General features: G+C 40.5%; 1 protein-coding gene across 2 annotated transcripts; it reads right to left on the bottom strand.

The window, feature by feature from the left end:
• Positions 1–1427: 1427 nt before the first annotated feature.
• Positions 1428–53498, bottom strand: LOC146988835 (arf-GAP with coiled-coil, ANK repeat and PH domain-containing protein 2-like). 2 transcript variants are annotated; one of them, XM_085774544.1, is made up of 24 exons: positions 52892–53145; positions 37578–37635; positions 34920–35039; positions 34058–34111; positions 31838–31896; positions 30551–30734; positions 27488–27532; positions 27311–27406; positions 23099–23173; positions 15922–16034; positions 15257–15308; positions 14516–14616; positions 14236–14341; positions 13608–13816; positions 12645–12714; positions 12352–12446; positions 12043–12245; positions 11026–11127; positions 10392–10484; positions 10015–10247; positions 9576–9685; positions 9361–9471; positions 7754–7815; positions 1428–3743 (listed from the first exon to the last, which is right to left on the bottom strand). In XM_085774544.1, the coding sequence occupies exons 1-24, from the start codon at positions 52942–52944 to the stop codon at positions 3640–3642; spliced, it is 2508 nt and encodes an 835-aa protein (XP_085630670.1). In that variant the 5' UTR covers positions 52945–53145; the 3' UTR covers positions 1428–3639. The 2 variants fall into 2 exon arrangements, with proteins under 2 accessions (XP_085630670.1, XP_085630671.1); XM_085774545.1 differs by lacking the exon at positions 11026–11127 and having other exon boundaries at positions 52892–53498.
• Between the last annotated feature and the right edge of the window lie 457 nt (positions 53499–53955).

The raw sequence follows: 53955 nt of genomic DNA on the forward strand, positions 1-53955 counted from the left end.
ATCAAGTGAAGTTAGCAGCGGTGGCTGAGCTTCACATTTCCAGTGGCTCCTATGTTTATTTCATGTCACGCTGCTTCATCCTCCTTTGACACAGTTTTTACAACATTTTGAAGAGTGAGGAAGAGAAGCTGTGCTGTGTGTTTAACGTGAGCGAGTCCAGGAGTATTGTGCTGAGTTATGATGGTGCTCGCATTGTTGAGAAAGCGTTGTGTTTTCAGGAACATTAGTTTGCAGCAGACTAAACACACAGGTTGGCCTACTGTACACACACACAGGCCGCCATAACTCATGTGGAGTAGTGGGCACTACGGGCCTGCATGCCTCTCATTTAAGCAGCTGCAGAAATAAACACGCTGTAATTATTAAAGGTGGAATGGGACCAGGCAATACGTATATTCACAGATGTGTATGAATGCTGGCAAGGGGATGAAGTTATGGCTTCATCTGTGCACGTGGAGCAACTAGGAGGGCATGAATACACCTGTGTTTATATCAGAAACTAATAATGTCCATGTCAGTTCAGCTGAGGTTAACATTAGAGTTATGAAGGTTTACTGATAAAACAGATTCAGTGTTTAGAAATGACCCACTACTACGTAAAAGAGAAACGTAACGAAAATGAAGTGAAGTGAATTAATTAAACTTACATAAAGTTTCCTTTACGGATCCCAGACTCCACATGCTCTAGATAGAATTTATCCTTAGAAAAAAAACAAAGACTGAAATCAGCCCTCCCCCTGCTGGATACAAACATTACATAACTGTTATTACTGCTGTTATTCAGTCTGCAAAGAAACAAAACAGGGGCAGAAAAGACGATGGAGCAACAACCAAAACACCAGTGAAAGCCTCAATAGTGATGATTAGGAGCATGTACTGTATGTCAATATATAAAACACTTCAAATTCATATATATATATTAAGAGGAGTATCTGACTGACACACTCATTAACTATGATGTACTAAGTCAACATGTTTAAATTAGATTAAATAAAACAGTCTGGGCAGCAGATACAGAGAAGTAGAAGCACCTGAGTTCTTGTGTTTTCTTAGACTCTTTTTAATCAGATTGTAACTTTCAGACTCTGAATTAGAAAGATTACAAAATGCAAACTAACTATAATCGGCCACTGACGTAGGAGTGTTAATAAACCAAGTGCACATTGGCCAATTCAATGAAACAGTGCTTCACTGTTGAAAAAATCATTTGTGATTAAGATGAAACACGATGGCTGACTCTTTTAGAGTCTATTTGTCGTGATTTGTTTTTTCAATTGATGTGTTTTTGTTGTGTTTTAACAGTTTTATTTTCTTTAGCCCTAAGAAAAAATAAGGCTCCATTACTTTTTTCCAGATGAGAGAGTTGTGACGTGAGACAGATGTGAAGTCAGCAACTCAGCAAACAACAAAAGAATCAACATTCAGAGTTGGCTCCTCAGTCCGTATGTATTGAAGTCCTTATATATGACAGGTAGAATATACAGTACATGTATACTGGTTTACAGACAGGCAATATAAAATGGGCTAAAATTACTGCAGGATACAAAGAACAGCATTTACAAAAGCTTATTTAATGATTCAAGTACCTCTAACTTTATACTTCAGCTCTCAGGAGAATTCAAAAACATCTGTACAAAATGTACAAGAACTGTATCCCATGTTGCATTGGCCAAAGATTTCCTCTCACACTGATATGATAACTTGCTATATAATATTGTAAGCGTAAAAGAGAAAGTGAAGATGTACAGTTTTATAAGAGGACGACAAAGAAAATAACAGTTCCTACAGCGCAGTGCATAACTTCTATTGTGAAATCTGCAGAATTCATTTTCTGAGTTTAAGGCGTCTGAACAAGACCAGAAAGTGTTTACTCTGCAAGTCAAATGTTTCTTTAACAACTACACTATGTGAAATGACAGTGGTGTTAAAACTCCGTTGTCACCTTTACACAAATACCAGACTGTGCAATTTATTCTGAGAAAAAACAAACAAACAAAAAAAGCAAAACCAAAAAGGAAAAAGAAATTCAACTATGGTATTTTGGTTTCCCTTTACTGTGGTATAAGTCCATAATTTCCTAATTACTTCTTAGTAATTTCTAGGGAAGCTTCCAGAAAAAATAATGTGTAATTTTGCCAGAGTTGTCCACGGCCACCTCTACACAGACAATTTTATTTCTTACTGGCTGATCAGCTTCATTGAACATCCTCAAACATGTTGCTTTTAAGCTGGGTAAACAGAGGGTGTTTTTTTATTGTGAAATAGTAAAAGCCACTGACATTTCTGTTGTCAAAAAACTTAGTCTCAACATTTTTGACTCTTTACTTTAGAAAGAGAGTCCTGAAATAAGTAGGAGCAGCCTCCATGAGCTGTTGGATGATGAATTGCTGTGGTATTAAAAATGCACTTTCTATTACTGTGGTAACCACAAGTGTCGCCAAATCAGCTTGGACTGAAACTTAACGTTTTCCAGTATTAAACAAACATTTAGTTGGGTTCTTTGAAAGGAAAATCCTCCCTTCACTTTAATTATTAGCAAATCACACAGTTTCTTCCAGGAAACCTCAGTGGAAACTGTTACAAAATTATGAACCTGTAAAAACAAAGTTGCCAACCAAACTAAAATCAATAGGAATAAAATGTCCACATACTGTAGCTCTATAGGTTCAGACTGACGTACAGTCCTTTACATTTTACTCTCATATCAGCATGAGACTGACACTACAAGTGAACAATCAGCTCAGCTGACTGAAGCCATTGCTTTAACACAGAGTAATGAGGGTGACTGGCGCACTGACACATGGGAGAATAAAATCATTCAGATAGAAAAAAAAAAAAATCTATTCAACATTAAAGACGCACCAATAACATGTCTGTTTCCATAAATCACTGTACACTGTTCAACACGTCAAAGTCTTACCATAAAAACTGGTAAACATCAGTGGCAAATTAAGACAAAGGGATTTGTGCAAATAAGTAAAAGCACGTTGCCATGTATGTAAAAGCTGCTGAGAGTTCATAGAAGAAAACTTTGATACAAAAATGACGCCTATGCTCATAAAGGAGTCCTACTGCAAAGGGGAAGCACTTAAGAATTGAAAGGGAGTATTAAACAGTCTGTCATGCACTTACCTCTCTCTACAGCTGACAGAGCACACTTCTGTTTTTGTCAAGTGTGACACTAAAACTCTACATTCAGACTGACTTCAATTATCAACTGATTTTTTTTTTATTACTCTGCAAATCCTTTCAAAGGCTTTAACACTGTACCATTCACTTATTGTAATATGTCCTACTGAGCACAGTTTAAAACATTAAAAAAAGTTTGTTTTTTTTAAAAAAGTGAGGTGTTTCCATTCACAGACGTTCCCCTTCACTCGAGTGAAGCGCTTGAACTTTTGAACAAGGGCTGTTAACCACAGCTGCATGTCACATTAGACTGAGCAAAGGGACCTTCAGCCGTGGTCGACATGGTGACATGTGTCCAGCTGTGGTGGCACTAACCAGCTTTGATGCAGATGTTTCTGAGGGTTATTGGAGGAAAACTGAGCAGGCTGGAGGCAGATGTTCGTTCCTCTGCCCCTCAGGTGGAGCAGACGGCGTCTCTCCAAGTGCTAGTGGAGGGTGTTTTCTGCAGCGTCAGGGTCGCTGCGTGTCGTACTGCTGGTAGCGGTTCAGCTTGTCCGGATCATTGGAGGCCATGTGGGTGAAGTCCTGGAAGATGTCCTGGTAGGTTTCGTCTCCTGAAAGTACGACAAACAACACACAACAAGATGTGAGCATCAACAAAAATAAAAAAGAAGGCCGACAGAGCAGTGGTTCCCAACATCTGTTACATTAAGTTATTTCCTGCAGATTTATGTTATTTTTCCCTGACGAATCCCTTAACGTTTTCATTTTTCCAGGCTTGCATTACAGTACAAATCAAAGAATCTGACGCAGGACTCTTCACAACTAGAGTTTGGAGACCCACAATTAGATATTGCTTCATTTTAAAAGGCGTCACAGGACAGAAAGGTTGGGAAGCACGAGTGCTACAGGATTAACTAGAGTAACAACAGTAACCATCAACACAACAACAACAACATCAAACTGTATCTCCTGCTGTGGTGCAGGAGCACAGAGACAACAGTGTGTGATAACATTTGTATCATTTAATAACATTAGCATGATTTTTGTTACTTAAAAAATGAAATATGGACTTTTCAGGCATGGTGGTTGCTGTCTATCCACAGCCTGGGCACATCTCACTACCTGCTGCAATAGAATCATTATGATAAACTACTACAAGAGTCATGAAATGTATTCTCTCTCGACCATGTAGGCACACAGCAGGATAAAATATCAAGTGTTTTGCAGAGTGAAGGATTTATGCACATAAATGACAGTGTCATCAGAACAAGAATGAAAAAGAAAAAGTCAGCCATACCTGTCAGATTGTCAGCGTGGCTCGAAATATGAAACAGATCAACACAGAGCCAGAGAAAAGATGGGAAAGAACAGCAAAGAAGCAAAGAGCAAAATGTGCGTGAAAATCAGCCAGAAAGCCTCTTCTCATGAGCAGCTGGAGATCGACTCAGAGAAAGAAAAAGACAAGCCCACAGAGAGTAGTTTTTGTCAACAACTGTATTGTGTTTAAAGTGCAGGAGTTTATGTACAAAAAAATACAGTTGTGTTGGCCTCAGCACCCCCAAAGAAAACAGAAGAACAGAAGAAAGGCACAAACTCTGGGGAGGAGAGTGAGAACAGAAAAGCAAAAATACAGAACCGAGAGAGTGAATTTACAGAGAGAGACGTGGATGAGAGCAATAAAGAAGAGTGGAGCAGTTCTCAACCTGTTTGAGTTGCGGGTGTCCCCCCCCCTTTTTGGGTTTTTATGATTTCTTTTTTTAAGAAGACGGCAGGAGACAAAGAAAAATATATATTTATGAAAATAATAAAAGGATTATTGTTACATCTTAAAAATATACTGTTGTTGTACTCATGTTTAAATCACAGAGCAACCCTCAGGCTGAGAACCGCCTCTCTGCACTCAATCAGATAGGAACACTTGAGTGGAGGGAACTGTCATTTTTAATAAAAAATAAAGGGGGAGGCAGGATTGATGAGGTTAGTTCCCCCCTCACATTCATCATCACCCCCCGAACATCTCGTCATTCATCAGCTGATTGGAGGCGCTGATGAAGAGGCCCCCTCGGGTATCAAAGGGGACGCGGAGCTGATGCCGGCACAAGGCAAATCCTCTCGCAAAGCAAAATGATGCAAGGATCGTTCAGTGACTGGAAGCACGTACTTCACCCTCTGCTGCTGCTGCTGCTGCTGCTAAACACTCGTCTTCCTCTCAGGACCACTGCTGGTGTGTCTACTGCTTGACCTTTCAGCCAACGACCGCTAGCAACAGTCTGTGTATCATTCTCTATCGACGACGACTATTGCACAAGCTAAAAAAATAAGAAGAATTTTTTTGTTGTAGGTCCAAAACATTCAGGTCTTAATTTTTTTTAAAAGCGGGAAAAATTGACCACAAAGGATTTTCCACTTTTTTTTCTTTAAAAATAAAAAGCAGCACTCGGGCTATTAACAGTCAGGCTACTGTACCTACAGCAGCTCCTCTAGCCCTCGATCTACAACATGCTGCATTATTTTTTGGACAAATGGACGGTAACTCTGAGCACATCCTCATGTCATCAACACACGTAGTAAATGCACAAATCCCTTTTCTCTACAATCTAAAAAACAAACGCCTCAGTGTCTACTCTAAAAGGACATAAACACTTTGTCTGTAAAAAGCAATCACAACACAATCAGCAGTCTCTATTCTAACAAGCCAGCGCATCTCCAGACGAGTCGGCGGTTAAATACAAAACATATATCGTTTTGCACTGCTGCACTGATGAGAATCAGCAGAAATGACCATTTAATCAAAGTGCTTTGGTGCCCTGCAAAGGATTAGGAGCTGCATGGTGTGGAGATGTGGGATGAAACTGGGGTACGCTTGGATTCTTTTTTCATTCACTATCAATAAAACTCAAGTGAGCCTCACACTCATCTCTTGACACATTCTTTGTGAATATCTACTTTTTTTTTTTATAAAGCTCACATATGATTAATATAAATATAAGCGAGTACTAGCAGGTGCTAAAAAGCTATACATGGTTACATGTGGACATTATTTCTAGACTATTGCACTTGTTGCTTTGACGATGAACCATCCTCTGATGGTTTTTCTACATCTGAGTACAAATCCACTAACATTCAAGACAATCGATGCGATGGCACTACAAGGCCTTTCGTCTTACAATTCTGGATTTCCCGCGGTTGAGGGCAAACACACTTAACCGACTAATAACCAAGACACAATATTGTCAAAACAGGAAGTAAATACGTCACAATCAAAACAAGAAAAGCAAGGATGTGTCCCTCGTGGCATTCACCCCTGTGCAACCAGAGTTACTCCCAACTCTGCTCTGTCAGACTATAAAGAAATGTATGTATGCACAACATTTACAACATATACAGTATGTATAATTATCCATACGGTTCCTAGAATTATCTTTATAAAAAAAGCAAACTAAAGAAAAATAGACTTCTTTTTTTCTGACCACAAGGAAGATGCATCATGTCCGGACAACATACACTTCAGATAAGTTAACAGGCCTTGAAAATTGTTAAGACTTCAAACAGGAACCTTACAGTCACGGGAAATGGTACAGTAGTTGCATAACCATCAACAGGAATGTGCATAAATTACTTCTGACAAGTTAATTTAAGATGAAAATATGCGGTTTGTACACACACATTAAGCCTCTCCAGACTCCTCAGATTATACAAAAATGTCATTCAAAAGTCACAATTATTGCCAGATAGTGAAAACTGCCTTCACTTTGAGGTCTGAGTGTCACTGGATACTGGTGGCAGTTACTGGGTAGCTAATTTTTTGCAAAGATACTTTGATTGATAGCAGAGTCTCCATACTAATTAAAACATGTACTGAAGAAGTACTCTGGCCCAAGAAAACACATTTTCCATTATTTACTATAAATCATTGAAAACCTCTTAAACAGAGGGAATCAACAAAAGTAGCATCGTCTACACGTAAACGGAGAAAGTACAGACTATCTAGTAAAAAGTGACACTGTTTCTTTTAATTTTGTGCTATTAAATTATTCTACGTCAGTAACAGTCACTGAACTGAAAAAGTGGATGTTCCACTTTGGAACAAAACTCTTCAGTAATGTCCAGAGTCGATGGCTTTAACCCTGTCACATTAACACAGTCTAGCACCTGATGCTGTACCACCAGACAAAGGTGCAGTTTGCCCAGCGCCCGGCGGGAGCTGGGAGGTTAAAGTAGAGGTTGCATTCATTCAGAGTAACAGCAAAATACAGGACCACGTCTGAGACAGAGTTGGATTCAGTTCACTCTAATCAATCATTAGAGTCAGTGGATCAAATGTCTCCTTATAGGAAGGCGTCTTAATAAAGAGGATGCCTCTGATTCATAATCAACCCACTGAGAATGAGTTGTGTGGGGATTTAGGCCGTCCTCTTGTTATTGTGCTATTTGTTTTTTTTAAGTCAACTGACCCCAACTCTGAAACGTGGGCTTTACATTTCCTCCGAGCAGTATAAGCTGCTCCTGTGTTTGGATGGGAGCGGACAGTTTCATTAAGTTTCGTCCAGCTGCAGGCTAATAAACTCCTGCATGCACTTCCTGTACTGCATTTCGGTCGGGCTGTTGGTGTTATATTGACCTGACTGGCTGTAGGGCCCCTCCGCCTCTCGCATCTCCTCGTTCATCTTCGCCAGTCGCAACCTGGGGAGCGAGTAAAGAAACAGGAGGCTTGAATTGAGTTTCCTGAAGCTGATTTGTCAGACATGCCAGTTACAATGTTTATTCTTAAGAAATATACACATCCTCAGTTCTAGCTGTCCTTAACTTCTGAATAACAGACCACTGTTTAGAGTAAAGGAGGTACTACATCGTTTCTGACTGAGCGGTGACATCTTGTGGCCAAAAACATGCTGGCAGATGGCAGACACATGCTGCATGATGGTTTTGACAAAAGCGTCTAAGCTCTTTCAGCTCATCATTAAATGGCCAAATGTAGAAGTGTTTCGTAAACAGTTGTGTGTAGTTGTGAGTGTGTAAAGCGAGTGAGTCATTACTGGCCACGCTTTATTTAAATGACACTGACCAGGTCACTGTAATTTCACCCTCACCTACAAGTTAAAATAATTTTATGAATGAATGAATGAATGAATGAATTTATTTATTTCGGTATATCAAACTTATATAACCGAAAGGGTGTAGGTTGAAGCCAAAGCTTATATACCCCTACCCCTTTTACCTTAAAAAATAAAAAAATAAATATATATATATATATATATATATATATATATATATATATATATATATATATATATATACGCATTAATACAATAGGATCAGATCACAGACATTTGAAATTAATCAGTACACTTAAATTTCTGATCACAACAAAATAAAGAATTGTACACAGCGCGTAACCCAATAGTACAAAATCATTGAACTTAATTTTCCATACTGTAACGAGAAATTATGTTGTTCTTATAAAGTTTTTTAAAGCTGACTAGAGTACAGCATAATTTGATATTTTCAGGACAATTATTCCAGATGTTAACCCCTCTATGATTTTTTACAGTAGTTCGAGTCTTTGGTTTCTCAAATAATAGTGGTCTTCTCAGGTTATAACTGGAATCCTTCATTTTAAACAGATTCTGGATATCTTGAGGAAGAAGTTTACTTTTTTTCTTTGTACATGGTTTGTATTGTAATGTAATCAACTAAGTCCGTGAATTTCAAAATGTTCAGGCGACTAAATAGTGAGTTGGTTGGCTCACGGAAAGGTTTATTACTGATGATTCTTATAGCCTTTTTTTGCAATAAAAAAATAGAATTTGTATTTGTTCTGTATGTGTTTCCCCAGACCTCAATGCAATATGTCATATAAGGGGCAATTAATGAATAATATAATGTGACTAGTGATTTGAGGGAACAAAATCTTTAATTATTATTATTTAAATCTAAACATGGTGTTCACAACGTCTTCTTCAGCATTTCATTGCCTTTGCTTTCCAAGAAAGTTTTTGAAGTGTTAAAATAAAATAAAAAACGAACAAACAGACAATAAAAAAAACAATACAACTGCCTGTACTCAGTGTTCCCTCAAATAAAGCACCAAAACCACAATGTGTCCAAAGTATGTGGCAGTGGTGCTGCTGGTTGACTGCACTGCACAGCAGGTAACCAAGGCAACTCTTTCAGCAGATAATCAAGACAATGACAACTAAGAGTAATGATAATAGAGAGGACACTTACAGCGTGACAATGTCTGCGTTGGCTGCCTCCACCGCTATAGCCAGGGGCGTTTTCTCATCAATGTCTGCAGCGTTTTGATTGGCTCCTCTTTTTAAGAACAAACACACTTGCCTGAAACAGAGATCAAACACAATCAAAAGAGTTTTATGACCCTTTTCAAAAAAATTCGGTGTTATGAGGTGCAGTAATGATGGTCGGGAGATGTGGAAACGAACCCTGTGTGTCCCAGCATGGTGGCATGGTGGAGGGGTCCCCGACCCTGAGTGTCCTGCTGGTTCACATTAGCTGCATTTTGAAGCAAAAACTCACAGGCGACCAGTGAGCCCTGAAATGAAACGTTGATATAATGACACACTGGATTGTTGTCAGGTGACAGAGCACAAATGTTCACAGAAGCGTTACAAATTGTTCGCACAGGCCTTCATCACCTCATCCATCACCACACTTTTCAGCAATCATGTACTCGACAATGCTGAGTTTGTGTCTTGTGCACTTGTGCATTACTATACTGCTGGTTTTAGTTCCTAAATGTGCACCCATTTGACTGTTCAACACCAAAAAGTCCAACTAAATTAAAAAATATTAGCAAACAAACTATCCATTCAAAAAAGCAAATGGGACCAATCTGACTGGATAACCTGTGGCCATATTTACCCCCTGCACAGCCATGATGAGTGGCGTCCTCTTGTCATCCTCTGTGTTGACCCAGTTGACCTCGGCTCCGTGGGCCAGGGCCTCCGCCATGTCCGGCAGGCTGCGGGCACATGAAGCCCAGTAAAGCTGCAGACCGGGGCTGTACTCCTTGGGCTCATAGAAAACCATCTCCTTACAGGGCGACGGAGGAGGCAGCACGGCAGGCATGGGCATGGGCGGAGACTCAGCAGCATCTGAGAGTAAAAGAAAGGATGCACGTCTTTAGAGGGGCTGGGTGTTTCTCCCTGGAAGTGATGCAGTGCAGCTAAACTTAACCCATCAACTAAATATTATTATTTGTCCCATTTAACGGGAGATTTTAACTTTGTGTGTCTCACCTGCATCTGCCAGGCTGTGATTGGAGGGGGTGTTGGCCAGCATTTCCCTGCTTCCATCAGCACTATTTTGAATGCCACTGTCTGCACTTTTTACTGCAAGGCAAAGAGTCTGGGTTACTTTTACAGTGAACGACGCATAATCACAATCCTCAGCTCGGACTACCTCCTCATGAAGCCTTTGGATAAAGGCATTTGTATTTCTGCACCTGAAACCAAACTTCAACATCTCTTAGATGCTCTTTTTTTTCCTATTCCAATTACCAGAGGCAGTAGGTGGCTCTAATATTTTGTATATTAAGTGTGCACATAATGAAATCAACAGAATGAGAACTCAAGGACAGATCCTCACCATCACCTTATACCTTAGGTCCCCCAAAAAATAAGATGAGACAGATGCAAATGGAAATACAAGACCAAAACCATGTGAGAGAGAAACACACCCCAAACCCCCTGGGGAAAAAACAAAACATGGTACGCTCTGCGACATGTGGGGTGGTCCATTAGGAGGGTCTGGATGAGGGAGGAAGAGAGGAGTAGATGGAGGGTTGTTAGTCCACAGCCTCAAAGCAGTGAACACGAATGGACAGAGGGGGGGGTGGAGAAGCAAGCGAAACACTGAGCATTTAGTACTTACTGCTCCTGAGCTTGGAGGAGGTGTCAAAGTAGGAGAAGAGCGAGTCAAGCTCGTCAGGACAGAAGAGAGAGTCGCGGCGGGCCTCCGAGCCGCTGGCAACAGCTACGCAAGGGATGACGGGAGTTTGGATATTGAAGGGCGAAGGGAGTAAATTAAGTGTCAGGGTGGGGTTGTGGGGTTGGGAGGGAGGGAGGGAGGGGGTGGGGTAAGGTGGGGGGGTAGGCGGTGAGAGCAGGGGTTAGTTCATAAGCACAAAACAGCCACGAAAGGAAAGGAAAGGAAAGGAAAAGAAAGGAAAGTGAAGGAAATGAAAGAGAGAGAGTGAAAAAAGAGAAATTGAGCAAAAGGAGAGAGAGAGAGAGAGGGGAGCAAGGTGAAAGCACAGAGAGTTAGACTACCAGCTCAGCTGACACCAGAGGAGACTCACTACAAGAAGCAATGGGAGGCAAAGAAGGCTTAGACATATGCTGCTCACAGAGAACACACAGTATGCCGGGTGGGTGGACACAACTACACTATATGAACTTTGCTCTCTTCATGAAGTGTCAATTTGTTTTTTAAGAGGCATTAAAAGTTCTGTTTGCTGCATGTAAAGACTCAAAGTGAAAATCATTATGTAGCCAGGAACCACTGGGTTGGAGAAAATTTGAAATGTAGAGGAAGACAGTAAAGAAAAAGAAAACTGAACTAAACTAAACAAAAAACAGTAATATGGGATAAAGACTATTCCCAATCTGAGAAGGAGAAATCCAACCAGCCAATCAGGATTAGGGAAAATGATCAAAGCAAGAGATTAAAAACTAACCCAACAGCCAAGCCACCATCCACTGATTTCTAATACATCAACTCTCAACATACTGATTTTCAAACATTACAGTTTGTTGACGTTGTCGATGTTAAACCCATCCAGTGCAATGCCGGGTCAAAATTAGTTTTGTTGTTAATCAGACCCTATGAATTGTTTGTCATTTCTTCAGGTTCGGGGACGAGGGAGGAATTTATTCATGTACTACTGACCTGTCTGTCCGGAGGCATTTGAACCAGGTCGGAGTTTGGGGGTAGGCGGCGGCGGTCTTGGTGGCAAATGCTCGGAGCTACTGCTCAGCCTCTTCTCCTGTTTGCTCAGGGAAACCACTTTGTGACGAAGCTCCTCGTCTGACGGCCGGCGAACAAACCGGCGGTCCACGTATTTGGCTTTGATGTAGGCCTCTACCTCGTGTCTGTGAGAGAGTGTTTGTGGGTGAAACATTTATAGAAAGATTTATTTCCTGGACACTTCATTTCCTTTGCTTTGAAAATACCAAATGCTTTCTCCTAGTGCTGTACCTTGGGTCTCCTGGCTGCGGTTTTCTGGATCCCAGCTCCTCCCGCCGAGCCTCATAGATCTGGTTAATCACTCCGTTTCCCAATTCACACATTAACTGTGGTGAAAAAAAAACAACAACAGAAAAATGAGTAAACACAGCTGCATAATAAACCTAAAAAACAACAGCACCACTCAGCATTAACTTAAATGTGTACTATAAAAAGATATAAAAGTTAGGAAGACAGAACTTGACTAAAGAAAGATTTTCACTTTGAGCTAAACACTTCAAGTACATCAGCTTTTTTCGACCGACCTTAAGAAGTTCTGGTTCCCAAGTATCCAAAGTCAGAGAGCGAACCTTAGAGAAATGCACTCCAAGACTCCTGCAGATGAAACAACACAAAGACTTTTAATTGACAGTGGCCTAAAAGGCTCAATGCTGTGAAGTCAATACTTTTAACATACAGGTGTAGTTCAGGTTTTAGCCACAAGGTGGAGATCAGCATATTTACATATTTAAGAGAACAAAATCCCTGTATGTACAGAATACAAATCAATGGCATATAGCCTACATCTCTATGTACTGTAACTTAAAATGTATCCTATAAAAATATTACTAGAAGTAAAGTTGCAGAGATTTACAGATGCCACAAATTCATTCAGTCATTTATAGGATTATAATTTCTATAATCAGTTCAATTAAATCCTTCATATTTTTCAACCTACCCTGACTTGGAAATCACAATACAAACCCTAACGTAGTTATCCAAATTACTTTTTTTTTTTTTTTTTTTTTACAAAGGCAGCCTGATTCCCATGTGATAATTATTTTAAATAGAAAACACAAGTGACCTGGAGACTTTTTAAATCAAAACTCGGCCTGAATAATAATTAAATAGTTGACCCTGCCAAGTAATTAAACAGCATGACAACATACCAAGTGTTCATATCAGTGTGTTTACATTTCAACACACATTTTGTACAGTACATATGCTCTGATGGAGAATACTTTCCATAACTAAAGCAATCACAGTGAACACAACATAAACTCTTCTCCTGTAAAGTGATAAATAAATCATTTTTGGTTCCTTGAGTTAATTAGTTGCTCTCAGTTTCTCTTTTAGAAAAAAAAATCAGTATATAAGTTGTTCAGTTTAGAACAGACTGACTTCAAATTTCATATTCTATTCATCTGAATACTCCACATCCCTTTATTATTTACAGTCCTGCACCTTGCTTCCATATTATTTGCTCAACTGTTCAAACAGTGCTTTACCTGTGAATGCCAGAACACTGTATACAGAGGGTGATGCCCAGATTGATGCTGGCCCAGCGGGGGTCTGGTTGGCCACAGTCGCAGCAACAGGCATTTCCCGGGATGGCCAGGACCTTCTGCAGGGCGCTCTCTCCTTTCAGCGATCTCTCTTTTGGCTCCCCACCGGAGTCCAGACTGCCTGTTGATGTTGATGATTTCCTGTCCAATTTCTAACGTGAGAGAGATGGGAGTCAGCCAAAAAGAGCAAGTGAGGATTTATTAAAGTTGGGATAGGATGAAAGAAAACTTTGGGAGGGAATCCTTTTGGGGTAATTGTGAGAAGCAAACATTTACAGGGCACGAAAGGGAAAATGACTAAACAGAAATCTAAGTATAGCAAGTCAGTGTTACACACATAAATACATATTAATGCAGTTTTAGATTATCTAACAAAGGAGCAAATAAATCATGAAACCAAAATACATTTTCTTTGTTTTCCCTATGTCTCTCTTGGGCAGACTACTTCTCTTTTACTTTCATAGCACTGTCTGTGACTAGGTTTTTAGCTCTTCTGAAATGTTTCTACATGAATCATTTCAACCATCAAATTCATCTGACTGTGTCTGTTTTTTGTTGTTGTTTTTTTTACCTCGCCATCATCTCCCTTGTCACGGAAGGCGGTGGCGATGCTGTTCTGGACGGCTTTGATCCAGGCCTGTCGCAGCTTCTCCGAGTCTGCCTGCATCATACAGCTCCTGTTGGGACAGAGAGACATCACACCACTGCTGGCAGCTCCATGTGTGCGTGTGTGCGTGTGTGTGCATGTGGTAGGGGGTTGGATACACTAGTCTACTGTACCACCTTCTTCTTAACATATTGCTGTGCTCATTAGACTGATGAGGGGCGACATTTCAGTGACTCAGACTTACTTGGTGGGTGATACCACTTCGAAGCAGAAGCGACGCTCTATGTCTTCACAGTGTTTGACTGTACATAGCCTAAGATCCTCCACCACCACTGTAGGGTTGTCCTGAGGGAACAGCACAGACACTTTGGTTAAACACAATGCACAAGAATCTCATGCAGACTGATTCATCTAATTCAACTGCTATTGCATGTTTTTCTCCAACTTTGTTGAATATATCACGTATCTCTGAGCTTATAAATTACAAAAAAAAATGTAGCTCAACTGGTACCTGCCAGATAAAAAGGAGTGTTACTGAATAAACTAGCGAAATGTAATATTTCCTCTGCTTTGTTGGCATTGCAGAGTGTCAAACCACACCACAAGCTGTTTTTGTCCAACTCCTCTTAAAACGTAGAAAAATAACTTGCGGTTGGGCAATAAAATACTACAGTACAGTAGACACAATTCTTTCTATAGAGTTGCACACACATGTTCTTCAATGTCTGTAAACTAAAAAGTTTAGAAACAGTGCAGAATGTGACTTCAGTTGCACAACGGCTACATCTTAATAGTTGAGATACACAGAAATACATCTACACACATGCAGCTGCATTTTGTCCAACGCCAATCACTGGTTTTTAATTGCTCTATATACAGTTAGGCTACAGCATCCTGTTAAAAATACATGGAGGGACATTTGTGCTGGAAGTCAAACACATGCATATTTGATTGTGGTTGGTTTTCAGGGAGTCACTTGACATACCTTGAATTTCTTCTGGTACACTAGCTGATTGTTTTGGATGGAGAACCAACGTCTGAAAGGAGATCATGAGTTCATTAAAAAACAAAGTCACATGCAGATACCAGTGATGCTCCTAAAATAACACGTTAACATCCTTTGATGACCAAATGAATGGATTCAACAGGGAGTGCGTAAGCTCATGTTTGAAGAGACTGTATTTGAGTATAGGTTCTTGACAAAAGTGCGTTTTTGGAGGGCAACAGTGACTTAATTCATCTATTTCTTTATTGAGTAAACACCAATATTTAAGTGTATGGAAGTGTATGGATATGAATACAGCCTGAGTTGTATGGGTCAACTTGTAAAGACAAAGGTGAGAGGGTTAACTGACTGACATGAAATGTATTAAAATGTTCATTCAATTTGTCCACTAATGCATAATCTCTTCCTTCTTATTACCAGCGAGTTAGATTCTTGCATCCATTATAAAGAAAGCCCTTGTATGACAATATTTTAAAGCACTTGCTGAGGCATTAAAATGTAAAACGCCTTTCATATCTCTGTTCTAAATTCTAATGGCAGTGCTTGGCCTCTTAAATCCATTATCAGCCGACAAGAGCAAGGCTTGATCGGTCAATCAAATGTAATGTATTCATAAAATGGCTGACTGTGTGCATCTGTTGTACCTATTCCAAGTCTTGAAGGCGTTGCTGGCCCTCTTAAACAGATAACCCTCCATGGCGATGCCGTTGTCTGCGTCCACATTGTACTCCAGCTTGGTGTCGTCATGTGAGAAATCCTGAAAACAAGATGGAGGGGAAGGAAAAGGACATAAACGATGGTGGCAGTAATATATTTTTTCTTCTACATTATCCTTGTAGATGCTTTGTTGCTAATGATTTTATTCTGAAGTGACAAACGTGAACTATTAGTTTAATTAATAAGTGCTAAATGGCCAACAGTATAGCCTCTGCTCACACTGACCAGCATGCTGTTTCACACCATAACCCAGAAAAGACAGAAACAACAGCCTTACGCTGAAAGATTAGTAATCTATTCCAACCAATATACTTCCCCAGAGACGAGATTAAATGGATATGCAACAAAATACTGAAAACCATGAATGAGAAGATGATATAATGGTAGAAACAAGTACAGTGAATACACCATTGCTTTTGTTTGTATGCAAACTATCGAATAAATATTGTAAATGGTTATTGTCCGATACTGGTTTGCCAAGACACCTCATGTCAAATTTCCTTCCCATTACTTCTATACTTGCACAAAAACAATCGTTAAATCTTCAAATTAAAAGTCTACATTCAAAGTTCCTGCAGGTAGATTACTGGGTTAGTTATTGTCCTCCTGAGAGTAAACGCTGCCAAGCTGAGCTTTTATGCATCCTTTCTCTCATTAACTCTGCTGTAACTCAATCTGCTGTGTTGTTATGGGCCAGTCTATCTTTAACTACCTGAGCCGCTGCCACACTTTCCTGACACCCTCCCAGCTCTCTCAGTTTCAAGTGACATTGAATACCATGATGCTTGCGTGTGTGTGTGTGTGTGTGTGTGTGCGTGCGTGCGTGCGTGCCAGTCCTTGTGGAGTCAATTTACAGTACCCTCGTCTCTGCAACCAATTACAACTCAATATCGACCGGCTTCTCCCTCTGGAAACTTTAAAACTTGTGAAAATGCGAAAACTTCTACATTGTGACCAAATCTCTGAAGAGACTAGGGATAAATTAAATCTCACCACAGACAAACCTTAGTGTAGCAAACTCAGCAAGAAAAATACACGAACACTGATCAATCTGAGTCCTAAGCGGAAATGACCTCATCCATTTGACAGACAGACACTACTGTCTCCTTTTCACTTATTTTAAAACAGAAACATTAAACATGCACATGTAGAAATATCAGGATTCTAATGGTTCTAGTTTTAATATTTCAGATTTATTACATCTCTCTTTTTGAAATTTGGCAAATAGTTTTTACTGTAACAGTTGTTCTATCTCACTACAGGCTTGTCAGTCACCTGTAAAGCATAAACTGCATTAACCTGTAAGAAGTAGGCTACATAAATACAGTTTGATCAACTGGTCGATGTCCATTTGTGCATGCAAACCCCCCTCTCATTGCTGGTGTTAAACCCCTCTGCTTATGATACCAGGGTGTAATCAGATGGATGACCCCTCACTCACACACATAGGAATAACATTTTCTGGCATGACATACACTGGGACAAGTGGGGTTATTTTGGGTGCACAAGGGGAACAAAATGTGTCTGTATTAAGCTTCTGAACGGTAGGATGACGGACATATTCCAGTTCAAGAATTCAACAGATGACCTGCTGCTAAAAGTGGAACAAAATGACTACACTGAAAAGAATTTAAAAAAATAACTGCCTGGGAAATCATGCCAGTGACACAGACCGCTTTGATCCATGTGTGGATTCACTCACACATGTAGAAACGTACAAACAAACACTTTATGACCCACAATCCCTAGGGCCAAAGAATGAAACACAACGTGCAGCACTGTTACTGTCATGTGAAAACCTTCTTGGTTCTCTTGTTCCAACACAGGATTAGCAATTTCTATGACCACTAAGGTCTGGGAAATCATTTTCATCCCTATAACGTATATCTAAAAACACAAAGTGGTCAAGCTCTTAAAATACAAATAAATACACAAGGTTTTCCTCTGATTGATTATCCAAAGAGCCAAAACAAGACAACTGACTGCACAACAGCAAACCACTCACTAATATCAAACCAGGAAGCTCACTGTAGTGGACACTGGCACCAACCATGGGGCATCAAAGTGCATGCTGCATAATCAAGACACATCAAGACTTATGCTCTCTACAGAGATGAAGGTGTAAACATGAACACAAACACTGCAATGCAGTCTCGGAGCACAAGCAGGAGGGGAGAGGAGAGGAGAGGAGGGGAGAGGAGAGGAGAGGAGAGGAAAGACAGGGACAGGTGAGGCTACAAAACGGAAGTCAGATGGAAATCGATGCGATGACTCTACGTACGGAGGTCGACCTCCAAGCACAAAAGTTGCGGTAGTCTGGCAAACAGTCGAGCTCTGTCACCTCCTAAAACGTCACACACAGCAAGAGAACGACACAGAACAGATAGATATACTGTATATCCTCGCGCTAACACAAAAATATTTAACACATCAGGGATATGCCAAAACAAAAAAAAGTGGAGCACACACACAAGAGAGGCACTCACGCTAAAGAAGCACAGACATAGACACAGACTATTTCTAGAAATAACAATCTGCACAGAGACACTGTCGCATGCATGGACACACACATACTCTTCCTCAGTGCCTCTTAGTTGCACTCACCAGATACCACACATAGTGGAAACGGCTGAAAATCTTCATTTTTATGACGTGTGGGCCACGTTGTTTGTGTGTGAATGTTTCCCTGTGACGCTGATGAATCTTTTCTATCCCAAAGGCGACCTGTGTAGCATCTCAATGACAGTGTGCCACTATAAGCGGCATGACTCGTCTCTCACCCCCTCCTCTGCCGCGGCTCTGTGTGTATCTATCAAAACTTTCGTCACAGGCTCTGCCGCTCCTCCTCCCGAGGCCTCATGCTCTCAGCGAAGGTCACCTGAGTCTGTGTGTGAGTGTGAGTGTTGCCGGTGTGACTGTTGGGTTAGAATAATTAAGTAGACTGTGCGCAGGAGCTCAGGCATCAAACATTTATACTGACCTCAGTTTAACAGACGTGCACTCAGCTTTTCCCTTCACTCTTTTATCTCCCACGTGTGTGTGTGTTACTGAAGTAACCAAACATTTAACCACCCTGAATGTCTGTCATTTTCAGTCTTTATCAAAACATTTTGTATGTTTGCCTGTTAAAGGGAATCTGGCCTATTCTCACAGAAAAGCAAAAAGACCACTTTAAAACCACAGCTGTTTCAGATCCAATGACTTGCGTTTTATTTCTTTACGAGGTAAGACAGAAAAATCTTTCAGTCAGCAGCCCATCACTTCCTCTCAAAGCAGCACTGTGACACTGTCATGCTCCATGGTCACAGCGCTGCTGCTGAATAATGCACACGGGCAGGCAGGAAGCATACCAAACACAACCTCAGGACCCCCTTCAACTCCCGTGAGGATGGAGGGTTTCATCAATACAGTGATGGTGGGAAGGGTTCATGTGGAAATGAAATGAACCGTGTGCACAGGAACGAAAAGACGTTACAATAAAAGAAGTGTAAGACTGAGAGACAGTAGGTGAGATGGAATAAAACCCTTAATGACATATAATGACAATCATTAAATGATGTGGGGATCAATAAACAACAATTCACCAGTTCCTTTGCACAACATCTAGCTCTCAAAACTCATAGTCTAGCTCAGACTGACTACCCAGTGGAGTTTCACAACAACAGTAAGTGAAGAGGACGGCCCCACAGGTAAACAACCTGCTTCACCGGCAAAACTACAAAGGCAAGATCAGACATCAGAGACATGTGAAGAAGTCTATTGTGTTACAAGCGCACATTACCCTAATCCCTGAGGGTGATGTGGATCTTTAGATGAGTTTATACTATATATAGTGTATTAAAATAGCATTATACTGTAGGTTCTATTGCAAAGGGGAAAATCAGCATGATGGGTTAAAGACCCTGTGAGGCCACAGACGTCTAAGTTCCTATGAGCACGATGCCGAGCTAAATATATCACATTAAATAACATCAATGTATGGGATAAGTAATACACTGTGGAGCATTGGTGACCAAGAGCCAAGCTATTGTTAAGTGTTACCAAATCATCTTACTGTCAAAGCAAATGCTGCTGTTGGGTATTATACAGTATATCAGTACAATACTTTGGTTTTCCACTGCACTTGTACTGATAACTATAAACATGCTTCACTTCATCCAACTGGAAAGCTTTGCAAGTTTCCTAAATAGAAATGTGATGAAGGCCACTAGCAAAACCACTTCAGTTAATTTAGCATGTGTGAATAGCTGAGGTTGACTTAAGTGCACACAAGGACATGCACAAGGGCAAATGAAATCTGTTAAATTGCATCTAATCATTGAGTTTTATCAGTTCAATTTGTAATGAACAGGCTCACTTGTCTTCCTACAAATGATGAGATCTGCAGAAGTGGAGTCTGAGAACAAAGCAAAGACCACAGTATCTATCCATCCAACCATGCAAACATGACACAGGATCAACAGTGAGGGGGGAAAAGGAAGAGCTTACCTGCAAAGCAGCCTGAAGTGAGCAATAGAAAAAGAGAAGAGGGAAAAGGGGTAGAAGTAGAAGAAAAGAAGAGACAGCTGGTTAGAAATGTCTGTGTACAAACAGCTAGACAGGAGAGAGCAGCGGGAGCAAGACAGCATAAAAATAGCATCAAAGTAAATTGAGGGAGGGGAGCTGGAGGATAGGTGCTCAAGGACAAGTGGAAGCTGGCACACGTACCATCAATGACCGAGACCGCAAGAGGGAAGAGAGAGAAAGATGACAGGACAAACAAAAACATGAAGGGGGAGGAGATGGGGACCACAAAAAAAAAGAAAAGAAAATGACAGGTGCATGAAGTGAAAGACGTCAGAAGATGAACTACTTGCACACAGTTAGAGACCGAAATGAACGTCGATGCACAAGGCAGATGAGTTAACAGAAGCCCAGCAGACAACAGCTGGGTAAAGGACTGGCAGATGTTGTCTGGAGTTAATGATGTTGTTTGAATAGAAGCTAAGGGCAATTTACCACCTCTACATATTAACATAACAATCCACATCCTGCTCAACTTTTACACTAGTGAGGGTTTAAAAGGTCAGTGTCCAAAATTAATAGAAACATACTGTATGACAAAACTGCTTATAAATAACTAAGAAATACTAGTGAAATTAAAACCTTTAAGGCTGGGCGATATGGCGATATTAGATCGTGAAGGATTAGAGCGTGTAGACGATCTGCCAAAGTGCAGAGATCGTAGGATCGTCTGGGGCTCATTCTATAAACTGCAGTTCTACGCTGCAAAGCGCAAACAAAGGACATTTGCAAAGTTTGCTAAAAGAGATAACAACAGTTACTTTATTTGACCCTTTTCAATCAGCTATTTAGTGTTTTGATACTTAAAATCCTGTTAAAATGACTGTGTTGAATAAAACAAACAGTAATGTCTTCATTAATATTTTACTTTCATGTTTATTGAAAGCTACCTTTTATGCTGCAAGAGTGCACTTTATCATAGTGTTGTTGTTTACCTTTTACTATGTTGTTTGCACATGTTGGCAAAACTGCAACTATTTAGATTAAAATCTGTTCAGAAAGGTTCTTTGGCCTAAATTGTCTGTTTTTCTTTTTTCGATTTAAGATCGTGATGAAATCGAAATCGTGACTTCATTTTAAAAAAATCGTGATATGATATTTTTGCCATATCGCCCACCCCTACCTTGGGGACAAAAAAATTCTCCCATAATTCTGAGTATCCCATTACTTCTATTGTTATTTCTTGACAAAACCTCTGTTGTACCCATGTGAAAGACAACTCACGAAAAAGTGTGACTCACAGGGGGATATTATGGTTGGCAGAGGTGCGGGACGGAGATGGGAGCATGCTGAAACACAATCTTGTTTGTTTGGAAATGGGTTTCCGTCAGCCGTCAATAATGCATGGGTGTGTGGCTGAGATCATCCATAAGGATTACCTTACACCTGAGGGCGGAGTACTACCTCCATTCACTCAAATGACAGTACTGTACAGGTACCATGGCTGAAATCAGTCACTTTAACGTAAGAATCCGCACTTCGGAAAATTATCTCATGTGCAATATTGTTTCAAATAGAAATAACAGATTTGCCTTTAGTATTTGAACATACTTACAAATAGAGAAATTGAGCCTGGAGCATTTTAGCATTCAGACAGATGTCAGAGGAAGTGAGCAGTGGAAGCAGCAGCGCAGGAGATCTGGCTGTGGGGTTAAAGTCCTGTAAGATCCCACAAGAGTGCTGTGGGTTTACTTTTAATGGGAGGAGGCATAAGTGCAATAAGAAAGGATTTGTGACCTAAGGCAGGAGGATCTAAAAGCCATAAAGTTACGACACACATACAAGAAGCCCAGGCTCAGTGTGGCTTTGCCATGTTGGTCACACACTAACTAAGTTTTCATGTTCCTGGGTATTTTCCATTGACAACTGTGCACCTGATCCTGTTGTATTGTGATTTAGGAGGGAAGTGTTAAAAAGTGCATGCTTCTTCAGGTTTGTTCATGGTGTTTTGTACATTGGCATTGAAAACAAGCGGAAACCTCTGAGACTGAAGAATGGAGTCAAAATGAAATTGCCAAGGGCCACGGTTCTTCCAGTGGCTTACGGCTGATAGCAAAAGTGAGTCAATCCCCTTTGTCTCCCATGGTAAAATGCCCACCCTTACAGCAGAAACAACCACGGTCACAGCATGGGGTAAACCTGGGTTTGGTGTCTACAATTAATTTTCTCCTTCATTACATTTGTAAAAGGGGGTATTACCATTTAAATGTCATTACAGCTTAAAGTTATATAAAACTGAGGTTATTCTGCTGTGATTGGCCAATGGATGAACGCACGCTTGCCACAAGCTCCACAGCGCCTCACGTGCCTGAACTCTTTGCCCATTTTTGGATTAGCCGGATGGTCGGCATAGTTGGGCAACAGCGCAGCAGCCCATTCAGGGTTTCATTACCACTCTTCAGAAAACCTATGTGTGATATGAAATGTGTGATAGTGACGTCACAGAGGCAACATCCATCTTTATGTATGGTCTGTGTGGTATAAAACCCAAAGGAAGGAGAGGGTCCATCCATACAGTACTGTGTGATTGTGTGTGCTGACCTTTTGCTGGATGGTGGAGTGTTTCTGTTCCATGTCTCTTTTCTCTTTGGCAGCATCCACCACCAGCTGGTCCAACTGCAAGAGACAGAACGACTGATTAGTCAAGCTTACCAAACCACCTGGTCACACACATTTCATTCTGACATTCCCAAACATTTAAGCTCTTGTTCAACACAAAACATATACATGACCGAGTGGATTTTTTCCCCCTGATTTGTATCCCCATACAATTACAGAAAGCAGATAAGAGAGTTGTAGCTGTCACAAAATGTACTGTTGAGCCATGTCAATCAAAGGTCTCTCTTCTCTTTCGACTGAATTTGATGTATGTGTGTGCATTGACACTTTCTCTTTCCAATCTTGGGAGCACAAATGATTCCAGAAAATAAATAACTTTTCCACAGGCCACATAAAGCCAAGGCACACTCTCTCCTCTAAACAAAGTGGACTGTGCTACAGAGGCTTCATCATGTGTGAAATTGGATGGGGGGGGGGTGATTGATTCTCCTCGTCTGCCGGAGTAACCATCGCGTGCAGAAGGGAAAAACAAGGAATCTTTTGAGCGTAGCAGAGAGAGCAACAAAATTAAAAAAAGAACTTCAATGAAGTGCTGGAGGTCATAGGCTGATTCCAGAAATATACCAGCCTCCCTTACAGCAGTGAAAATCTACTGTGTGCCCTTTGTCCGCTACCGCAATGTGACCTAAATCAGCACGTCTCGAGCCCAAAACACAAAAGGATCAGTATCAAACTACAGATCAATGATAGAGGGGGGGGGGGGGGGGGCACATGAATAAAGGTGAGTAGAGTTCAAAGCTTTAGTCAGCTAAATGTACCTTGTTCCAGATTTGCTGATTTGTTTTTTAAACTATCAACCTACAAAACAGAAATGATGCACTGGTTTTGCTACAGTATATAACGTTTCACATATAAACAAGGCAATGGAGCCGTAAAACATGGCTGTCAAGAAACGAATAATAATCGTCACAAAAACTGGAACATTCAGAACTGGTTGTTTGGTTATGAATATTTTACAATTCAATAACAAAAAATGAAGAAGAAGAAATCAGTCCAGAACACAGAAAAGTGAGTGTAAGGGCATATCACACATGAGCGTTGCATATTTAGTGCAGATTTGACAAGCACCAAGGACCACAACTTCTGAGCTAAGGGGGGATTTCATATTAATGGGTAACAGAAGCTACTGTGTAAAATTATACAGAGGAGCAAGAAGCAAGATTTGACTTCCTCTCTGATCTGGCAAAAGATTATTTACAGTACTGTATATTGTAGCTTTTATCAGCCATATTAACAGCAAAGCTACTGGGCTTTCTTTCACGAAATACATATGAACATGAAAACGCTGTTATCTGATATATTCAGAGACTACAGCTTTTGAGGGAGCTTGGTCCTTTGTTTTGTTTAGGGAGGAAATGGGTGGACGGCAAAGCGGCAGACTGATAACATCGGATGGGAAATGTTTTTCCCTGCCGCACCATAACAACTAGTCCAGTCCGGTCCATACCATCTACAGTATCTGCTTCTGTCTGTATCTGTAAAGGCAGGTTTGTGACTGTGTGTGTAGCTCCGGATACATTTCTGTGACAGTGAATCACCGTACCCTTACCTTCTTATCTGCGTTACTGTGTCGCCCCCACTGACTTCAGACAATGGTCTCACACAGTTCAGTCTATCTCTGTTACCGCCACACCACAGCATTGCATTGCACTGCACTGCATATTTCTGGTCAATCTCTCAGCCTTTCACTCAGCTCTGTCATGACATGCAACCATGATGACGAGCTGCACAATTCACGATTCATGGACGAGATACACAACATCCCTCTGAATGCAGATATTCATTCAGCACATGTTCGACCCTGAGGCTCTGTGTCATGGAAGCGGCATATCTTATATTTAGAAGCAGCCCTGTTGTTTCCAACAGCGAGGATGGAAAAAAGAGCATATTTAACACCAAACCAATCGTGCTGTTGTCATGAAAATACATTCAAAATGGACCTTTAGCAAATTTAGTTTTAGTAACTTGGCTGATTGTGTGTTACCAAACTCAGCTGATAATATCACTGTAGGTGACTTGTATCTATCAGCTACAACTACAACTAACCAGGTCAATAACTCATTCTCAAACAACCACAGCCACAGTAAAGTCAAAGTCTAAATGCTACAGTAACATCTTCCTGTTTTTGTCTGGGGTTGTGGGGCAATTTGTATTTTCTGTGGTCTACACTCAATCAAACGCGACCACACTGATGGGATTATTGTGCAAGACCATTTGACACCCATATGCTCAAAACTGCACATCTTTTTTGACTCGAGGCCGGGGTGGGAATCGAGCCTCATTTGCCTACCTCCCACCCCTGTCATTTCTTCTCACAACCCCCAAATTATAGAACAGACCAAAATACGTGGTATTTTCATGAGAGAAAACAGATGCGCCTCTCAGGGATCATCGCATTTTTCTTTTTTCCTGCCGAGTGGCCACCTTGTACTAGTAGATTCTTGGTGGCTAGTACTCCCACCATTGATCAATTTCTCATCGGTTACAGGCATCAAGTCATGTTATCAGACCTGTTGACAGCTCCTCCACACCTCCCTGCATAGCCTCTCCACCTTCTTCAGCTTCATGATGGAGAAGAGAAAAGAAATAATCCACAATCTTCTTGTCACTGCTTCCCACAGTTCGGCTTCTGATCTTCCTTTCCTTTCAGTCCTGCACTGCTCCAGATTCAATGCGACGGTCTTACAATCCACACGGCACAGATATACTCAAGTTGTTCTCAGCCTCAAACCAACCCTCTATCTCTTTTTTCCCTCCCTCTTAAGGGTCTTTTTCACTTCGCTCCCCTTTTCCCTCACACAATCCTTGCTTTTCTTTTCTTCAGCCTTTTGAGTGTAGCAGCCACAGGCTTACAGTCCATGACTTTCCATTCAGTTTCAATCTCTTTTTTGCTTTGAGAAGATTACATGCTGCCTCTTATTCTTCCCTAAGATCTGCTTTTGAAGATGGACCTGTCCTCCCCTCTTCTCCGTCGGCGGTACTCGTTGCTTCTTTTCTGTCAACTTCTTGATAGCACCAACATCAGACGGGTCCAACTTCAGAAGATGAGGGTTAGAACCACACACGTCTCTCACATCCAATTTAGACGACTGTTGTCTGGCGTCTTCAGATCTGGCTTCCAAAATTGTCCTTTTTACTCTTTGTCAAAAACCGCTGTTTAGTTCCTTTTTGTCGTTTTTTGTTGGCTCAAATGTCAAAAAACATGTTTACAAGCTGCACACAGCTCCTCCTTGACTCCTCACTGTGTGGCTGGACTCCTTCCCTCCTTGGTTTTGCACCCACTTTGGAGAAATGCCTCCTTCTCATTCAGCTCTTCTGCTGCTCCAGCCTCAGAGCCACTAGTTTATATTCCACAACCTTCAGTATCACTCTTGGGTTTCTTTGCTGTGTTCGCTCAGCTGACTGTCAACCCTGTGAGTCTGACAGTGGGAAAAAAAAACATTTTCCAGCCTTGTGGGCTGCTCTCTTCCTCATTCCCCCCTCACTGAAACAGCAACTCCTTCTCTGATAATCATCTTAAAGTCACATTCGGCCCATCCTCTGGCTCAGAGGGAAGGCTCTGTTTATCAGAGGTTGCAAACAGACACACACACACACCGAGCCGAAACATCAGTTGTTGAAAACCGCAGCAGCACACACGTCTAATTTTAGAGTTCTCACCTGAAAAAAATCCTGTGGGTTCTGACGAACAGAAACATTTAAAAAATGAAACAATACTCTCCTTGCCTACATAATAAAAAGTGTTTACCTATGACGGTGCAGTGGTATGTAAACTTAGCTAACAGTTATTCTGCTGCTGCACCAGAAATAGCCTCGTGTTTGCTTATGTTGCACAAGTTTATACTGTATGTTCTGACAACATTGCAAATCCTGTCCAAGACCAGTGTAAGTGTATATTTTGACAAGAAGTATTAAATTTAAAAGACGGAAGTGTCGCATGAATTTTAAGCCATTTAATTACTTTCCCAGCAAACGTTCTGAAAACAGTTATGTAATAAGTTCTATCACACTTGAAAATAATGTGATAACGTAATAGTGTAACACAATCACATTATGTCACAAAATATTGGTGTGCAACATATTAACTTTTACATCATTCACTGTGTGTGCATGTGTCTGTGCTGTAGCCTGTACCTGTCCTCCAAGCTGTTTCATAAGTGGTTGCAGTTCACTGAAGAGGTCATATCCTTGGTGAAAGAACGTCAAGTGGGCATACATGAAAGACAGCATCTGTGGAGAAGACAGCAATTAGTCGAAGAGCCAGAAGGAATGATGAAAAAGTCGTTTGATGTGGTTGAGACGCACACTTACCGATTTCAGGATTTCCGATCTTCTCTTGGATTGTAGGACGTTGATCTGTGATGAACAAAAACACAACAGTGAGAGGGGAGAAGGAGTTGTTTTCTTTTTACCTTTGTTGCTGCTACTGTAGATCATATTCTGCATGTTGATAATACAAATAATACAAAAGCAGAGTTTTACAGTGGAAAAATCTCCAGTGACGGCATCACATCTGAGACGAACGCACAAAGAGACTGAGGAGATGGAAAGGGGGGAATGAGACACGAAAGAAAAAGAAAGAACCTCTTCAGGAAAAGGCAAATGAAAGAGAGCAGACAAGCGTGAAATGAGTTGCACTGAAGTTGAATGATGAAACCATCACCACAGGCAGCGCTGGACAGCACTACTTGAAGCTGGCACCAGGGGGAGCCCTATGTCTCATGTTTGACCCACAGATGCTGCTGTAGCCACTTATCATCTAACCCCCCTCTCTGCCTGCGTGAATGTGTGTGTGTGTGTGTGTGTGTATGTGTGGCAGAGTCCTGTCCTTCAGAGCTCATTAGCATCGTTCTGCTTCTCTGTCCTGAGAGGTTATCTTAGGTTAATGTTGCAGAGTAGGCATAAATTATGGCGTACTTTACTGTGACAGACAGGAACTAATAACAGCAGCAGAGAGTCACTGACTAGACTGTGGTGGATGTGTAAGGCTACTATGAAAAGCGGTAAGAGCAGTTTCTGAATGAATGTTATCACCATGCCTGCACTACAGTAACTTGGCCCTATTGGCCTTCTTTGTTGTGCAAGAATGAGACACTTCAGTCCAGTGAAGAATTAAAATTGAAATCCTTGTTGTGGCCAGCGACAGTTTTTTTTTTTTTTTTTAGCTGGAGGTTGTAAGGTCCTTTTCCCTGGCAACACTAACAACCACAGTTGTGTTTATACACAGATGTAACTCCCACTCATGAAGGGAAACTTACTTTTCCATCTCCTAGCCACAGCGGCTGATGTATCACAACTTTTACAAGCCCCCTCCTTCTCTTGATTACAGTCAATTAGTAGTTTTGACTGGAGCAGCACCTCTAAAGGATGACTGTTTAACTAGCAAAGTGCAATACAGTGTCAACAAACACAGCAACCGCAGGCAAAATTTATGAGCATTTGGCTGGTAGGTGGTTGGTAATTTGTGGTAATTCCACACTTGTAGGACTGTGAAGACACAACATTTGGACAAAATTTAGGCCTGAATTAGTCTGTGTTTAGGCGTGGGAAATTTCAGGTTTGTTAAGATGAACAACACCCATTTATCCAAGCGAGCTTCTGCTTTTCAGTGGAAATTTTAGGCACTTTATTGTATGCTATGTATGGGTGGTAAGTAACACATTGGTCAGGGTGAAGACAGATGGCCACATTATCTGTCCATCTGAACACAATTACATCCGCTTTTTCTTGCCTAATAACAAGACACCACAAATGTCTAAACATTTACATTTTATGTGCTGCATGTGGCAAAGCTGGGAGAAGGAGACATGCTCTTTATTCTCAAAATGTCATGAATGCAAGTCCTGGCTTAAAATCCCTCTCATATTTTTTCCTCTCCCTCTACCATCTTGCATGTCACTGTAAGTTGTGCACTGTATAATTAAGCAAGAATGCCACAAAAACAATTTAAAGAGAACAAAAAATATAGCTAAAATCTGGCTCTAACGTTTCCTACTGTACAAGCACAGCTGCTGGAGCTTAGCTGCATTTTAAAAGTGCTGACACCACAATCCAAATGTGAAACTTTAAAGGAGACCTGTTTAAATCAGCTGTGCTAGCTGCTAGGTGTACTGTATAGATTTCTTATAAGCAAACTAACAGGCAAGATAAAAACTCAACTAATTCCCCTCAGCCAGGCTTCATTTTTATGAGACAGTGATTATGTTGTGGGACGCCCGAGCCGACTGCCAAACCTATTTTGAAACTTGCTTTTGAGTTTCTGTTCACCATCTAATTTTAGAGGGAACTGTGACTGTGCAGCACTGTCTGTCCGTTAGAGGGAGATTCAATAACGTTACCTTATAAGATAAGGAAACCACAAAGCACCATCAGTGCGACTGTACAGTACAACCAAGAGGAGAGACCAAGGGCTCAGCTGATGTATTCAATGATACATGAGCACTTCACTACAAAACAGCAGGGTACAAGACATCTGTGTGTGCAGCTTTGACAGAGAAATGTTTCAACAGATCTAAAGAATATATTGTGTAATAGGACATATAATCTTTTACTTTTCACCTAAAAGTGAATTCTCCCTGCACTGATTATTCAACCTCTAAAAAGGCAACTATTTCCAGGCAGATACGTCTAATGTGTGTGCTTCCTCCTCTCACTTTCTTCCTCTGCTGCTTGTTCCCCTATGGCCTTCCCCAAAAACATGAATCCTTGTGTCAAAATGAGTAATGAGTAACTTCAGTCATAAATCATGCAAATTTATGCACAGTAGCAAACTGCATGCTCACTCGTCTCTTTAATCAAGCATACAGGCATACAGTAGCATCCTATTTTGTACCATGACATTGTTACTTTTTCTTACATATTTTAACTGTGTCCTTGTGTTTTTTAGCTTAATCCAGTCTGATGTGATGAGCTGAGTGGAATTCACTTTGAAAGTAACAGAATCAAACACAGATGTGCTTCATTCTTGTCTGTGCCACATCAGCATGTTTAATCTGACTCAGCATATTAAATTCCATATCCAAATCCACGTTGGCTGGAGCACAAAGTGAAATATCGTATGTGACGGTGTATAGCTCAGCTTTTTTTAAGTTTCTATGTTAAAGGCTGCCTGTCAGCAATAAAAGGCAGCTATAAAGAGTCCCGTTGCAATAATGTGGACACAACTGAAGCTACACATTAAAGGATTTCCATAACTGCAGATGCTATAATACAATGGACCCTGCTTATTCAATGATGATGATAAACTGGTGTGTAATGTGTCTGTTCTGCATTTTAGTAAACACTCATCTGCACATTCAACATCTTAGGCCAGGGCAGAAAAAAGAAAAAGGAGAAAAACAGACTCACACAGCTGGAAGGTTTTGCCTGACCTACCTGTAAGACATAGTCGAGGACGATGTGTCGGAAGCACTTGCGTGTGGCAGTGAGGATGTTGGTGGCCTCCTCCACCTCATGCTGCTTGTTGCGGGGAGCCTGGGCATTCTTGATCAGTGCGGCCTCCTTCTCTTCACTCACTTTATCGAATTGCTTCTTGGCTTCTTTGAACTTACGAATATCACTGACAATGAAGAAGAGAGGCAAATTATTATGTTGCCACAACATTTTTAATTGTGTGGGATGTGAATCATGACAGATGTTTAGGAAATACAAGATACTTATCATTCAATAGTACATGAGAATATAGGTTTTATAAATCAAGTTTGTTCAGTACTAGTGCAGTTCTTTTCAGTGCTACTTCTGCTGATCCTATTAGCTAAGTTTGGTGGAACTACACTAGAATAATGCCAAAAATGTGGTACAATGGAATTTGTTCATATACAGGAATAAACTTTTACAGGTTTTCACAAACTATGACCTATGATGATCAAATGGGACATTTCCTTTTTGTGTCAGCTGCAAATCAAGAGGATTAAAACAAACAAGTTTATGCAGTGAGACTACTCTGATGAGCTGCTGTGCGAGTGACTGAGCACTGCTGCTAATTTTGAGGAGGAGGACAAAATATGAGCCCTCAAGCTGTATGTTCCACATGAATTCTTTGCTAAACTTTTGCCTAAGAGTGAATAAGTCACAGCTGAGTGCTGCAAGGTGGTGGATAGCTGTGAGGGAAGTATGGGTGCTGCTGATGTGGGTGTCTAGCCATGCTGTGCCAAGGGCAAAAACTGCTAATCCTTATAATGAAATAAACCAGAAGCCTCCACTGCTTCATGCACTTATACAACCAGCCTGGAATTCAGTGGTAAAATGAGGTCTACATCAGATCTGAAAATGTTATCATATATAGCAACTCTATTTCTTTATCGTATATTATGTGGTTATATTTATGGGATATAACTACATGCCCTATACCCACTGCACATCAATCTGAGAGAACCAGCTTTTTCTTCATGTTCATTATTATAAGAGAGGGCGTTCTCTGCTCCGCATCTGTTCACAGCTGCTCAATTAAGACGACCTGGATTCATTCAAGAGCAGGTACGTATGTTATTATGTTCACCTCAAATTTGTCCAGCGCTTTTCATTTTAAATTGATTTTTAGAGGTGCGGGCTTGTTGTTCTCAAAGATTAAACAAAGCAAAGAAATTTAGGTCATTCTTCAAAAGGTTACCGAGTACTTAGAGGGAAAACCAGGTTCATTCATTGTGTTGAATTAATACTCACTCTTTGACAAATGTTTGAAGCTGGGTCTTGATTGATCTCTGGGCCTGATCGAATAATATCTGTGAAGAAACATAGAAAAAGTGTAAATACCCCCTTTCTGTTTTAGAAAAAAGCTTTTCTCCAGTTATTTGAAAAATTCCAGCATTAAACCTCTTAAGGCAACAAAACGCTGATAAATGCATTCACTTTCCAGACCACACAATGTCTAGCAAGTCAGCATTCAGCAGTCCTGTTTAGGTTTTTGTTAACATCACAGGGTGCAATTAAGCAGCTAAATTTACGAAAACAAGCTGACTTTGTAAACTCCCCTCATAAAGATATAAACACAAGAAATGACGTGATTCGTTTACTCTTGCTTGTGAGCCACACGCTCATTAACCTGCATGTTTCCTTAACAATTAGCTCCCAAGCAAATGGCCCGAATCCTGTCTAAAAAGGCTCGAGTGCGATTTAATGGCCAGACAAGACAATAAGAGCAGTGTGGCTGGGAGAAGCTACCAGCGACAAACAGATTGAGCACTGTATTTGAGTGGATCATGTGCTGTGAGAACGCTGAGTGGTAAAAACCTATCTAACAGTCAGCTGACGTGCCCGCAGTCCCCGTTGTTGAGTCACAGTCGCAAGCACCGAGGCTTTTAGGGAACCAGTCCATGGCTCTCTGAAGAAAGACTCGGTGGAGACTCGCAGTTCCTTTAGGATACTAGTGAAGTGGACATATCTCATATCAATACTTCCTTTTCAGCAGGCATTTACAGTCTGGGTGAAATAATGTCTGTGGACACCAAATTCAACCAAACCTGATCAAATCTAGCCAAATCCTTACTCTAATTATTCAACAAAGCTCTCAGTTTATTAATCAATTATCGAAAAAGGAGTCAATTAAATTACTTAAATTTACACGTCAGTTTAGCTTCATTGATATTATTACTTACTGAACATCTTGCATGAATAAAGCCTATGAAATCACTGCTTGACTGTATATTGTTCACAACCAAGTTATATATAATAATTTCAGGGTTGAATAGATAGAGAAAGAGTTACGTTCCGATCCACAGCCACAAAGACTGAACTACGCCCGGCTTTAGCTGAGGTTACATGTGACAAACATGACGCAGTGTGACGCTGGCTGGAAACTCACTCTGAACATGTTAAGCAGAGCTAATGGGAAACAAGACATGACAAGAGAGATCAAGGGCAAAAACTTTTCAATGTGGGGCAGGAGCCTCCAGCCTCCTCTGTGTTTAAGGGCGTCTTAATGAGAGGACAGACAGAGGAAAGTTGTGTCTCCATTTTTAAATCTCAGTGTCATTCCTACTAGAGGCTGACAACTGAGGAGACTAACAAGGGGGTTTAGGGACAGAACAGCCACATAATAAGATCTGTCCCACTGGGCTCCTCTGACAGTTTATTAGGAGCAAGAGCGGATAAAACAAGGGACAGGGTGTCATGTTTATTCATAAGATCTAGTGGCCTGAAATGACATGCATTAGAGGACAATAATAAAACCCGTGGGCCTACAGAATACCTACATTAACTCTAACTCTCTAACTCAAGCCTCCGGTGTTTTCTTCTTGTATCTCCCCAGGATGTCAACCACATCATGAAAAGTTAAACGCAACCATGTTTACTTTGTTCACGCATGATTTAGTTCAACAGATAAACATTCAGAACATGGGAGGCAGGGAATAGATCTCATGAGACAGGAAACTCCTCTCTCTATACCACTGACTTTACATGCAGGGGAAATAGAGGCTATGTTGACATTTAAAACATGGTTCAAAGGAAAAAAATCCTTTTGTTTTTTGCATTTGTCCCACAGGGCTTTCTTTTAACCACTTTTATGAAGGGCAGTGTTTGCTGTGTGGGCACATGCAGAGAACATTTTTACAGTAATACCACCTGGAAGCTTTTTATAGCCCCAGTCCTCCTACTTCAAAATAGCACGAGGAAAGCAGTTGGAGGTTAAATGTATATATCTAATCCTTCATTAAGTGGTCCTTGGACACCCTCTGCTTCCCTTCCTCAAACCAGTGTCCCTCCGTTCACAGGCCACTGTTCTCCATCTAGTAGGCTGCTTGTGTCCTTCCCAGCAGTAAATAAAACTGACAGGCAAAGAGCTGTTCCAGACTGTCGGCCCAGCTGAGTGTTGTCATCGCCCAGCTGTCAAGGGGAAAAGAAGAACGATGATACATCCGGTTTCACATGGCAGTGATAGCATACCGTGTGATAGTTGATCATCTCCTGAAGGCTCTCGGCAAACTTTGTGAGACTAGACTGTGGAGAGAAAAGAAGGACAACAGCCATGACGGATAAACCCAAGAACCCATGACGGATAAGAATGTAATAGTGAAACAGGAATAACTGCACACGGCAAACAATAAAAAGCAGGCCTCGCAACAAGGCTGCAAAAATAATAATGGGATGAAATTCTGCCAAACAGACAGAAACTATTCTGTTAGACCGGTATGCCTACTGTATGCAGAAACCCTGGTCTTTTTGCACACACAATAGTACTTGGGAAAGAATTTTTTTTTTTTGGCTAAGTCACCCTCTCCAAATACATGGAGTGGCTGAGGTTCAAACCCAAGGGAGAGGCAGTGAACAAAGTACACAAAGACAGAGAGGAAGTGCTTGCCTTGCCATGCAAAATTCATGTGAGAAAACAAAATGAAACAAAACAAAACATCTGACCTCGGCAAGACCCAGCGGACAGTACAGGATTTGAAGGGACGCCTCTTTTTTTTAATTTTAGATTTAATCCGGTAATGTCATTAAGGATGACAACACGGGTAGTGCAATAAAAACAGAGAGGAAGTACAGGCCTCTTCACATCACAAGGGAACAAGGAACAAGTCTGTCATGGTTTTACACCGTACCGATTCACTCAGATGTTTATTTTATTTCTTAAATGTTCAATAACTTAAATTGAAATATTTCATCACCCTGTGAAATGTCAAGAGACCTGTCCTTATACACTCTCACACACACACACACACACACCAAGACTGGACGCAGAGTGCAATAGTGCGAACACTGGAGATTCTCTGTGTTTGAGATCAAGCCAGATTGTTTATCTGTTTACCTCGATGACCTCATCGCTGGTGGACTGCTGGGCGAGCTCCCGGATCCCACTAACAAACTGCTTGTTGGCTGCATTGTAGGCTTTTCCAGCATCAATCATCCCAATACACAACTTCACCAACTAGAGAGAAAGAGAAAGAGGGAAATACTTAGAGAGGAAATAACAGAGAAATGTAGTAATGGACAAAAGGGAAGACGATAACACTCGAGTGAAGAATGAATTGGTTAATTTCTTCAGGACATTTATTCTTGTTAAAAACACAACATTTGCTAGAGTCACAGTCATTTGGTGAATGGATTTGTAAGTGTATAAGAATAAGACTGAAAAACAACAAGCTCAGCCAGTTTCTTGGTAATTAACAACAGGCACTTCTTTCCCTTCTGACTCATTGGGGGCAAAGATAATTCCAGGTTACGTAAACTCACAACAAACTCTGGCCGGTCTCCATCCACTCCCACACAGGAGATGACACAGCCTCAATCTGCCACAGCAACCAAAGCAGCTGAACAACTCTACTAAAAAATGCTCATTTGATGCAATCTGCTGAGCTGATTAGTACTGTAGGTGGTCAACACTCAATCAGTAAATAAAAACTGTATGAATGTGCTTCTTTTCCCTCAGGAAAGTGTATTGAAAAAGCTGACACTGGGTGTTTTGCAGCAAAACAAGTAAAGTAGGGAATTCAACTTGAATATTCCAATTTGAATAATTTAATTATACTGTTTGTATAATGCAGATTTTTTTGTGTTTCAAAAACACGTTTAATCTCAAACATATAACTGTTTTAGTAGCAAAGTTTTAAAAGTTAAAAAAGTATCTTGGTAAGGTAAGGTAACCCTGAAGGTTCCTGTCTGCAATGTTAACACTTACTGTAGATGTGGATTTGTAAGACAAGATAAATTATGACTCTTATCTTATCTAACACACTTTCACACGTTAACACCCACACACCATCATCATTTGCATTTCCTCTGTGATCTTCTTTGCATAACATATTTTGTTTTTGTTTTGCTCCACTCATCATTCTCTGGCACACTCTGCTAATTGGTACGACACATTTCTTCACTTGTTAGTATAATATGCAGCAACACTTATTTTTGGGGGTTTTGACAATGCAAATTAGGCCGTCACCCTTAATGACGTTATCTATTTTACAGTTGAATTTTCTATTAATTAAGTTCTTTGATTAGTAGATCATTTTTCGATAAAAAATGTAGTTCAAAGTAAATTTTCAAAACAAAAGCAGCCCTGTATACTGGGCGAGGAATGCTTTCTTTTCACAGGAACTGAACCAGAGTTCAATCACGTCTGACCTCAATCTGACCCGTATACGAACATCCTCAGCCATAACACACCAGGCAGCCACTGCTGCAGCCTCCGGTCCGTTTACACACCATCTTAGGAAAACACTTCTTTCTAAAGGAAGAGTTTATAATGGCACAGTTAAAAATGTGTTTACGCTTGATTCAACGTGGTTGTGTATGAACATGTTTGGAGGGTAGAAAGCTGAAAGAAAGAGTTGAACTCTGGTCCCTTTAGCCAATGTATCTGAACTCCACCCATCAACACTTATACAGTATCACACACAAACACACCCACTCTGCAGTAGATCCCTCTTCTCCGGAGAGTGGGTGGGACTCCGCAAGACTGTAAGTCCGGGAACAATGTACTCGGATCTCAAGGCCTCATCCTTTAGCGAGTGAACTGACTCTGACTCTGTGGGGAGCTATTGTTAGGGGGAATCAGTTTGCCAACAGACCAGGGTATTGCTATTGATTATCACCAGATTGTTTGGTCAGTTTATTACTTTAGTCTGGTTAAATGCACTGTGATCTAGACTAGAGCACTATGAGTGGGAATGTGATCTCAATCAGGAAATACAGGAAATAACCCCAAAAGGCAAAAAATTTATAGGCAATAAAAAAAACCAGGGGTTCCCGTGTGAAAGTTAAGTTCACTTAGGAAGTCAAGCATAACAAGAACAAGCCAAAACACACTCTGGCTTGGTGCTCATATTCAGCACATCACACCAAGATACAGAAAATAAAAATAAAGACAGCAGGTTATTGTAAGATACGAGAATCTGTCTATTCTGTCATACAGTAGTAAGATAAGATGTATGTTTAAGCACTGCGATGTCCAAAATGTTCAATTTATTGGTGATGGTTAGAATAGCAGATATTATGTTAATTGTAAAAATGATTACAGGCTTTCTCATAGTGAAAATTACACTAACAAACACAGGTTTTAACAACTTTTGGGTGACAGATAATGTAGACTTCCCACTGTGTTGGCAACAGATCTATGTGACCTGGGTACTTTTGAAACATTGCTGTGAGTCATTCTGTGTTTAGGGATTATAAGGGGGGGAAACTATCCAATTACAGTACAGGACATACTACTGTCTGCCGGATGTTTCTTCATACATTTTTGAAACACAGACACACCCACGTGTTTCATCAACGTGTGGGCCAGATGCTCAGATGTGTGTCTATATTCAAGTATTACCCAAGGGTAATCTTCCATGGGATATATAATGGGGGACAAGGCCAGGGACAAACCTGCAATTTTCCATGCACAGGATAGCCTTTGTAGCTGCCAGTTCACACAGTAGAACAAATGAACAATTAACCAATGTTTTTCAAGGGTGGTACTCACTTTGTCGAGCTTGGATTCCAACTCGCACACATCCCCCTCCACTTCCTCTATGGTGGCTCTGTGGGGACAGACAAAAAAAGAAAAAAGACAAGACTGAAATCAAGTGTAATCATGACTCAACGCTATCAACCTCACACATTGAGAGGCGTTCATATGCTACGTGAAAGAAAGAAAAACACACACTGCATGGGAATCATTATGTGAACAACATACACTCCCTCTGTGCCAGTATGGTTAACCATATACGCCACATATTATTAACATTTTCCATTCCCTTCACTCTCCCATGTCCACCACATACTGTAGGCTACAGACTTATCAGATAACATTGTTTTAAAATAGAACTAAATACATCTGCTTTTTCTATATAGAATAGAATAGAATGGAACAGAATAAAACTTTATTGATCCCCGAGGGGGGAAATTCACAGTGTCTTCCTCTGTTCTGACCTCAAATACAAGGGAAGTCATAAACATCACATGCACACACCGTATATAATAAGAAAAGTCCAATTAATACTAACATTATACTGAATATTACTTCTGCCAAGGAGGATTTGTTTTCATCTGTGCCTGCTGGTTTGTTTGACAATAGGAAAATGGAAAAACTACTGAATGGTTTTGCATTGAATGTGGTGGAGGAAACGGGGCATGGGCCTTAAACTTTAGTGTGATTTTAAATGAGTGGATCCAGAAATGTCTCTTTTTTACTTAACTTTGCAGAATGCCATTCTACTCGCAGTGGTAACCATGTTCGCCCGCCCATTGCATCATATCAATTTAAAATGAGGGTATTCAAAGTGAGCTTCACCAACATGCCCATATTGTGCTATTATGTATGTGTTAGTATGTACTTGTGAAGTACTGACACAAGCCCACACAACACACACTCCATTAGAGGCAGCCAGACTGAGAGCTGCCATTTTGGGTAATGCCACAGGGCTGGAGTCAGGTCTGGCGTTGTGCCCTTTAAAATGTGACAAAGCACAGCTTGGTTCTCCACAGGATCTGCAGCCGACGAGCTTCATGGTGCCGCGACAGGGGAGGAAGAAACTCAAACACCACATCCCGGCACGGCCGGGCTTGATGAACTAATCTCTACTCATCTTTTTGATTAATTATACCGTTTCATGTGTTACCGTGGCCTTACTTCAATCTACGATGGAGTTATTTCTTCATTTTATACTGTGCTGTATAAATTCAAACATGCACCAATACTGGACACAAGAGTTAAGAAAGAAAGCCTGAGCTGATGCAGCACACTTATCTTTAGTGCTGCTAAACAAAAAAAAGAAAAGCTTTTGCATTTTCAGTTCCATTTTTTTCATTTTTCCTCTTCAGTCTGAAGAAATGGTTTGCAAGCCAGCACATATCTGCAGCACCACAGGGCTTCATATTTGCTGATATGTTGTGACACATTTTACCTTTATCAAAAAAAAAATTCAGCTCCTGTGACATGGATCCTGCACTTGGCCGTGCAGCGATTTTCATCATATTTTGATCAGCTGCGGAGCCCTACTGGTCATGCTGAATTTGTGAAAAACATATTTAAACGCAGCAACAGTCAGGCGCCATGTGGAGATTTATAGTGAATGACAGCGCCAGGAAAGAAAAGGTTTTGTTTTGAAAAAAAATGACTGATGATGCAGGAGCAGAGAAAAGTAATGTTCATGTTATTCATCTCATTTGTGTCTTTCACATGATGCATGTTCCACATTTAAAACAGATTATTAGCTCTAATAATCTGGACAAAGGAAAGTTTACACAAAAGGGCCACTGGAAAGGTTTAGATCTGCTCCCTCCATCCATTTCCATTTGTTTCTGGTAAACCTAATTACCAGTATTTTTAGCGTGTAAAACTAAGAACATCATTTTACAGCTTGAACACATGTCATTTTTTTTCCATTCAAGGGAAAACTGACAAGCTACAGTAGTAACTGCCAGTGTGTCAGCGTGTGTCGTGTGTCAGCATAAAGCGAAAGGATTAAGAAAGACGCGGCACAGAGGCAGTGGATGGCAGTCCCCAAACCCCCTCCAGCTGTTTGTTCTTCCGTACGGGAACACACTGACAGCTGCCAACATCTGGTCACTGTCGGGGAAAAACAAGAGGCTGACTGAGTTGATGTTGGGATGAAGAATTCACATATACACATAGGGGGAATATTTTTTTTTTACTGTAGACAATGGTTACATTTACCAGGGATGACACATCTCTGTCAATTAAATGGGAAACTCAACTGTTTTTTTATTTTATCATTTTATACTAAGCAACATAAATTCCCTCAACAAAAGAGTAACTGTGATACTGAACACAACCTATGGTAAACTTACCTAAATAATTTGGTGGATTTATGAACATATTCTTCTTATATTGAACTTTATGTGAAGAGACCACCGTGAGCAAGGCTAATTCTTTCTTCCAAAATCTACACGTTAATAGCATTTGTCTTAGTTACATAAGTTTTTGCAGCTGTACTTAATCAGCAAGCTATAAAGCTGACCTACATGCAACCTTTAAGCCTTTAAACACACTCCTGCAACAGGACACAAGTGATTTAATTGAGTAAAAGGGAATGCAACTCTTCTGAGTTTATAGAACTGCTTTATCTTTGCTCAAATCTGAAGCAACACAACAAGACTGCAAAAAAATTTGCCCGTCTTGAGGCCTTGACTATATAGTCACAGAGTTTTCACTATTGTCAGGAGGAGAAGTGCTCCACTGGTGAACCTGAGCACAAAGGTGACTTGCTAGATGCAAGCTATGCTACCAGGAAAATAAAATAGCTTGGTGCAGCAATAAGAGTGATTAATCACGAAAAGCATTCATGGGCAGCAGCTCCATCATTCAGTAAGCTGAATTACAGTATGTGGATGCCAAAACCACACTGTTGAGCCTGCAGAAAGTAACATGAGCCCCTTGGAGCTAAACTCCTAAAGGATGTATTGTACAGCAAAAAGAAACGTCTTGTATTAATACACAACACACCACACAACACTTTAAATGAAATAAAAAAGAAATCAATGTAATTGATTTGGTTTAGGCTATGTTCTATAAAACAATCCAAAGATGAAGGCCTGCAACTTTGGAACAGCTGAGCCCTCGTACTGTTCGCTTTTATGAGATTTTGTTAGCAACCCAAACACAACAGAATGAACTGAGGACTTACGCAGACGAGGAGGGCAGAAACGGGGTCAAAAGCAATTAAGAGCTTGGTTCTCTCACACAGACATTAACCCTGGTCAAAAGCTAAAGAGTATGTTACAGGCCCTGTTTGCCTTTGTCAGCTGCTACAAGCAAAGTCCATTTCTATGATGACTGCTCTGCTGAAAGGCTCTATGTCTGAGTCTGAGGGCATTTGGATTCATTCAGTTCTTGTATTTTTCTATATTTATACACTGGGCATTTTGGTGGTACACGGTGACTACAGGAGTCATGAGTACAAACCCCAAGCACTGGCTGACGAACATTACCAACAACCAGAAGGCGCAGCGCAGCATGTCCTAGAATAGTCTTCTTGAAGATTTGGATGCTATCATCAGAAAACATAATGGATTAGCGTAATATAACCTGCATAAAACACAGCTAAAGAAAAGCTCCCTGCTTTCCTCCATGAATAAACGTCTTAAGTGTTTGAAGTGCTTCTGTAAAGGATCTTAAAACGCACTGTAACCAATGAGGCGTGCCCACTTGAATTCAATGCCATTATGTAATATGTTTTTTTTCTTTTTACTGTAGCCCTGCCCTTGATAAAAGCACCTGACCCAACCTGCTTCAGTGCAGCTGCCCAGGGGCAAATGACAAAACACCTGCTGTGGTTGTGGCTCTCAGATATGAATGTGCTTATATGAGGGAATGAAACACAGAGTGGCTGGGAAAACGTCAGAGATATTCAGACATGTTTCCCTGGAAAAATAACAGTTAAAAAGCCTAATTGGATCCTTTGTCAGTCAGTCACCGTCAGGCTTTTTAAGCAACCGCATGAACATGACCATTTCCTTCGATTCTTGAAATTTGAGTCTGCAGAGTGAAGTTGTGAAAGTGCTGACAGAGGATAAGAAAAGGAGGGGCCCTGGCAAAATGAAAAACTGGGCCATTGCCTCACAGCTCTGACCTTGGAGCATGTCCAGCCTGCCTGAATCTAGATAATGAGCCGACGAAGAAAGCGAGAGAGAGAACGGGAGAAACAGCTTGAACACACTCGTGCAATTACACACATACAATGATGCTTTTTTTCACAGGAAAATATGTGATGATGCAAACTTGGTACTCTACTCTCATACTGGGCAAAAATACATGCAAGCAGAGGGAGGGATCTTCAGAGAAACACCGGCAGTAATCAGCCTGTGATTCAACTGATATACCACTGCTGAGCCAACTCTCTTTCCATAACCGGCGAGTACCATGCTGCTTTAATGGATGGTTCCCAAACCGGGGCCCGAGGCTTCTGGCAGGGTTGTGACCCAGCAGCACCGAGCACAGAGTTTCATACATATTTCCCATCTGGTGTCACAGTTTTTGAATGTATTTTGAAATGTGAACTTTGAAGTGAAAGTTGTCAGATTATGAATCAGCGGTCCTTGACTTTGGAAGAATGAGGTGAAAGCTGGTAGCTGAACTCAGGTATGTGCACGTGTTTTTATGGTACTTGTGGAAACAAAGCCCTTAAGCCTGTGCACTTTGAGGCCCACTCTCCACCCCCTGGGTTACTGAAGACCACAGCCACGGCAATGTCACATACGGTTGTTAATACATGGTTTCATTCCATTCATAACATGTGGCCTATCTATCTGCTCACTGTTTATCTTCCTTCTTGGTTTAAAAAAAGGCCCACTACGAAGTCAGGGGTGCTGTTACGTCACTATTTACACTACAAGGTCCTTCGGTCATGGCACAATGGAGCTCAAATAAAAAGGAAATCACATGGTTTACACAAATCTTGAGATAAACCTTTAAATTTCTTTATCTAAAGTTCTCAAAAGATGATGTTGAGGAGTGGAGAGTAGAGAGCAGAGCTTTGTTGTCAGTTTAAGTAGTTGTAAGATGTTAGACAAAATGCTTTAAGCGGAATAGATTTGAACATGTGATATATCACCTACTTAATCTGTGAAGATATACGGCTCATGCCAACATACAATACAACAGTAATCAGCACTTGGCTGACTTGACTGTGTTGCTTTGAAATTAATTTTGGGTCAGAAGTTTAGAAAACTAAACTAAGAGTTGAGTATTACCGTAAGTCAATAAAATTTCTCAGACTGAAGAAATCAAAGAGTGCTCTGATGGCCGTGACAAATCATTTTAATGCTCGCCGACAGTGAGGGCAGAGATTATCCGAACACTCCCACGCAACTGAAAAGCAGAAAATAAGAGGTTTAGCCAACCCATAGTTCCAAAACTTTAAGAAAACCAATTTATTTTTCTTGCACCAAACAAAGAAAAGCGTGAACAGGGGCATAATGTTTTCCTAAAGCACTCAGACACACTTCCACATTCGCAATATAACAACACAATGTTATCACAACATAGGATTATGGTGTTCAGAAGCTTGCATCTCTAAAGAGCCAGCACAGTGGCGATAACACAGACTGGATACAGATAAACATACAGCCGAGGTGATGCAGGTATTTTGCCAAACATCTGATATGTGGCTCCTGCAAACTAAAACGAAGTAGCAGCTGACGCCAAAGCAGACAGGGAGATGGATTTATGTGGAGAAGATCTAATCTTTGGACAATCTCATCGCACTGAACCTCTTTCCATTAGACCAAACAGGAGTCATAATACACCATTTCATACCCCCTTTCAATTCATTTTCTTGTAACAGCATCATTACCGCATATTGTTTTCAAACAGGGGATGGAGCCTCAAGTCCTGGCAGCATGAAGGTTTCAAAAACACACAAAACAACCCTTCGAATTAAGTGCAGCAAATCACTAGTTAACACAGTAATAATAACAGTAATAGCAACTATTTTGAAAACTGATGAATTGTTTTGGTTAGTTTTCGGAAGGAATATTAAATATTTGTTTGTTTCTATTATGGATATATTACATATTACGTGATTAATCAGTTAACTGAATTTTTCTTCTTTTTTTGCAGATGAATTAAAGGGATAGTTCACCCTAGAATGATATTTCGCTCATTATCTACTCACCCTCATGTTGACTAAGGGCTGGAAGAAGTTTCAGAGTCCTCCGTCCCTTCTCTGAGTTACAGGGGGTCTTGGCGTAGCAGTGCATTTCAATGCAACGGTTGCAACAAGACGGACATTACATACGAGCAGCATGGAGGTATTTGGATGTTTTTTTGTGTGTGTGTTTTTACGAAGAGCTCTGGTGTCCCTTTGCAACCGTGGCATTGAAATGCACTGCTACGCCGAGACCCCCTGTAACTCAGAGAAGGGACGGAGGACTCTGAAAATTCTTCCAGCCCTTAGTCAACATGAGGGTGAGAAGATAATGAGCGAAATATCATTCTAGGGTGAACTATCCCTTTAATGATGAAAATATTTGTTAACACAGCTTCATGCAGCAGAGCAACTTCTTTAATATCCAATCCAAAGAAAATTTGCAAATATTCATATCTAAGAAAATCAGTGCCAATTAAATCTTTGGCACTATTGCTGAAAACCTAATTGTTGATTTGATTGATGAATTGATTTTTTTTGTTTTGTTTTAGTGCTAATTGTACATGTGTGGCAGTCATCTGGTGTTTTGGGGTTCATTCTGCTCCAGCTCCAAACAAAGTACCTGTCAGAAAACTCTATATGGGAAGTTAAGTTCATGTGAGCAGCTCCGAGCAGCAAAGAGAAATCACATCCACCTCATTTGTTGACCTTTACTACAAAGAGAGGACTCTCCCTCTCCCTCTGGGACAAAGCTGAGCTGGTAATAAATTCCTGCAGAAAAGTAAAAGGAAACAGCAACATGTGATTACTAGCTTTCTCGCTACATGTAACCATATAAATTAAGGAACTAAGACATCCTGGTTTGAGTAGTGTTTGGGTGTGAGGGTGAAGCTAGGTCCTAAATAAAGAGAGACGTGTGGTATGAACCAGACTACAGCTCATGAAGAGAAGGGAAGAAAAAAAAGCCCGCCTTGTAGACCACATCAGTGAGAAAAAGGCTAATTCAGCATCACTGAGGGAATGTTTGGGTCCCGGTTCACTTTAAGCTGACCAAGATCACGCAAAGGACACTGGTCCAGACAGAGGGCCACAATACTGAACGTCTAGAAGAGAAGCTACCTGCCTCGTGTCGTGTATGCAGGGTCTTTGATTCTACCACAGGGAGTTTAGGCAGTATGTGTCAATATGTCGAGGTATCACAGCCCCAACACCTCGCTGCAAACATCGCTCTACCTTCCTTTTTAAACTAACAAGTGATCTGTCAACAGCAACAAGCTAGGCTTCACAAACTAAGTAACTTTCTTAACTACGAAATTTTCAACTTTGAAATCTACAGCTCTTTGGAAATGATTATTAGGAGAATGTCACAGTTTGTCATTAGTCATCCTTCTTAATTTAGATCTGTTTGATTTGAATGTATATTTGGCCTTCACCAGGATTCAATAATAAAAACAAATGGAAAATTGTCAATCGCTATTTATTTCCAAGACAGCATCTTGAAATTGCTTCTTTTCAACTAACAATCAAAAAGTATTCAGTTTGCAGTGATACTGTGTGAGCAGCAATATTTCACATTTGAGAAGCTCAAACTAGAATTAGATTTTGGATACAAAGTGAGTATTCAGGAGGACTCTACACAGCCTGAGCCACCTTTCTTTTTTTTTGTTGTTTTGGCTCGATGGGTAGAAACAGCACCAACACTTACATGGTTGCCAAGGTATCAACTTACATCTGTGTTCTTGTGTTATTGTAGTTACTTGGGGTAAACATCCAAATAAAATTGGGTTATTTTCGTGGAGGGTGACTTGGATTTAAATCCTGCCAGCAACGATGCATCATTAACACCAGAAACAGACAAAGGTCTGGAGTTTTTCTTTGCTTTTTGACCCCCCGACTGTGAGTCAGAGCCGTAACTACAGAGTAATATCTTCTATAAAAATGGAGGCAGCTAATTCTTTTGCAGTGATTCACCAACCAGAATCCAAAACAAAGAGTACGACCTCTCTCTGCCTCTGAGTGTGTGTTGGCAGGAGGCCAGCAGGCTGTGTGCACTCGGCAGTGGTTGAGCACGTTTGTCATTCACGCTGCCGATACAATGAAGTCTTCAGTACTAGGGCCTGTGGCACAGACCTCGGCACTTCAAAGACATAAGCTCACACTCCAACACCACCTGCTCCTCACATATTTTCCCCTTCCCCTGCATTGTTAGACATTTTCTGATGCAGATGCTATGCACTTGAAGGATGGGCTTGTTGGACTGGAAATCAGTTTCCATTCTAAATATCTGAACAGCTATCCATTAGAAATTAGGGGTGGGCAAAAATATCGATATTCAATATTTAAATATAATAATTTTTTTTTTTTTTTTTTAATTTCAAGTTTTTTTTTCAAATAATAAATCATGTTTCAGACGTAAATCCAGTACGACTTCCGCACCTCTGCTCCGCGAGGTGTCACTGTACTGCTACCTCAGACAGTGTGTTGTACATGCAAATATGTTGTTGTAACTTGCACTTGTATAAAATGGCATGGATAATTTTAATTACATTGTTTTGACTCAGTTTGTCCCATAAATTATCACTATCATCTGATGTACATACAACTCGGATTTTAAGATGCATAATGCCTTTTACATTTTCAGTGAACTATGTAGAATATCGTAGAATATCGCAATATATCGCAAAATTTGGATATCGCAATATCGTGACTCAAATATCGTGATGCGTATCGTATCGTGAGGTCCTTGGCAATACCCACCCCTATTAGAAATGCCATACAGGTTTGTAATTTTATTGACTAGCTAAAATAATCGGTATATTTCAAGCAAAAATACTATAACAATAACATGACCTGGATGGACCCAGCTCCTGAACCGTGCTGTTTGCCGTCTTTTACATGATGTTTGAATGAATATCTCTGCTTTATGGACGGTGATCTGAACAAAAAAACTCTATAAAGATGGAAATGAATGAGCAAAACGACTCTTTAAATCATCAAGAAAATGAGTGGCAGATGAATCAGCGATGAGAATAATAATCATTGCAGCCCTAATGTCATAATTTAACTTTGACTGTCCCAAACAGAGTCATTTCATGTCAAGTATCTCCCAGCACTGATTTCTACCCTGCATTAACATGTTCCTGCATAATACAGCTTCACACTCCCAAACCAGGATTACTGTGCTTCAAAATGACTAAAGCTAATCCAATTCAGATATGACAGCTGAATGGATTTGCTGTTACAACTTTCTTTTGATCTTTTTCTAATGATATTCTGTATAGTGTCCAGCTGTGTTGACATTTCTTATTCCCTGCTGATCTTTTCCTGTCAACAGTGTCTTAATATCATGGGAAAATGATGATGTTATGTTTGTAACCGTTAAAGCTCAACGTGTGGAATTAAAAAGGTGGTGGTGGTGGTCATAACAAACAACTCAACACTTTGAATCTGTTACAGTGGATGGAAATGTGAAGAATGGGGGTGAGCTTCAGTGCTGTGACGTAGATCCTGTGATTGTTAGAGAGCGGAGCAGTGGTGATAGGAGGGGGTAGTCCACTCCTGCTGTGGTAAAACCCACCGTTAGACGCACGAGCAACTACAATATCAACAAGATGAGGTCATTTTTTAAAAATAAACACTTGCACAGACTTTGGGAAATTCTGCCTGGGGTTTTGATGAATGAATATTAAGGCTAATATTGCATGTGGTGCATGTTCTCATCCTACTTACGTCATGCACAAGCTGTAGGAAGGAAATGTACTGAGGAGAGTACAGTGTTTTTAGTATCTGAAGGTGATTTACAGTCTGGAGTTTTCTGATATTTATGAAGCTGATCAGTGTATTTGCTTAAAAAACTTGCTTAAGACCATCAAACGAGTTGATTAATCTTCTATCAGTCAACCGACTGATTTTAATTGATGGTTTCTTAGCTCTAGTTTAAACAACTTCAACATAACAATAAATTAAATCATGTCTCAGCTGCCGCAGTTCTGATAAAACAGCAGTACATTTATTTATTTTATTCCTTTTTATTTCCTGCTGCACTAACCTCAATGAAATACAACGGTTTCCCACAGTAGAATTACAAATGGGACAGTGCTAGTCCTCACATTTCATTAGCTGGGCATGTCCATCCTTAATAACCATTAAAAGGGAAATGGATTGCAGCACAATTAAATCTGCAACTGCAACCACTCCAGCATGCTAACAAGCCTGCAGGGTTCCCATGGGAAACTAATCAGGGTGTATCGCAGTATGAGCACTGCTCATCAGGCCCTGGGCTGTGTATTAGCAGAGGCTCTGCAGCTGCTGTCAGTGACTCAGGGGAAACTACAGCCAGGCCCGTTCGACCTGTGACTTCATGTCATGGCCATCAGCCAAGTTCACAAATCAGCAACCCAAATCAGGGGCCAGTAATCATGTTATAATAATTAAGAATTAAAATAGATGTTTGTGGTAATTCCAAAAATTGGCTCACTTCTGAGCAGTTCATACTGACTAGGTGCAAAAACATTTCCTTCCTTCTTTTGTGACATTTCTTTTTTTAAATCTATGAATGTTGTGCTTACTTGCATGCCCCATTTAGAACCAGATATCTTCACATCTCAGTTTCACAGATGTTTAAACTTTTGGTGAAATGGAGAAAAATTAGGTCAAACAAATGGTCTTCATTTACATAAATATGACATAATGAAAAATATACTTGCAGATAGCAGTAGTCCTAGCAGGGTAGAAAGGCATATCAAATATGTAGCAACATTTGTTTCATATATACATGTGGCGAGAAAAGCCACAGTCCTCAGAAGGGAATTTTCAACTCTCATAGTTGAAGAGGAGCCAGAAAAGCTCTCGAGGCCGAGTCTAATGTCTACTCTCAAGTGGAAAACTAGGCTACTAGGGTTTAGTGCCAAAAATACATAATTTTTGCACTAGTGCATCTCTCCTACAGGCTGAAGGAATAGTTTATGACCAAAGATTGCTTCCCAACTGAAATTAGGATGAGAGCAAAAAAAAAAAGTGGGGTGTGCCAAATTACCACTTGAAAACAACCCTCTCCACATTTGGGGGCTCCATACTCTCTGGCACAAAGTTGAAAGCAAACACCAAAATGGAAACAGATGTTGAGCGAGTGAGAGCTGCTTCACGCTGGTGTATATTCTCTGTTTTCATCTATTCTCTCTGTCTCTCCTGCTCCGTCCTCCTCTCTGGCTAAACATAACGAGTGGGGGTTGGAAAAATGACAGTCAAGCGATGGTGGTGGTCGAAGGGGGAAAAAAATCTGCTGTGAAAAGCTCAGATCATTCAGTCCTAGCCATTCAGGGCGAACCCACAGCAGACTGAAAAGCCTGCAGGAAACATTGACGGATGACTCTCCCAAAGAGCAAAGGTCAATAAAAACATAGATAGAGATGGGCCGATGTGCTCTGTTGTGACAACAAGTAGCAGAGGATCATGGGAAGTGGCTTCCAGTTGGACTAAAATGATTAAAGAGAGATCGAAGAGTGTTCATAATATTGATATTCAGATGGTGCACAAGTCTAATGTTTGTTGTCAACCAAGTCAAACACTGACAAAATAACACACTGTGATTGGTTTACCAAATGGCACATCAGCTATTTTGTAATAGGTGATAACATGCTCTTACCTAAAATCTAAGTTTGAATCAAATTACAGGTTTCTTTCAGATACAACTTCATGTACAGTACGTTTAGATAAACACGGTACATTATTAATGGAGAGGGTAGAAAACTGCAGTTATGAATATAATATCTTTGATACATATTATATACTGTATGTTTGCTTAGAAAGTAGGAAATGTTTAGACCGGCCATGTAATGGTGGGGAAGTTTGAACTGACCATGTATCCCAGAATAGCCTACATGTGAAGAGATGGTCAGCGCTGACTTGGATAACAGTACTTATGTCTCTCATTCATTTACAGCTCAGGCAGAAACCAGCTGATGAGATGGTGAGATAAGTAGGAAGGCATTAAGTACAGAAAGGATTGACAGAGGTAATTACTTTTACAGAGACAATATGCGACTTATTGTTGAAAGAAATAATTAGCTTCATCATGGATTCATATGCTGATTTTTCATCAAATCTCAGGCAATATGGGTTTTTTTTTTTAAATGCCTAAAAATGAACAGTTTTAAACCAAAATATATTGTGTTTATTTTCACATAAGACAAATTCTCTAGATTTTTTTTGGAGAAATTACATGACTGATCTCACTCAAAGTTGTTGACAATATTCTGACGTACGTGTATCTGTTTGCACACCTGCGCTGCACTCCTAGGAGACGTCTAATTAGCAGAATAAGTGAAAGTACCTGTGGGAGTAACGCTGCATCTTGTGACACTGCTATAATATAAATAATATCGCTGCTGCAGGCGCTGATATTGACAATGACAATTAAGTCCTACAGTAAGAGCTGGTTGTTGGTCATTTACTCTTTACTTAGTAATAATCAGAAATGAAACTTCACATGCAAATGAAAGACTTTCAGATTTCTTTTGAAGCCAATATTGTAGTATTTGTGGCCTGAAAGTGATCGGTTGAAGGTTTCAGTTGCAGTAAAACAATGCGGGTTCACCACAACCTCTGTCTGCGGCCCAGCCGAGGTAGTTTCCTTGCTTTGTGTATCACAGATGCAGACAACTTCAAACTTTCTCCAATGACTCAGCGCCCTCGTTATTCACAAGTGATCAAAAGTATGATGACAGTGATGATGGAAAGGAGAGAGAGAAAAAAAGAAACATAGCAGCTCCAACCATGAGTATGATATTAATAACTAGCAATGCTCCTAAAAGAAAAATACTTGGACATAACAGACCAATTACAACTTTCAGGCTGATTTACCCATTTCTTAACAATACAGTAACGGCTAATAGTCAAATGCCAGCCGTCCTGGTCAAAAACTGGGGTGTTTATCACCAAAGTTTTGAAGCAGCCATCTTCAAGAAACACAGCTGACTGGAAAGTTTTCCTTTGTTAAAAGCCCCGAATGTGATCCTTAAGGAAATGCTCTGATTTTTTTTTTTTTTCTTAAAATCTCCATTCTTCTGCAAACAACTTTCTAACATCTGTTCCTCGTTTTTGTGAGAGAGGATGTTACAACAGCAGCGGCGGCGGCGGAGGGGAGCGTGGGCCGAGGGAGGAAGGAGGGAAGGAGGGAAGGAGGGAAGGAGGCGCTTTATCAAATCTCCTGGAAAACACAAATTGAGTGAGGAGGAAGTCGAGAGCAAACATGCCATTTTACACAACTTTAAGGGCTGGACGAAGAAAGGGGGGGGGGGGGGTGATGATGTCACAAGTGACACGACTGCCAGGAATACATCACATGAACACCCACCACCTGACAAAACTGCTGATGAGCTCATTTACACTTTGGCGTGGATCCAGCCATTACTCAGAGGTTCAACGCTTCAAGCTAAAACACTACTAAAATAAGCAGCTATTTTGATAACCTACTTATCGTAGAAGTGATTACACACCAAGTGACTTCACCATGCATATTGTTCACATTTGAAAGACAAAAAAAAAAAGTTTTTGTCCTCTTCAGAAATGTTGATGAAGTCATTTTTAAGTCAACTGATGGAAAACCCAGCAGAAATTATAGGTCAATTAATCATTTAGTCAATCAACACAAAGATTACTAAGCTTTTTTTTTTTTAAACCAGAAACAAATGTCAAATTTTCTGCTCCATGGCTCTAACATGAAAACATTTCCTACTGTTCATTACCGCAGCTAATAGTAAACTGAGTATATTTAGACTACAATTTAGGTTTGATCAGCAATTTTAAACCATTTGTGACATTAATCAAGTGGGCAGACCATTCAATAATGAAAGTATGGGGCCCATTGGTTGCAGCCCTTTCAGACAATGGAAACATTATTTCATATCAATTTGTGGTTTGAAATTACAATGGCCATTATTGACCATTTTAAAAACCAAACATTGAATTCAGAGAGGAACTGACAGATGAATGAAACATGAAAAAAAAAACTGTTGGCTGCATCTAAAAATGAATATTATAGTTGACACACTGACTTTGTAGGCCTACATCCCTTAGCATATTATTGGATGAACCAGCTATAGGGGACCAGAGGGATAAAAGTGAGCTCCCTGTCCTGCCAACACAACACCAACAAGAAAATATAATCCCTGGGGTTTAACACAGTGTAATTAAAGGTATATAACACACACACAAAAAAACACTGCAGAGCCACTGGATCAGGATCTGGGGCGTAAAATGTCCAGCAATGTCCTTTCTCTGCGCTTCATTTTTTTTTTTTCAACACAATGGCCAGTGTGAAGGTTACTACTGGTGCAGACTTGAAAACTTCCCCCGCATTCATATTTAATATATTTCCAATGTTTTACATAATTTATTAGGCTATACCCAGGTTGAAAGGCGCTGACCTGCAGCCTGGTATAAGTAAGAATATGAACTATGGGATTTTAAAATGTTTTATATTCTGTTTCTGTATCTTGTAAGACTTCGCTTTTCTCTCCATTGATCATATAGGATAGGGTACACCTCTCTTAGGTGTGTTGCATTTGATTTGGTCTTTTTAGATGTGGAAACAGTTTATTTTTTCTCTTTTTTGTATTGGCTATGTGCTGTCTACTGTCTATTTGTGTATCATTTGTTGTATGGTAGTTTGTGGTCTGCGTTTCTTGTCTGTTTGTTATATGTTACATGTTGGGACTGCAGATGGAAATTAGCTACTGTATACGCTAAATCTGGTGCAACCATCTTCTCATTTTCTGTAAATGATTAATGTCATTGCACATGCACAATGTCCCCTAAATAAACTAATAATAAAGTGCACATAAAGCGCTCAGACCACACCACTGGTCAGTCAGTCAGTCAGTCAGTCAGTCAGTCAGTCAGTGAGTGTGTTGAGAGTTGAGTAAAGTGTGTGTTTGGTCTCGTCAGCCCATCACCCTCCCTCCCTCCTTCCCTCCCCGCCTGGCCTGAGCTTTCTTACAGACAAAAATAGAAAAGTAGCAGCCAGGGAGGGAGGGAGGCAACAAACAGCTCGCTTAGTTAGTTAGTTACCGTAGTTACTGCTGATTATTAGCCCCAATTTAGCAGCTAGCTGGACACTTCTTCCCTGAGAGATAAATGAATAACCACTTATGTAAGAAAGAAGAAAGGAGAGTAACTTAGCACTCACCTGAACCGCGGGGAGTCCTTCAAACACTCCTCGAAATCCACAGTTATCTTCATTTTTTTGCCGCAGTGGGTGACTGACTGACCCCGCACACACACCTGCTCTTTCTCTCTCTGTCACTGTATGTGTGTGTGTGTGTGTGTCTTTCTCTCTCTCGTTGATTAAAGACAATAATCCAGGCTGAGTCTTTCTGGCTAATTAGCTTGTTTGCTAACGTTACTGTTTGCGACCAGCTGGCTCTTCTCCTCCTCTGTCACTGCTCCTCCTCTCTCTCTCTCTCTGTTAGCCCAGCCAGCTTAGCCTCCTCAGCCGAGGGCCAGCAGCAGCAGCAGCAGTGGGGGGGAAGTCAGCGGCGGCGGCGGTGCTGCGGACCATAAACAAACCGAGTTGCCGGGTGTCCGAGTGCCGACAAACGCACCAAAGCTCAGGACGTTAGTTACAGTAGAGACGCAGCGACCGGTCAACGGGTGGAAAAAGCAAGAGTGCCGTTGTCCCGTCCGTCCGTCCGTCCGTCCGGTTGGTAGGTAGCTGCTGGTTAGGTCATAGCAGCAGCCAGTGGGAGAAGAGCAGCTTTTTCCTTCACCGCTCAAACTACACATACAGAGATCGTGTATACGGGGAGAGAAGGGAGGGATCACTACCGATATCCAGCCGGCGCGCATGTCTGCCTGTTCAAAATTTCTGTCCTTCCTTTTTTTTTGTTGTAGTGTTGTTTTTTAGTTTAGTTTAGTTTTATTTTTTGTGCGTGTATTTATATATATATATATATATATATATATATATAGCTTGTTTGTTTGTTATATGTTACATGTTATATATATATATATATATATATATATATATATATATATATATATATATATATATATATATATATATATGGGTCATTCCGCCAAAAGAGTGCCATTTGCTCATTGTAACTCTTAAAAATTAAACTTCATTTTTCATCCCATTTCAGTATAGAATTTTTTAATATACACATTTACTCATTCAAAATGAGTACTGGTCAATCTCAGGCTACTTTATTTAATTTATTGCTGCTTTTATCATTGCATTTTTGAAGAAAA

Source organism: Trachurus japonicus, chromosome 4, assembly GCF_045865225.1.
Source record: "Trachurus japonicus isolate A0001 chromosome 4, Traja_1.0".
NCBI lineage: Eukaryota > Metazoa > Chordata > Actinopteri > Carangiformes > Carangidae > Trachurus > Trachurus japonicus.

Excerpts from the sequence above, each read along its gene's own strand:
- LOC146988835 (XM_085774544.1), bottom strand. The coding sequence starts at position 52,944 with ATGAAGATAACTGTGGATTTCGAGGAGTGTTTGAAGGACTCCCCGCGG. Across the intron at positions 14,617-15,256 it reads TGTACCAGAAGAAATTCAAG|GACAACCCTACAGTGGTGGT; the intron begins GTATGTCAAGTG and ends CTGTTCCCTCAG. Across the intron at positions 9,686-10,014 it reads TCATCATGGCTGTGCAGGGG|GGCTCACTGGTCGCCTGTGA; the intron begins GTAAATATGGCC and ends GTTTCATTTCAG.